Here is a 72,089-nt window from a genome sequence, read left to right on the forward strand (position 1 = left end):
TTTCTTTTCCTTTTCCCAACTGCAGTGCTGCCTTCCTCCATCACCATCTTCTTCCTTTCCACACACAATACCCAAACAAAAGGAAGGGAGATTTGCAATCAAAACCCTTACTAAACCCTAGTTAGACAGAACAAAACCGGAGAAGACGAGGTTTTTTTCAATTGTGCTTTTGTATGGGCTCTTTTCTCTCCGGTTTAGGGGTCTATTAACCATTTTTCATGGTTTCTGCTTTTCTTTACTTTGGGTTTATTCACCATTTTATGGCCCTTTTTCATTTACAGCTATTTTATGGGCTTTTCCTTAACCTCAATTTTTTGTAAGCTTTTTAATTTTAGAATTAGAGAATTACTATAAATTCTTTTTATTTTAAAAATTATTTAATATATTTCAAATGAGACATGGTATCTTGCTAATTTCATTTAGGCATAATGACTTATTTCGCCATTCAATTTTATAAAAATTTCATTTTACCATTCATTTAATTTTTCTTCTCTTTTAGTTTTTAAACTTGCATTGTTTATCAAATCTCCTCAAAATAAATAGAAAAACTAACGTTTTTAACTTTGCTAACATGGTATACACGGATACCAAATCAACAACTAATTATTTATTTTTATTTGAAAAATTAAAAATTATTAAATAATATGAAAATATTTTTTTATAGTAAAAATTTTAATTAATTGCTAACAAGTATATACATAGACTGCTACATAGATGCCGCAACAATAAAGTTAACAAATATTAAATTTGCCATCCATTTTGGAGTGATTTGACAAACAATATAAATTCAAAAACTAAAAGAGGTGAAAAATTAAATAAGGAGTTAAAAGATAACTTTTTTTTTATATAAAGATAGAAGGCCAAATAATTTATCATGTCTTTCATTTTTGACTCAAGACTGAGGTTTTTTATATAGGGATAGTTATGAAAGTCTTAATCATTTAAATTCTAGCGAAGTTTTTAAGGTATTTATTTTTATTTTTTAAAAATTTAAAGTTACATTCGATAAATAAAAAAAAAAGTTAATAATGAGAACATGTTTAATTTTTTTTTTAAATAGAAACATGAGAAATAAAATATTTTTTTTTACATTTATATTAATTCGAATCAGGATACTAAATTTAATATTTGAAAAGTTGTTAAAAAGAATATTTTTGTATTTATATAGGTTTGAACAAGTTCCGTTCGTTTAAAGTTAAAAACCCTTAAGCTTAATATATCATTTGGTATTTGAATTTGACACTTTTTTTAATGTAGTATTTATGTTATTTTTTGGTCTAATTTTGTATTTGTATTTGATAAAGTTATATATTTTGAAATTCAAAGGTGGTGGTGTTAGTTTTTTATTGTTTGATTTGACTTTTAGGGTTGAAAGTTAATTGTTAATATTATTAGGTTTGAATTCTTCATGATTTTGTTAACAGAATAAATTTAGCATTGATTATGGACTTTTTAAGTTTTACGTTTAATTTATCAAAAACAATCCGACAAATGTGATTTAATTCGGGTTTTAGAATTAATTTGCTAAAATTTAATTGTTAATATAGTATTAGCTAATTATGATTTTTCATTACTCAACTCTAAAACTTAGATTAAATACTAAAAAGTTAACACAATCATCTTTGAATATCAAAATATATAGTTCTTGTCAAAGATAAGTATGAGATTGAATCAAAAACTAATTTAGTTATAAAATTATATATTAAGCAAATCCCTTACTTTCATAATTTTGCTTTTAGAAAACATTTTTAGAAAACAAAAATGAAAATGAAAATAGTCTCTGGAGCCTTAGATTGTTAATTCAATTTTATGTTAATTCCTGTTCATATGATTTTTAGTTGTATTGACTTATAAAATAATCGAATTTAAAATATATTGAATTATGACACATAAGAAATATATAATTTAATGAATAATAATTTTTAACAAATAACAAAATTTTAAAATAATTTTTAAAAAATATTATGTCACTAATTAAAAGGCTGAAATACTTTTATTATATATACTAATAATTTAAAATTGATTTTAAAGTTATATTTAGTGAAATTTAATTCAACAACATCAAACTCACTAAAAAAATTATATAAGTTTAATTAAAAACTAAAATTATGATACACTCATTATACAAATAAAGAAATATATAAAAATAAATTTCAAGTTGTGATCTACTAATTGAATGTTCATCTATTTAAAAAATAACCTAAGTTCAAATCATTGTTGTATGAAAAATAAATAAAAAAAATTAATTGGACTTTGGTTAAAAATGATAAAATTAATATTTTGGAGACCTTATTTTAGATTCAACTCCTACTTTCTAAATTTATTCTTTTACCCATAATCTCTCTTTACTTTTAAATTAGAGGAAAAAATGCGATTAATCGACAAATAAATAATATTTGTTATTTAAAAAAAAACTATATTCAATTAATTCATGCACTTTGTCAACAATTTAATAATAATACAAACATAGATTTGACTAAATACCAAATAAATATATTTTTAAATCCTGTTAGATCAATAAATATAATCTAAATTTTTTAACCATTGAAATGAAATTTAATAAACTCTTGCAAATGCGACTTTGGTACTATTGGAAAAGGATAAAATTAGTACACAAACTTGTCTACTTCTCCTAGATTTGTATTTATAGTTTTTTTTTCCAAATTGGTACCCAAAATTTTTTCCTCCTCCTCCTTTTTCACTCAACCCAAGTTTCTTCTTCTTGTTTGGCAGATACAAAATTGCTCCACGCTAGACAATGACCTTTTTCTTTGGAATGCTGTAATAAAGTCGTATTCCCATGGACGTGAGGTGCGAAAAGCTTTTATCATTCTCTGTTTGATGCTTGAGAATGGGGTTCCTTTTGATAAATTCTAGTTGTCATTGGTGCTTAAAGCCTGCTCTCGATTGGGTTTATTGAAAGAAGGAATGCAGGTTCATGGTTTGCCGAGAAAGTTGAATTTTGGGTGTTTTTTTTTTTTGCAAAACTGTTTGATTTCTTATTATTTATGTTGTTGGTTTATTGGATATGCACGTCAATTATTTGATAGAATGTCTATGAGGGATTTTGTTTTATATAATTCGATGATTGATGGGTATATTAAAAGAGGGATGATTGATTTAGCAAGGGAGTTGTTTGGCGTTATGCCACTAGAGGATAAGAATTTGATAACTTGGAATTCTTAGTGGTTACACGCAATTGAAAGATGGGATGGGTTTGGCTTTGGGACTCTTTGAGAAAATGCTTGATAGAGATTTGATTTCTTGGAATTCAATAATTAATGGGTTTGTAAAGTATCGGAACATAAAAGATACCCAAATTTTGTTTGATAAGATGCCAAGATACTTAGACAAGTTTCCCTTAGAAGTAGAGTTATAAATGAGAAAACATTCACCTTTTCCCTTTGAACAACAAAACCATCGAAGCCTAACGAGGTTTTCATGTATGTGGTTAATAAGTACAAGCCTTCAACAAACTCTGTTTCTTTTTATTTGCAGCTGGTCACATTTATGCTTCTAATGGCTACAACAGAACCATCTCTTAGTACTCCTTTATACACTAATGAGAAATTGGTCTTTCCTAGTAAGTTTAACTCGAAAAATCACTGAGTTGCGGACTTGACTTTTTCTAGAATGAATATAAACTTATCTAAATGTTCCTTGGAAAATCCAATGTTGTCCCGTCCATCACCTAATGGATCCCGTCCATATAAATATTCAAGTGTTACAAGCGGAGAAACATTTCCATTCCTTTGAAGTTCCTTTCTTGGTGGTCAATGCTAAGACGCCTATCAGAAGATTCACATGTGTTTCCAATCTTTTGTTTCTTCTTACGGTAGTGGAAAATTACAAGAAATACAACAACCATAAAAACGAAACTGACTATAATAACCCCTGTAATAATAGGAAATTTCGGGAATCTCGATGAATTCGAGCAATGAGTATGGTTGTAATGTCCTTGTTATGTACTATATGCGAGTTAACCCCTGGAACCGTGTTATTTAGATTAAATTGAAAAAGTTCAAGCTAATTGATATTCTGTTGGTCACTAAACTAACTATAAATACAACAAAGGAAAATGCACCTATGAAACAATAGTATAGCTATAGTGAGTAGGGAATATCGTATCCATGAGGACTAAAAGTACTAGTAATTACTGTCTTCTTATTATCTACTCGAGAAATTAAGGTGATGTGTTTTTATCTAAAATTACTAAACTAATTTATCTAAAAACGCAACAAAGAATGAAACGAGCACATAATTGAATATTAACCAATGAGATAAACAATACCAAGGAAAGGCTCCACCTAGACTTTACCTTTTATCATGCATCTAAATTAAATGATTTATTCACTCGTATCTCGATCCATAGAAATTCCTTTCAACAGCAAAAACAATTGACTCTAGGTTGATTAATTAAAATCTCTTTCTAATTAAAACCCCTATTGTTGTATTAACTCTATCTATAGATTCCCCTATTAGATTTGACTCTAATTCGATATATTTATGTCGTTTTATTTCTAGGATTGCATGCAACTCCACTCAATTATGCTAGATCTACTCTTGAACATGGACTTTTGCTCCACTAAAATAAGCACATTAAACATGAATTAATATCTCGAAAATACTAAAACAAGAAATAAGCATACATAATTGAGAATAAAAATCAAGTATTTATCGCGTAAAAATAGAAATTAGATAAAAGGATTTATCATAGGTTTTATCTTCCCTAGGAACCTAGGGAATTTAGTTCATGATCCTGAATAGAAACATCTCAAAGTCAAAATAACCACAAGGCATAAAGAAACTCAATAAAACTTCGAAAGAAATTAAAGGAGGTCTTCAATCTTGATGGCGATCCACTTCCGAGTTGATTCCGATGGTGTTCTTTGAGTGTTTTCTTCGATCTTCTTTGATTGCCCACTTATGTCTTCTTGTAATGGGTATTTATAGACTTTAGAATGCTTAAAAAGCCTAAAAATTGGGTTTTTCCATGTATTTAGGAAATAGGGTGCGAAATTGAAATAGGCTGGCACATGGACGTGTGGCCAGCTCGTGTGGCTCACACAGGCGTGTGTCCAGCCTGTGTGAAAATGCCCAAGCCGTGTGGATCCTGAAAATAGCTCTATTTGTCCGATTTTGGCTTGTTTTTCACTCATTTCACTCCCAAATGCTGTCTTAAGTATAGAAATATGAATTTAAAGGATTAGGAGCATCAAATTCACTAATTTGCATAATTAGTCATCCAAAAACGCATTAAGAATGAGATTAAAATATGTTACTTTTATAGCTTATCATGTTCATATTGTCAAAACGTGTACATATTCTCAATGTTGGAAAGCTTATTCCACATAGATCTTTATTGTTGTTCACCAATGAACCCTCCATTTAATCTCTTAAGACCTTGGTTTTCATTCATTACAGATTACAAATCAATATAAGTTGACATGAAGAACATGAATTATCATATATGGACAATATTTAATTAATGTTACCTAAAGGGACGTTTCCATATAGCGTATTTTTTCGAACATCTAGAGTTTCCAATTGTAGAATATTAGCTAATATTGTAGGAATTTCACCAAAGAGACGATTGTAGCTTAAAGCAAGTCTTCTTAACATTACCAAGTTCTCTAAGCTAGCTAGAATTTTACCTTCTAGTCTATTTCACTGCAAAGAAAGAACACTTAATCCCTTTAAATCCCCTATCTCTGTACCTATATTCCTTGTCAACTGATTGCAGCATAAATCCACAACTACAAGGCAAAAGATTTACTGTTACTACTATGAAAACTAAAAATAAATGAAAATTCAGAAGCCAAATGATGAATTAACCTTGTAAAGTAGTCATGTTACCAATATGAGGAGGAATGGTACCAGATAGATTATTATTGTTAAGATAAAGATCAGTTAACTCTTGAAGATTGGAGAGTTCTTTAGGTATCTCCCCATATAGAGAATTGTAATGCAGGTACAAACTAGAGAGACATTTTAGCCCCATAATAGTAGGTGAGACTTGACTAGAAAGAGCCTATCCCTGTAATGAAATGTATGCCCAATCGAGAGCAGGCTTTAAGCACCAAAGGCAACGGGAATTTATCAAAAGGAACCCTATTCTCAAGCATCAAACAAAAAATGATAAAAGCTTGTCGCGCCTCACGTCCATGGGAATACGACTTTATTACAGTATTCCAAAGAAAAGGGTCCCCTCTAGTGTGGAACAATTTTGTCACTACCAAACAAGAAAAGAAGAAGAAGAAGAAGAAGAAGAAGAAGAAGGAAAAGAAAGAAGGAAAAAAAAGAACAATAGAAAAAATTGGGGGAGGAGAAAAATTCAAAAGAAAAAAATAATTTTTAAGATTATGACATCAACATGATGTAATTTATACCACGTGTCACAATTTTATTCTACCACATGTCCTGGACTTAATGGCGTTAGACTCAAGTATAGATTTAGTTGACAGAAAAAAATTTCAATTGCCAATCTGGGACAAAAAATCATAAGTACCAATCTGGGAGAAATAGACAAGTTTAAGTACTAATTTTATATTTAACCCATTGAAAAAAGTTGGGGTTCGGACATTCAAGTTTCATCATTTGTAATTGTGGTGTTTGAGTCTCCATCTCATCTTGTAAATATGCCTTGTGTGAGTTTTGTTTGACTTTTTTTTTCTAGATTAGTTCAAATTTTATGTGATTCTTTGTTTGTTGTGCATTGTATTAATTGAACTTTACATTGTAACTGATTGATAATATATTTGTACCTGACATAAACTGTATTTGTACTATTGAAACTTTTAAAAGAAAAAACCTGTTATAGATTATATTAGTTAAATTTTGATTGTAATTGATCGAAAATATACTTATATCTATATCGTATTAACTTTGTACCAGTGAAAAAAAGAAGAAGTAAACTCCATTGATTTTGAGCTAAAACCATGGTGCCTTGCAATATCTTCATACTTAGGTAGGTAGTCATGACATCATCATCTTGCAGCTTTCATTTTCTTCATCTACAAACTCCTGGATTCTTCTTTTACTCATATCTAATAAAAGAATCTAAAACATCTCTGAATTCATCTTCAAACCAATTTGGTTACTTGATTTTTTTATTTCTCAATTTATCCATTGGAACAAGCCTAGTAACTAATCCTCCGCGTCTGTCTATTAAGCGGTAGATGTAGGCCACGAGTTTTAAAGCTGTGCTCCATATCCAGGGTGAGGATTGATGTAACACCTCTATACCTGGTTCGATCGTATCGACCTTGTATAAGACTATTACATTTGGTGCCAAAGCAATTTTGCTTATACACTATATAATTTAAACATTTACCCATCATATATTAACTTATTTAACCCAAAAATTATTAATATAAATGTGTGGGGTCATTATTGGATGTTAGATTATGTTTGGAAATGATTTTAACATTGTTTTTACTCAAAACATGGGAAAAGTATCGATACCAAAACAAAAGGTATCGATACCTTTTAAAAATGTATTTATACCACTACACAAAATCAATACCAAAATAGCATTCTGGAACTTCATAAATTCAAATTTTGATGAAGGTATCGATACCTTAGGCCTAGGTATCGGTACCTAGCCTTCAATATTGATATTGACGTTAAAAACGATACCAAAATCACATTCTGTTTTAGAAATTTTAAGTTTTAAAGCCTATATATCGATACTAGGCAAAAACAAAAACATTTCCATCTTTTCTTCGTGCAATCTGAACCAAGGGAGAAAGAAGAGAGGAACGTTGGGCTTTAAGGGCGTAACGCCACAAAATTTTTTGTTTTTGGAATTGTTAAAACATGTCAAGGGTGTAACGTTCGGCTTTGAAAACAATTTTTTTTATATGGGAAACTGCCACCTGATGCGACAGTTACACCCATTATGTCATCTTGTAATTTGCTTAAGAATTTATAATTAGAACTTAATTTTAAGGGGTTAAATAGTAATTATACTCAGAATATTTATGGCCGATTATTGAAATATGTATGTTATATTATAAAACATTAGTAATGAAAATTATAAAATGAAAATTTAATTAAATAGAACATAAGTGATAATGGGAATAGCAGGCAAAAACAAAAGCATTTCCATCTTTTCTTCGTGCAAACCGAACCAAGTGAGAAATAAGAGAGGAACGTTTGGCTTTAAGGGTGTAACCCAACAATTTTTTTTTTTGGAAATGTTAAAACATGTCAAAGGTGTAACGTTTGGCTTTGAAAATATATTTTTACATGAGAAATACAGCTTGATTCGACAGTTTCACTCATTGTGTCGTCTTATTATGAAAGTATTATTATTATTATTATCATGAACTTGCTGCGGAGGCAATTTTAACAAAAAAAAATTGATACGACGGTTTCACCCGTTGTGCCATCTTGTTATAAAATATTATTATTTTTATCATAAAACTGCTGTAAACCCGTTGCCTCATCTTGTGATTTGCTTAAGGATTTATATCTAGAACTTAATTTAAAGGGGTTAAATAATAATTATACCAAGAATATATATGGTCGGTTATTGAAGAAAGTATGTATGTTATATTATAAAACATTATTAATTAAAACTATAAAATGAAAATTTAATTAAAAAGAACATAAGTAATAATGGGAATACGTGGCAAAAACAAAAATATTTCCATCTTTTCTTCATGCAAACCGAACCAAGTGAGAAATAAGAGAGGAACGTTCGACTTTAAGGGTGTAATGCCCCAAAAACTTTTGTTTTTGGAAATGTTAAAACATGTCAAGGGTGTAATGTTTGATTTTGAAAATATTTTTTTATATGAGAAACTGCCAATTGATACAACGATTTCACCTATTGTGTCGTCTTATTATAAAAATATTATTATTTTTATCATGATATTGTTTCGGAGGCAATTTTAACAAAAAAAAACTAATACGTTAGTTTCATCCATTGTGTCATCTTGTTATAAAATATTATTATTTTTATCATGAAATTGTTGTAAACCCATTGTGCCATCTTGTAATTTGCTTAAGGAATTATAGTTAGATCTTAATTCAAAGGGGCTAAATAGTAATTATACCTAGAATATATATATATGGCGGGTTATTGAAGTAAGTATGTAAGTTTTATTATAAAATGTTAGTAATTAAAATTATAAAATGAAATTTTAATTAAATAGAACCTAAGTGATCATGGGAATAGAATGCAAAAAAAAAAAAAACATTTCCATCTTTTTTTTGTGCAAACCGAACAAAGTGAGAAAGAAGAGACGAGCTTTCGGCTTTAATGGTGTAACACCCCAAAAATTTTTGTTCTTGTAATTGCTAAAACTTGTTAAGGGTGTAACATTAGGCTTTGAAAATATTTTTTTTATATGAGAATCTACCACCTCATATGATGGTTACACCCATTGTGTCATCTTATTATAAAAATATTATTCTTTTTATCATGAAATTGTTAAAATTTTAATAAAAAAACTGATACAACGGTTTCACCCATTGTATCATCTTGTTATAAAATGTTGTTATTTTTATCATGGAACTACTATAAACCCATTGCATCATCTTGTAATTTACTTAAGGATTTAAAATTAGAACTTAAGTTACCTAGAATATATATATGGCCGATTATTCAAGTAAGTATGTATGCTATATTATAAAACATTAGTAATAAAATTATAATATGAAAATTTAATTAAATAGGCGGCAAAAACAAAAACATTTACATCTTTTCTTCGTGCAAACAAAACCAAGTGAGAAATAAGAGAGGAATGTTGGGCTTTAAGGGTGTAATGCCACAAAAATTCTTGTTTTAGGAAATGTTAAAACATGTCAAGTGTAACACCCCTTACCCTTGTCCAATGTCGGGACAGATATAGGGCATTACCAGACTAAAACGTAAACATACACACAGAATCGAGCCATAAAATTTCTTTCGAATACAAACTGTACATACACATGCAACTTGTCCCTATTACGGGCCTACAAGGTCTAAAGCATATATATCGGGGATGGTTCGGGACTAAACCGTGAACTTTAGAAATTTTTTCATAAAATAGGTTCACACGCTCATGTGCCCATGACACGCCTGTGTCCTCGGGCCGTGTAACTCTCTGTTTATGATGTCAACATCAATTTAAGATCATACGGCCAAGTCACACGCCTGTGTTCTAGGCCATGTGGTGAATTAAATTTTCGAATTTAAGGTGCAGCCTTCACACGGCCTGGGCACACGCCCATATCTTGAGGCTGTGTTCTCTACACGGCTAAGACACACGGTCGTGTCTCTGCTCGTGTGTTTACTACCATGCATACTGACTTGTAAAGCTAGGGTGTAGGGGACACACGGTTAGACCACACACCTATAGGGTAGACCATGTGTCACACACGGCCTAGACACATGCTCATGTGTCTACCCATGTGGACTACTTTGAGGCTATTTTCCAAGCCCTCTTGTCACCCTTAACAACCCCTACACACATTCATATGTCAATGGTGATTATCATGGCATAAAAGGATTACTTAGACATCCAAAGCTTTAAATCATGCATGATAAATTCATATAAAGTATACCTAATTGGGACTCCATGACTCGTTAATTTCAGTCAATCCATTTCTTTACCTTTATTAATATGGTGTCCATGCCAATTGACATCATTTATCGATCAAGCATAAATTCCACATTTTATCAACCATTATTTACAACCAATTAGGCACATACCACAAGGGGAATAACACATCTCATTCATGTATCAATATTTAGGGATTTCAACCCAATAATTAATATGAGCCATATTTCATGGCCATATAGAAAATGGAATAATATACCAAAATAAGCCATCACTTTGGCTAACAAATATGACACATATAACAAAATACTAAGTCCCCTATACATGCCATACTTAAATGTAATAAACCAATTATACCCCAAAAGATTTGTTGATAATGTGACTCAAGCTCCAGCGTTCACGATCCCCGAGCTAGCTTGGCGATGCTAAAAAAAAAGGAAAAGGGAGAGAGAGGTAAGCATATAGCTTAGTAAGTCATGTGCAAATAATAAACAACATAGGTCATGAAACTCATGGAGTAAACATGCTATCAATTACCACCACATTATCATATTACACATAATGAACATATTGAGAATTGATAATAAATGTCTTTGAACATCATGCTTATCTTACTCTTTCATACCCATACCAAATTTCCCAACATGAATCGAGTCCAATAATCATGAGGTTTACGTACATACCTGTACCATACATTCTTACTCATTCTACCCCACTTCTTAATCATAATCATGAATGGCCTGTTGAATTACCCGGAATACTAAAATAAGTTCGGAATCATCTTACACCAAATAGAATACCAAAGCCATGTCCCTGACATGGTCTTACATGGGTCTACATATCGATGCCATATCCCAGATATGGTCTTATATGAAGTCTCATGTCGGTGCCGATGGCATGTCTCAGACATGGTCTTATACGGGACCTCATAGCAATGCCAATGTCATATCCCAGATATGGTCTTACATGGGATCTCATACTGATGCCAATGCCATATCCCATATATGGTCTTACACTGGCCCACATATCAACGTCGATGCCATGTCCCAGACATGGTTTTACGCTGGCACACATATCAACGCCGATGTTATGTCCCAGATATGGTCTTATACTGGCTCTCATCTCGGATGCCGATGCTATGTCCCAGACATAGTCTTACACGAGATCTCATCTTAAATGCCAATGCCATGTCCCAGACATGGTCTTACACGAGATCTCATTAACAATGGTGTCATGATATTCGAATCCTAAGCATTCCTTAGTGTCTCCTGGGATTTTTGAGATACAATGCTATCATCAAGATTCCATTGAATCATCATAAACCAATTTCATTAGGGCATACATTCATATATCATAGAATATCAATTATTAAACGCATAATAATGGAATTGTTGAATCACTTACACACAACTTACCTCGGTGCAAAATGTGACAATTTGCGATTTAATCCACAACCTTGGCTTTTCCTCGGTCAATGTCTATTCCTCGTCCCTCTTGATCTAGAATAGCACATTTAACTTGTTTAATACACGCACTATTCAATTCAGTCCAAAAATCACACTATGGAAAAATTATAATTTTGCCTCTAAACTTCCACAAAATTATGAAATTGCCCATTGGCTCATAAAATGAAAAGTACCCCATTTTTCTCATTATTCAAGCCTAGTCGGATCATTTTCTCTCTTATACCAACCCACATTTTTCATTGATTCACACATTTACACATAGTTTTTACAACTTTTACAATTAGGTCCTTTTTATCAATTCCACCGAAAACCACCTAGTAAAAGTTGTTTGTCACACCTCAAACTTCCATATTCTTCCATTAGACATCAAAGCACAAGAATGTCATTCATGGGTATATTTTTGAACATGAACCCTAGCTCAAATTAAGGGTAGAAATAGCTAAATCGAGCTACGAGGATTTCAAAAATATAAAAAGCATTAAAAATGGGGCTAGGATGCACTTATGATAAGTCGTAATTTATATATATTTTATCCCATGCTTAAGCATATTTTTGGATGAATTATCATTAGATTTGTGGATTTTGATGCTCCTAATCCTTTAATTTCAAGTTTTATACTTAGGTGAGCATAGGAGAGTAAAAAGAGCGAGAAACGGGTCAAAAACAGAGAAAATGGGTCAACGTGGGAAATCAACACGGCCTGGACTTCCTCACATTGGTAGACCACATGCCTGTGCCTATTTAGCAGACTCTAACACGGTTGGAAACATTCTAAAAGCCTATATAACCACCCTAGAAGGGCATCTAGAGAACACACGGAGTAGGAGGTAAGGAATTACTCGAAGAAAGCCGATTGATTCATCTCAAAAATCGGATTCTCCTTCAAGACTGAAGATCTCCCTTCAATTTCTTTCAGGGGGTTTTTGGGTTTTCTTTATGTTTTGTTATCATTATTCTTCTGAGATGTTTTCTTTTACACATATGAACTAAATCCCCTAAATACCTAAGGGGGATGAAACCTAAGACGGATCTTGTTATTATATTCTAAATTATATGATATGATTTGTTCTTAATTATGTGTTCTTAATTCTTGCTTTAATATTCCAGGATATTGATTCAAGTATTGATGTGCTTATTCAGAGGAGTAAAAGTCCTGTCTGAGAGTAGATCTAGCATAATTAAGCGGAGTTGATTGCACCCCTAGACATAGGACGACATAAATCTGCCAAATTAGGGTCAAACCTAATAAGGGAATCCATAGATCGAGTTAATGCAACACTAGGGGTTTTAATTAGAAAGAGATTTCAATTAATCAACCTAGGGTTAGACGTTGTTAGTCTCTAGAGAGGTAATAATATAAATTAGGGATTTCTACAGATCGAGTCAAGTGAATAAATCATGTAATTCAGAGTCAAATAACAAGTGAAGTCTAGGTGGATTCTTTCTTGGGTATTGTCTAAATTAATCAGTTTTCCCAAAAGTATTTCCCCAATTTACTTCTTGTGCATTCTTAGTTTAGTTAATTAGTTTAGATAAAGCAAATCCCCTTATTTTTAGGCTAGATAATAAAAAGTAGGTTAATACTAATAATTTTAGTTCTTGTGAGTTTGACATTCCGGTCTTGCTATAAGCTATACTACTGTTCGATAGGTGCGCTTGCCTTTATCGTGATAATAGTTAGTTTTCAAGTATGATCAATCATAAATATAAAACTTATCACGCACATCAAGTTTTTGGCACCGTTGTCGGGGAACTAAGATATTAGGAACGCTTAATTTTTATTACTTTAGCCATTTATTTTATTGCAATTTAATTTTTATTTTAATTTTGTTTATATTAATAAATTTTCTGTTATTTGCTTCTGGCAGGTTTTTATAGTTTATGACTAGAAGAAACCCGTCAGGACCTCTACTTTTTAATAGTGAAATCGAAAGCACAGCTTGCAGAAACCAAAGAGAAATAAGGTGAAGCCTACGATACATAGCGGAAGGGCAAGAGGACGATATTCAACCTACAACTGAGGAGATGGCTGATAATCATAATAATCAGTTGCCTCCTGTGGGTATTGCAGACCTAGTAAATTAGAATCCTACTCCTTGTACTATGTACGATTATGCTAAACCTAATTTAACAGGAACTGAATCGAGTATAGTTAGGCCGGTTATTACTGCAAATAATTTTGAACTGAAACCTAACATGATCCAAATGATACAACAGTTTGTTCAGTTTGATGGTTTGCAGGACGAGGATCTAAACACTCATTTGGCAAATTTTCTGGAGTTCTGCAACACTTTTAAAATCAATAGCGTTTCTGATGATGCTATTCACCTTCGGTTGTTTCCCTTTTCGCTGAGGAATAAGGCTAAACAGTGGTTGAACTCGTTACCACAAGGGTCAATCACTACTTGGGAACAAATGACCGAAAAATTTTTACTTGAATATTTTCCGCTGGCTAAAACGGCTAAATTAAGGAATGATATCTCTTCTTTTGTGTAGATGGATCTAGAAACATTTTATGATGCATAGGAGAGATACAAGGATCTATTGAAAAGGTGCCCTCACCATGGGTTACCACTTTGGCTACAGGTTCAAACTTTTCACAATGGCCTGAATCTTTCGACTAGACAGATGATTGACGCAGCTGCTGGTGGGACTATCAATAATAAGACACCTGAAGAGGCTTGTGAATTTATAGAAGATATGTCATTGAATAATTATCAGTGGCAAGTCATGAGGACAAAGACGAAGAAAGCGGTCAGCATTTTTAACGTCAATTCGGTCACTATGCTTTCTTATCAGGTAGAACTTTTAATTAGAAAAATTGATGGTTTACTTGGTTCTTCACAGGCTTATCTAGTAATGCAGTACGATGCAAATGGAGGTGGAACAAGCAATTCAGAATACCCACCCTATGGCCACAACATGGAAAACGAGTAATTAAATTATATAGGTAATAATCCTCGACCTTAAAATAATCCTTATAGTAACACTTATAATGTAGGTTGGAGGAACCATCCCAACTTCTCGTGGGGTGGCCAAGGAAATCAAAGGCCACAACATCCCCTAGTTTTTCAACAATCACCATACCAATAGGAAAAGAAGCCGAACCTTGAAGAGATGCTAGCGAAATTCATCTCAGTGTCAGAAAATCATTTTCAGAATACTGAAACAACACTTAAGAATCAACAGGCATTGATCCAAGGGCTCGAAACTCAGATAGGCTAGCTTGCTAAACTGATTTCAAAAAGACCACCTAGAAGTCTACCTAGTAACACCGAACCCAATCCAAAACAGCATGTGAAAGTAGTTACACTAAGGAGTGGGAAAGTGTTAGCTGAATTTGAAAAGAAGCCACCACAAGAAGCTGACAGAAACGAAGGAAAGAAAGTAAAACCCGAAAAAAATGACAATCCGATGCCAAAGGAATATAAACTACCAATCCCATATCCAGCAAAGTTGAAAAAAGACCGCATGGATGCACAATTCAGTAAATTTCTTGAACTTTTTAAACAACTGCATATTAACTTACCTTTTGTTGAAGCTATTTCGCAGATGCCTACATATGCAAACTTTTTAAAGGAGGTTCTAACAAACAAAAGGAAATTTGAAGACTTATCTATAGTGGAACTTAATGAGGAGTGCTCGGCCATACTCCAAAATAAACTACCAACCAAATTGAAAGATCCCAAAAATTTTACTATTCCCTACTTAATTGGCAGTTTGAATGTTGATAAGGCACTAGTTGATTTAGGTGCTAGCATTAATTTGATGCCAGATAAAATGTTTAAACAACTTGGTCTTGGGGAACCTAAACTCATTAGATGAGTGTTCAACTAGCTGATAGATCTGTTACATATCCTAGGGGTATTATAGAGGATGTACTTGTAAAAGTAGATAAATTGGTCATGGATGAAGATGTTGAAGTGCTTTTAATCTTAGGTCATCCATTTTTAGCCACTGCTAAGGCTGTTATTGATGTGGGTGATGGTAAATTGGTACTTAGACTAGGTGACAAAGAGATTTTTTTTAAAATTTATGATGCATGCGATTTTCTAGGGAACAAGATGACTCATGTTATTTTATTGACTCTATTGATCATGCTACTCACGATTCTTTTTAGGAAATCGTACATAAGGACATGTTAGAACTATGTCTGGCTCATGGAGAGGAGGTAGATGATGATGATTCTGAGATAGGTAAGATAAAAGCTGAACTAAATTCCAATGAACCCTCCCTAAGACAAGCAGAATATGAGGGTATTAAAGTAAACAATAAACTTAAGAAAAAACCCTCTATTAAAGAACCTCCCAAACTAGAACTTAAATAATTGCCAAATCACTTGGAATACACATTCCTTGGAAATAATTCTACATTACCAGTGATTATTGCTTTTAATTGCTCCAAGTATTAAGAGAACATAAAAGAGCCATAGCTTGGAAAATTTTTGACATTAAAGGGATCAGCCCTTCTTTTTGCACCCACAAAATTTTAATAGAATATGATTATAAGCCATGTGTGCAAGCTCAAAGACGACTGAACCCCAACATGAAAGAAGTTGTTAAAGCTAAGGTAATTAAACTCTTAGATGCTGGAATAATTTATCCTATTTCTGACAGTTCTTGGGTAGGTCCAGTACAGGTTGTTCCTAAGAAAGGAGGCATGACTGTTGTAGCCAATGAGAAGAATGAAGTAATCCCAACAAGGACAGTCATAGGTTGGAGAGTTTCCATTGACTATAGGAAGCTGAATGATTCCACGAGAAAAGATCACTTTCCCCTTCCATTCATTGACCAAATGTTGGAAAGATTATCCGGGCACATGTACTACTGCTTTTTAGACGGGCTCTCTGGTTATTTTCAAATCCCAATAGCTCCTGAAGATCAAGAAAAGACGATATTCACATGTCTATACGGTACGTTTGCTTATCATAGAATGCCTTTTGGATTATGTAACGCTCTTGCTACTTTTTAGCACTGCATGATGGCTATTTTTGACGAACTAGTAGAAGACATCATGGAGGTATTTATGGATGATTTCTTGGTATTCGGTAACTCTTTCCATCTTTGCCTTAAAAATTTGAAATGAGTTTTAATAAGATATGAGGAAACGAACCTTGTACTTAACTGGAAAAAATGTCACTTTATGGTTCAAGAAGGTATTGTGTTAGGACATAAAATTTCTAGTAAAGGGATTGAGGTTGATAAATCTAAATTTGATACCATTGAAAAACTACCTCCCCTTAGTTTGGTTAAGGCTATTAGAAGTTTTTTAGGACATGTTGGGTTTTATAGAAGATTTATTAAAGACTTTTCTAAAATAACTAAGCCTTTGACTAAATTACTAGAAAAAGTTGTGCCTTTTAATTTCGATCAAGACTGTTTAGAGGCATTTAATACTTTAAAGGATAAATTGATTAATGCTCCAATTATAATCGCACTTGATTGGAATTTACCTTTCGAACTAATGTGCGATACGAATGATTTTACAGTAGGTGCAGTTTTGGGATAGCGAAGAGACAAGCATTTTCAACCTTTCTATTATGCTAGCAAAACTTTGACAGTCGCACAAGAAAACTATTCCACCACGGAGAAAGAGTTGCTAGCTGTAGTTTTTGCATTCGATAAATTTAGGCCATATTTAATATTGTCTAGAGTTGTCATTTATACTGACCATTCTACTCTTCGGTACCTTTTAACTAAGACTAATGGAAAACCTTGACTTATTCGATGGATTCTATTATTGCAGAAATTTGACTTGGAGATTCAGGATAAGAAAGGAGCTAAAAATCTCACGGCTGATCATCTTTCCAGGCTTGAAAATCCAAGTACTAAAGAGCTAGATGAAGTTGAAATAAATGATTCATTTCCTGAAGAATAATTTTTTGTTATATCTGATTTTGAGGTACATTGGTTTGCAGACATTGCGAATTTTTTAGCCGCTAACATTATCCCAAAAGGGTTAACACATCAGTAAAGAAGCGATTCTTTACTGATGTGAAAAACTTCTTTTGGGAAGACCCTTTCCTTTTCCGTATATGTGCAGATCAAGTCATTAGGAGATGCGTTACAAGGTCAGAAGCATTGAATATCTTTGGAACATTTCCACTCAAGACCAACTGGAGGACATTACAGTGGAAATAGGACTGCACATAAAATACTCGAATCAGGTTTTTATTGGCCTACACTTTTCAAGGATGCCAACAGGTATGTTGCTACTTGCGATAAATGCCAACGAATAAGTAATATATCTAAACGTGATGAAATGCCCCAAACATACATGCTCTCGTGTGAAATATTTGATATATGGGGTATTGATTTCATGGATCCATTCCCCAGCTCATTTGGGAATAAATACATAATAGTTGTCGTTGATTATATGCCTAAATGGGTGAAAGCTCAAGCTTTACCTACTAATGATGCTAGAGTGGTAGTACGATTCCTTAAGAAACTCTTCTTTCGATTTGGAACACCTAGAACAATATAAGGGTACTCATTTTTGTAATGCCCAATTTGATAAGACCCTTAAGAAATACAGAGTTCACCGCAGAACAACTACCCCCTATCATCCTCAAACTAGTGGACAAGTCAAAGTAGCAAACCGAGATCTCAAACGTATCCTAGAAAAGACAGTAGAATCAAACAGGAAGGATTGGCGATGAAACTAGATGATGCTTTATGGGCTTATAGAACTGCTTTTAAGACCCCCATAGGAACATCCCCTTACAGACTTTTTATGGAAAAATTTGTCATCTACCGTTTGAGTTAGAACACAAGGCATTCTGGGCTATAAAATTTCTAAACTTTGATCCTAAACTTGCAGGTGAAAAATAGGTTGATACAGTTGAACGAGTTAGATGAGTGGCGAACCAATGCATATGAAAATACAAATAAGCAACGAAGCACCGCCACGACGCTCGTTTGAGGCAACGCAAGCAATTTGAAGTTGGAATTTAACTCGAGGCTCAAATTGTTTCCTGGAAAGCTTAAATCACGATGGTCAAGTCCTTTCGTAGTCCAAACTATGTTTCCATATAGCACAGTAGAGGTAAGTCATCCATCACAAGGAATTTTCAAGGTAAATGGACATCGTCTCAAACTTTATAACGGTGAGAATTTTAAAGATGATAAAGAGGAGCTACGACTCCACGAACTTACTTGAATATACCCACAAGGTAGAGTCGAGCTTAGACTTTAAATAAGCGCTTCTCGGGAGGCAACTCGACATTAACAGTGTTGATTTCTTTAAATTTTAGTTTTTAACATCTAAATCATTAACTGAGTCCTTGAACACAGGTTTTCCAAATCCACACGGCAAGGCACACGGGCGTGCCTTAGGCCGTACTCAGGCCACGGACACCGAAACGGCCGTGCGACACGGCCGTGTGAAAATAGAGTAAAATTTTTCCCAAAACATGGGATTCGATACGTAGACACGACCGTGCGACATGGCCGTAGGCAATCCTGCCAAATTAACACGGGCATGCGACACGCCTGTGCCCACCACCCGTGGTCAAAATTGTCGAAATAACACGGGCGTACGCATACATACACGGGCGTGGGAGAAGCGAACGAAGTAGGATACGGTGTGAAACACGCCTGTTTCTATAAGCCGTGGTAGAAACTGAGAAATTAACACGGGCGTGCGACACGCCCGTGCCCACCACCCGTGGTTGAAATTGTCGAAATAATAGGGGCGTGCGCATACATACACAGGTGTGGGAGAAGCGAACGAAGTAGGACACGGTGTGCAACACGCCCATGTCTATAAGCCATGGTAGAAACTGAGAAATTACCACGGGCGTGCGACACGATCGTGCCCACCACCCGTGGTCAAAACTGTCAAAATGACATGATTGTGCAACACGGCCGTGTGCACCAACGCGCCCAAATTGGAAAACTACGAAGTGCCCCAATATCTTCATAAACCCTTACTATTCATCTTTTATTTATTTTTATTTTTATATTTATTTATCTTTTTAACTTACTTTTTATCCTATTTCTCTTTAAAACTATTTTTTCATCTTTAGGTTTTACAATTTATATTAAGCAATTTATGTTTTCAACTATTTCGTTAAGAGTTATCGCAGTTATTACTTAGGAATTTACAACTCCACTGGAAAAGCACTTGTGGACTAACAACCTCTACCACCACTGGAGTATCCTCTTCCAAATCTCACCCTTTCCTTAGCCGATTACTTTCCATGACTCCAATTCAAGGATTCCATTTAACATTCAGGAAGTTTCACTTCTCTCCCTATCTTATGATCTTATATCTATATTTTTCAGTAAATCTATCTTTGTACATTGAGGACAATGCACATCTTAAGTGTGTGGGGGTTATTATATCATTATCAGAAAAATCCCTGAATTTTGTCTTATTCTCACGTGACTCACTCATATCACTATTAAAGGGAATTTTGATTAATTTATGATTTTTATTGATATGTCTTGAATTAAAACATAGGCATTTATGCACTGATTGTTTAAACTTTAAGGAATTAGAGAATCAAGCATGATAAGTTGATTTAGAGAATTAAAAAAAATCTTTAGGTTATTTCCCCAAGTTTAGGTATTATCTTGAAGTCGAAATTCACAGGATTAGCATCAAAATGCTAAAATTTTTTGTGAGATCTTGAGCTTTTAGAGCATATATTATTTCTTTCATGCTCACTTTTATTTTTGCTATGAGTGTGTCATTATTGATTTGTTATTTTAGAACTTGCTTCAATTATAAATGTCAAGACCACAACATTGATTTGATATGTCGAGATGATAAAGGCACGTAGGTTTAACCCACTCACTTCATAAAAGTCTACCTTCATAATTAACCCTTAGTGAACCCCCTTGAGCCTAACAAGTCATTCATTGATTTACCCTCAATATTAACCCATAACCCATTATTGTTGAAATTCCCTCAATTAATTTGATCCCTATTTTTGTCGAGATTTGATTTGAATAAATTGCTTAGCTATGTTTTATTTTTGATAGTTAGCAAAGTTCTATGTTACTTGATTTGTTCTTAAAAAAAAACGAAGTGCTGCAATTGAGATTTGTCGTCTAGCATATGACGAAATTATGTAATGCTTGGATTAAAACGATGTTATCCATGAAGAAAAGCTCAATTCTAGGATCATCTAATTAGGAATGTAAATTGTCAGTTTTAGTATTTTTCTAGTTAGGTAATTTTTCAATTCAATCTCGATTCTAACCTTCTCTTTCAGCTTGTGACCACACCCCTAACCAAAGCCACGTTACAACCCTCTAAAAACCTTTTGATTGATGCATCATCTCAATATATAGTGGTGGAGATTTGATTTTCACGCAAGCCTATGGTAATAACTGTTCATATTGACTGATGAGTGCTAAATTTGTTGTCCTTAAACACCTCGAGTGATTTGAGTGAATCTTTAGTGAGGATGTTGAATTCTGTGATATTTTGAATCAAAGGTGATTACTTAGATGAGGGGAAACACCTATGTTTTCGTGATAAAATGCTCAACTTGGAATGTTTGAAACTTTGATGTTCTTCTAATTGAATTATCAATGTATGATTACTTATGGATTATTTTGAGATATTATTGATAGGAATTATAAGTTGAGAAAAATGAATTCTTAATTGTGAATTGAGGATTTTGCTTGAGGACAAGCAAACGCTTAAGTGTGGAGGTATTTAATAAGTCGTAATTTATACATATTTTATCCCATGCTTAAGCACATTTTTGGATGAATTATCATTAGATTTGTGGAATTTGATGCTCCTAATCCTTTAATTCCATGTTTTATACTTAGGTGAGCATAGGAGAGTAAAAAGAGCGAGAAACAGGCCAAAAACAGAGAAAATGGGTCAACGTGAGAAATCAACACGGCCTGGACTTCGTCACACAGGTAGACTACACGCCCGTGCCTATTTAGCAGAATCTAACATGGCCTAAGCCACACCGCACGGGCGTGTCACACGGGCGTGTCCTTGTCGAGCCCAAGTCTAGTTCTACTTGGAAAAGGTCACTTTTGAGGGTTTAGAAACATTCTAAAAGCCTATATAAACACCCTAGAAGGGCACCTAGAGAACACACGGAGTAGGAGGCAAGGAATTATTCGAAGAAAGCCGATTGATCCATCTCAAAAGCCAGATTCTTCTTCAAGAATTAAGATCTCCCTTCAATTTCCTTTAGGGGGTTTTTGGGTTTTCTTTATGTTTTGTTATCATTATTCTTTTGAGATGTTTTCTTTTACACATATGAACTAAATCCCCTAAATACCTAAGGGGGATGAAACCTAAGACGGATCTTGTTATTATTTTCTGAATTATATGATAAATACTTGATTTGTTCTTAATTATGTGTTCTTAGTTCTTGCTTTAATATTCCAGGATATTGATTCAAGTATTGATGTGCTTATTCAGAGGAGCAAAAGTCACTGTCTAAGAGTAGATCTAGCATAATTAAACGGAGTTGATTGCACCCCTAGACATAGGGCAACATAAATCTGCCGGGTTAGGGTCAAACCTAATAAGGGAATCCATAGATCGAGTTAATGCAACACTAGGGGTTTTAATTAGAAAGAGATTTCAATTAATCAACCTAGGGTTAGACGTTGTTAGTCTCGAGAGAGATAATAATATAAATTAGGGATTTCTATGGATCAAGTCAAGTGAATAAATCGTGTAATTCAGAGTCAAATAACAAGTGAAGTCTAAGTGAATTCTTCCTTGGGTATTGTCTAAATCAGTCAGTTTTCCCAAAAGTATTTCCCCAATTTACTTCACGTGCATTCTCAGTTTAGTTAATTAGTTTAGATAAAGCAAATTCCCTTATTTTTAGGATTAGATAATAAAAGTAGGTTAATAATAGTACTTTTAGTTCCTGTGGGTTCGACATTCCGGTCTTGCTATAAGCTATACTACTTTCAATAGGTGCGCTTGCCTTTATTGTGATAATAGTTAGTTTTCAAGTATGATCAATCATAAATATAAAACTTATCACGCATATCAACTTACTTTTGAGCTTGAAGATGAATGAAACCCTAGTTATGGCTTCTTGTGATATTTGGCCAAGGAGGATGAAGATGGACATAAAATTTGACTATTTTTCCCTTTTAATTCTTTTAATAACCAATGGACCAAAATGCCCTTCCATTCAAACCTTGATATTTTATCCCTCTTATGTCCATTTTTGTCCATAATGACATAATGGTATAATTACTAAATAAGGACTTCAAATTTCAAATCCCATCACATTTAAGCCCCATTAATAAACTAGAACACATGTTTTTCGCTTATTGCAATTTAGTCCTAATAACTCAATTGGACACCTTATCAGTAAAATTTCTCGTTGATATTTTCACACAGTTATTAAATCACACAGTAGACCTTAAAGCTTTATCGATAAGAATATTTTTACCTTGAATTTGTGGTTTCGAAACCACTTTTCCATTTAGGCCTTGATTTGGGATGTTACATCAAAGGTGTAATGTTTGGCTTAGAAAATATTTTTTTATAAGAGAAATTACTGCCTAATTCGATGGTTACACCCATCATGTCATCTTATTACAAAAATATTATTCTATTATCATGAAATTGTTGCAAAGGAAATTTTAACAAAAAAAAACTGATACGACAGTTTCACCCATTGTGTCATATTGTAATTTGCTTAAGGATTTATATCTAGAACTTAATTTAAAGGGGTTAAATAGTAATTATACCTAGAATATATATATGATCAGTTATTGAAGTAAGTATGTAGGGTATATTATAAAACATTAGTAATTAAAATTATAAAATAAAAATTTATTTAAATAGAACATAAGTGATAATGGGAATAGCTTGTAAAAACAAAAACATTTCCATCTTTTTTTCGTGCAAACCAAACCAAGGGAGAAAGAAGAGAGGAACGTTGGGATTTAAGGGTGTAGCGCCACAAAATTTTTGTTTTTGGAATTGTTAAAACATGTCAAGGGTGTAACGTTCGACTTTGAACATATTTTTTTTATATGGGAAACTGCCGCCTCATGCGACAGTTACACCCATTGTGTCATCTTGTAATTTGCTTAAGAATTTATAATTAGAACTTAATTTTAAGAGGTTAAATAGTAATTATACCTAGAATATTTATGGTCGATTATTGAAGTATGTATAATATATTATAAAACATTAGTAATGAAAATTATAAAATAAAAATTTAATTAAATAGAACATAAGTGATAATGGGAGTAGCTGGCAAAAACAAAACCATTTCCACATTTTCTTGGTGCAACCCGAACTAAAGGAGAAAATAGAGACGAAGGTTCAGCTTTAAGGGTGTAACACCCCAAAAATTTTTGTTTTTTGGAAATGTTAAAACACATTAATAGTGTAACACCTCAAAGTCGGCCTAGAGGTTATGGCCGAATCTGGGAGTATTACAAGAAATGGTTTTGAAAACATGTTATTTCAATAAAGCTTGGTATAGTTGTTCGATAAATCATTCAAGTTTTATAACTATTACTGAAAGTGTTATTTAATTAATTCATTTGCCAAAACAAAACTTACAGCGGAAGTCTTAGAAACTATTATATTTTGGAAAATCGGTTCGTATTTTTGGACAAAAACCTTTGTTTTCGTAAAACCGTGATTTTAATCAAACGTCGCAATAAAAGTTAAAACGCATCCAAAACCAAAATAAAAATCAAATCATCCCGAGAGTCCCATAATTACAAAACTCATAGGAAATAATCGTTAAATTAAAGAAAAACCATTATTTAAAACAGTTCACGAACTCATGGTCACCGTGAGACTCCATCGCATTGATCCGCCTAAGTCTGTGGATTACCTGAATAGAATAGAAAAACAGATGTGAGTTTTTGTAAACTCAGTGTGCAACCCAACAGATATAAACATGCAACATACACAGATTTTCCTGATTAGTCAGATACAGATTCGAACCTAAGTCCATAACAGATACAGTTATCAGAATCAAATAAACATAACAGATATAGTGAGTCCTACCCTATCCTCTACACACTGTCTCCGACCATCCCATCACACCATGTGGGGTTTAAAACACCCACCCATCCCTATAAACCATATAGTGTTGGTGTGATACATTATAGATAATATGCAGCCAAGCTGCCAGAATATAGGCGAAGTGTCGCCATATATATCACTTCCTCCACATATACAAGTCCCACCCCAAACATAGATACAGAATAACAAATTTAACATGCTTAACATGCTTGTATATAGATAACATGCATGTTTAAACAGTACAGTTAGACATACATTTAGCATCTTACTCAGATCAGTTTATCAAAATATCATAGCACACAAAATAGGGTTTAGTTAGCCCTTACCGACCCTACGGTAGGCCCAAAATCGATTGGAACGACCTGAGCGACCCTAGGAAAAAATTCAAAATTATGGGCCCATATGCCTGTGTGGCTTGTACGCCCAGATTGGCCTTACCCGTGTGGCCCACATGGCCTGGCCCAAAACCCACACGCCCGTGTGGCATGCTCGTGTGGGCTCACATGCCTAATCTGGCCTAGCTTGTGTGGCCCACATGGCCACACTCATACCATCAAATGGTCGTGTCTTGCACATGGCTACACCTTCTTCAGACACACGGTCGTGTTTCACACACGGCCAACTACACGGCCAGGTAGATGCCCATCTGGTGTCGATAGAATACTTTTTTGGCTTTCGCTGGAACTCGATTTTCTATGTTTTGGGAACACACTTGGTACGATTTTGGTGCAAAACCACTCCCGAGACTACCAGCACCTAAAAATAGAATATCCAACACCTTTTAGCCACCATTTTACGAGTTTAACATGATTTACCCAATTACGTAAAAACTGACTTACCGCTTACAAAATCGACCTCAACCTCGAATCAAGCTGTTAAAAATGAAAATTTCTGCCTCACAACCTTCTCCTAATCACATAATTCATCGCTTAATCACCACAGTCTAACATTGTTAAACCCAAACCAAAAGTTAAAGGAATGCAAAGATTTACTTACCAGCCAAATAAAGAACTAGGAATCGCAGCAATGATGATTGAACGAGAAATAAAGATACGACAGCAGATAAAAAGAAACAAAATTACAGTAAATGAGAGGAAGAAGAAAATGGCAGGGAACAGAGAAACTAACATCAGATTGTTCTTGGAAAGAGAGAGAAATTAATTAAAAAAATTTTGAAAAGGAAAATAAAATACATGACAACATATCCCCTATATTTCTCCCACTAACCTACAACTCACAACCACCTCAGAATTTTAGCTCTACTGAAAGTCTATCAGACAACTGAGCAAAAATTAACACCCTTACCATGCAGGGATTCAAATACAAGACCCCCAGCACACCAACTCCTTACTACTCAAACCAGCAGGCTCATTCTGATATGGATTAATAGACAATTTTATATAAGCCCACTCAACAAGGCTAAGGCTAGTACTAGAAAAATAACAAAATTTACAAATGTGAGACTTGAACCCAAGACCTCATACACACACCCAGAACACTCAACCACTGAAATAGACACGCATTTTTGTCAGATTTCACAAAAAATAAACTTAAATTATTCAGGACGTTACAGCTCTACCCCCCAAAAGAAATTTCAGCCTCGAAATTTACCTGATTAGAACAAATGAGGATACTGCTGATGCATCGAGTCCTCAGGTTCCCACGTGGCTTCTTTAGTGTAACACCCTTAACCTATATCCATCGTCGGAACAAGGTTATGGAGTACCGGAGTTTACAGAACAATTACATACGATTCATGTCATTTACTATTCATATCCAAAACTATTTATATCATCCCTTGAATGGATCCTCGAGGCCCAATTTAAACATTAGAATCAAATCGGGATCTCAGAGAATTTTTTGAAAAATTTAAAAATTTTTCTTTAACATAGGGGTCACGCGCCTGTGTGAGTAGGCTGTGTGGTTCACACGGCCAAGTGACATGCCCATGTCTCAGGCCGTGTGGGCATCCGATATGAGGCACACGATCGTGTCTCAACTTATGTCCTTACCCCTGTAACTCTTTAACTTGTGCCACACGGCTTGTCACACACTCGTGTGCTAGGCTGTGTGGTCAATTTAATTTTCACAAATTAAGTGCAGGTTTCACACAGTCAAGCCACACGCCCGTGTTCTAGGCCGTGTATTATACATGGCTGAGACACACGCCTGTGTCTCTGCTTGTGTGCCAAATTCTGAGCATTTTGTTTCTCAATTTTAAGATGCAGGGGACACACGGCCAATCCACATGCCCATGTGCTAGGCCGTGTGTCACACACGGTTAAGACACGCACCCATGTGTCTATCCGTGTGGATAAATAAAGCCATTTCCTAGCCTTATTTCCTACCCAAATTAGCCATTAACCTACAACAACACTTATACACATTCACCGACCAATCCAAGACATTATAATCAAGCCTAATACTAGTATTGTATAAGATATATTTACCACTTGATTCATATATCATCTATTACTTAACCATTTCAAAACACATCATACATGTTATGGCCTTATAATTGTATACCAAAACATATCATTTTAGCCATTCCAATAGCTAGATTACAACAACCATTTACATGCCAAAATTGGCAAAGCTAGCCTATACATGCCATTATACTAAAATAAGTTTACTATTTATACCAAAATGAACAGGTGGATAATGTGATGATGCTCCGACCGATCTCCAACCTTTGCGTGCTTCCGAGCACTATAAAATAAAGAAAACAAAACCTAGTAAGTATTTAATGCTTAGTAAGTTTATATAATAGGAATTAAACTTATCAATAACATTCATTATAATAAGCATTCAATAATATGCTTTCCAACAGTTTGGCAATTTGCCTAATCACATACACTCAATTAAGCAAGTTAGTAACATAATTTACATGTGCATCAAATAAACATGGATGAGCTCATTATGCTACAAACTTTCAGGTATTTCAGAAGCATTCGAAACATAATACTTCTGATATCTTAATTTCTCATGTCAGAAGTTTTATCCGTTGAATTATTGAAATATCGATGGATACTCAGGTAGTACACAAAAAGTGTACAAAATTGTAAATCTTCAATTCATAATCAGGGGTACCCATTAGGGCACTTAATTAGAGAGCACACTCTCGAGCCACATATTAGGATGCTCAGATGAGCCACATAATAGGACAGTTATCTGGGCTAAACAGGAAACTCATAAGAGTTTTAAATCAGGGAGCTCCGGATAAGGTAACAAGGAGTTCAAGCGAGCCATGTCAGGAAGCTCATAAGAGCCTATATCAGGATGCTCACATAAAGCTGTGTTTGTGTCCGCATTATATGCTAGATCACAATCGATCGAATCATGTAAAAGGATGCTCAAATAGAGCTGTGGTAGTGTGCATGTAACGCCCCGCACCCGAGACCGTCACCGGAGTCGAACACGAGGTGTTAACAGACTTAATTCATTACTTAAACAGCTCAAACAATTTATTTTTAAAATTTCAAGCTAAACTAGCAATCTGCGTCACAGTCGCTTAAAAATTCATATCTCGAGTTACGAAACTCAAAATCCAATTCCGTCAATTTTCCCTGAAAATATACTCATTTATCTATTTACTAATTTTTATAGAATTTTTCGTCCAGCCAATTAGTACAGTTTATTAGTTAAATTCTCCCCTGTTTCAGGGTTCGACTGCTCTGACCTCTGTGTATTACGAATTAGATATTTCTCTATAAAGACTTTCAATGACTATTAAGTTTGTTTCTCTTAAAAATAGACTCAATAAGTAATCTTTACAAATAAAGAGTGACTTCTAATTATTTTTGTACAATTTATTATGAATTTTTAAAGTCAGAATAGAGGATCCAGAAATCACTCTGGCCCTGTTTCACAAGGTTTCAAATATCTCATAAAGTATAATTTATATGCCTGTTTTTTTTATCCATATGAAAATAGACTCATTAAGCTTCAATTTCATAACTTTCTCATCATTTAATTCCATTTCTACTATTTTTAGTGATTTTTCAAATTTACATCACTGTTGCTGTTAGAATCTATTTTATGGTAAATTTTACCTATTTCATGGTTTCCATGGATTAGCTAGCAATTTGACATACATAACACCAAATATGATCATGATTAGCCATTCCAATGGCTAATCATTGCCAAGCATTGTCATACCACTCAATAACCATATCATAAGGCCATATATACAAAATGATTATAATGCTATACATGCCATACTCAAAATATACAAGCCATTATGCCAAGATGGTATACAGATAGTGTGAGCGAACCTCCGACCGTTCCCGATTTCCGAGCTGTCTTGTCAAAACTACAAGGAATGAAAAGGATGGAGTAAGCATAAATGCTTAGTAAGTTCACATGCAAATAGCAAGTAACACAACTATATACGCAAACATAAAACATCATTTCCCTAATCATCACCGAGACATTCATATCACATTTTCATTTATCATCTTACCATATTGTTGTTATATCGAGTTTTCAACCTGAGGGTTAAGTACATACCTGTTCAAAGTATTCATTTCACAACACTTACCAATATGTCCCTTTCATCTCGAGTATTCCTCCATTTGAGTAGAATTTTACCCGTTGAACACATCGGAATATAATTCGGATACATGGAAAGTTTGCACATAAGTGCCACATATGTAGCCAAGCTACCATGTAACCCGCCCATAAGTGAACTCGGACTCAAATCAACGAGCTCGGATGCCTAGTTACATCTCTCGAACTCGGACTCAACTCAACGAGTTCAGACATTCGCATCCATAAGTGAACTCGGACTCAACTCAACGAGCTCGGATGCCTAGTTACATCTCTCGAACTCGGACTCACCTCAACGAGTTCGGACATTCGCATCCATAAGTGAACTCGGACTCAACTCAACAAGTTCGGATGCCCAAATATCCTAGTGACATGTCACTTGTATCCTAATCCATTCCTAAGGTTCAACGGGACCTTTTTCCCAATCATGTGTCTCAACCATCTTCTATGGAATGCCGATACCAATACTCGGTAGTATTTCACATTTTCCAAGTATGTCACACAATTTGACATATTATCAAACAATTATCACGAGTATAATATTTCATAATAATTATCATATCATTTAAATAACATAAAAACATTTAAAATAATAACTATGTTACCAACATTTACATATGAACTTACCTCGTACGCGAAAATGGCTACTTTTACCATTTCGTCCACAACTTGGTATTTTCCCCATTTTAGCCCGAATTTTAGTTTTCCTTGCTCTATCATTTAAAATATAATCTAATTAGGACTTACATTATTCAAATTGACCCAAAATCATATTTTGGAAAAATTATAGTTTTGCCCCTAAACTTTTGCATATTTACACTTTTTCCCCAAAGCTCGTAAATTAAAATTCAGCCTATTTTCTTATGTTTTATGACATGCTGATCATTTTTCCCTTCTATGGAAACATCAAATTCTCACTCTAACATGTACTTATGACTATTAGGTATTTTTACCAATTAAGCCCTTTTGCTAGTTTTCGCTTAAAACCGAGTAGCACAAGTTGTCTAACATAATTTAAAACCTCATATTCTATCATAAAACACCAAAATACACAAATTTCACCTATGGGTATTTTTCCAAATATGAACCCTAGGTTGAATTATTGCTAGCATAAGCTTAATCGAGCTACCAGGACTCCAAAAACGTAAAAATCATTAAAAACGAGGCTAGAACAGACTTACAATCGAGCTTGGAAGCTTGAAAAACCCTAGCCATGGTTTCTCCTTGCTATATTCGGCCATGGGGTGAGCAAAATTGGCTTTTAATTTTGTATTTTAATTCATTTTACCCCTAAATGACCAAAATGCCCTTACTACTAAACTTTTCAAAAATTCCATCCATGTTCAATTTTTTTCCATAGACTTAGAAATTGGTAAAATTGCTATTTAAGACCTCCTAATTAATATTTCAAAACAATTTCATACTAGAAACTTCTAGAATGCAAGTTTTACAAATTATTCGATTTAGTCCCTAATTTCAATTTAAGCACTTTATGCATAAAATTTCTTCACGAAATTTTCACACAATCATGAAATCATATCATAGACCTCAAAATAATCATAAAAATAATTATTTCTATCTCAGATTTTGTGGTCACAAAACCGCTATTCCGACTAGGCCCAAAATCAGGATATTACAACTCTCCCCCCTTTAGGGATTTTCGTCCCCGAAAATCTTAACAGAAAACTGGTCTTCACTTTCAATCTCATATTCGGTGCCGAAGAACTTTCACTTAGGCTGTACCTCCAATACATCTCTTTAATTTCTCATATGATCTGAAAGCTTACAGTCTCAACTCTCAACTGTTCTTAAATTTTCAACCCTTCTCAGTTTCCCATGATATCATGACATAAAACTCGGATCTTAACTTGATTAATAGAGACCGGAATTCCAAGAAATCCAACAATCAAAGAGACCTAAAATTCCATGAATCTGATGAGTAGGAATTCATTCAATACAGATATGATTTATAGATCTCGCTAAACATTAAACAATAGGATACATCACATTTTCCCCTTTCTGCTATGGAATTAATTCTGATATGGCCTCAAGAATAATCCTTCTCATTTCCATCCCAATATCAACACTGACAAGGATAATTTTGATAGATTCCAATGCTCGGCTTTTGTAACGCCCCGTACCCGAGACCATTGCCGGAGTCGAACACGAGGTGTTAATAGACTTAATTCATTACTTAAACAGCTTATACAATTCATTTTAAAATTTTCAGGCAAGCTGGCTAACTGCATCATAGTCGATTTAAAAATCATATCTCGAGTTACGAAACTTGAAATCTAATTCAGTAAATTTTTCCTGAAACTAGACTCATATATCTATCTACTAATTTTTTTTTAGAATTTTTGGTTGGGCCAATTAGTACAGTTTATTAGTTAAAGTCTCCCCTGTTTCAGGGTTCGACTACTCTGACCTCTGTGTATTACGAATCCGATATCTCCATCTAAAAAGCTTCAATGACTATGCCGTTTGTCTCTAATAAAACTAGACTCAATAAGGAATCTGTACATATAAAGCATGACTTCTAATTATCTTTGTAAAATTTATGGTGAATTTACAAAGTCAGAACAGGGGATCCAGAAATCGCTCTGGCCCTGTTTCACAAAAATTTAAACATCTCATAAAATATAACTCATATACCTGTTTTATTCCATCCATATGAAAATAGACTCATAATTCTTCAATTCCATATATTATTCATCATCCAATTGTATCTCTACTATTTTTAGTGATTTTTAAAACTCACGTCACTGCTGTTGTCTGAATCTATTTTATGGTAAATTTTACCTATTTCATGGTTTCCATGGATTAGCTAGCAATTTAGCATACATAACACCGAATATGATCATGATTAGCCATTCCAATGGCTAATCATTACCAAGCATTTCCACACCACTCAATAACCATATCATAAGACCATATATATGTGACAGCCCAAAATTGACCCTAGTCGGGAAGTGGTTTCGGGACCGCTAAACCGAGTCACCGAAAGGTTTGAATGTGATGTTTATTGTCTAGAATATGTAATCATGAATGTGTGAAAATTTCAAGCTTCGATTTAGTCGATTGCATGTGAATTTAGTCAATAGGACTTATATGAGAAAATTTTAAAATGTGATAGGTCAATGCATGAGGACCTATTAGTGCATGTGGAAGAAAAAGGGGACTTGCATGTCAAATTCCCCCTCCCTAATATGTAGTGGCCGGCCATGCTATGGGTGGAAACATGTCACCAACATGTTGTATTAGTGATGTATGGTAAGGGAAATAAAATATTAAGCATGATAATTAAATAATGAAAGGAAGGGTGATGGAAAAAAAAATAATAATGGTCTCACCCCCTTGTTGCCGTGAATTGAAGAAAGAAAACAAAAAAAAAAGTGTTCATTCTTGAACATCCTTGGCCGAATAGAGGAAAGAAAGGAAGGGGGAAGAGCTTGAGAAAATCGGCTATGGTGGTTTGCTAGACTAAGGTATGTTTGATGTTGTCTTTGAGATGCATGCATGTTTTAAATAGCCCATGTTCAAATCTTGAATCTTGTTGATAACATGAGCAATCGGTCATGAGAAAGTGTTCAAGGAATGGTTGTTGTTCATGTTATTTGGATGAGAAATGGTGAGTTTTGTTGTTTCATGTTAAAGTTAGGTGAATGATGATAGAGGAGTGTTTGAACTATAAAAAAAAGAATCGGCTACCTTGTTATGAGCTAGGGCCGAATGTGAGTTTGGTTGTGTTTGAATATTACATGCTTGGTAGAATGGTGGATGAAGGTGCCGAATGTATGTTGGATTGATAGAGTCTCCAAATTGATTTTATGTGTGTATGCATGACCGAATATACGTGGTCACATGAGTAAGGAAATGAGTTATTTGATATGTGGTAAAAGTTAAGTACTAAATCGAAGGTTGCTAAAATTGCCATTTCTTTAGCCGAATATGTGCTTGATCAATGAAGGAATTGTTGAAGAATATAGGTGAACTTGGTGAGAGTATTCGGCCTAGTGTATAAATGATATGAAGATTTTAGGAAATTGTTTTGGTTAGGTGTATGTATGATTAAGTATATTCGGCAATATACTTAAAGTGGGTACATGATATTACATTATAATTATTGAGCTTAAGTATATGGATATGTGTATATGTGGTCATATAATGACATCTTGGTTTGAAAATTTAATGATGTGTGATTGCCGGATGTGATAAATAAATTCATGTTATTGGGTTAAATATTGAATACTCTTATTTGTATTATTTAAGCTCAAGAACCTAAAGGAGAGGCGTCCAACAAGGGGAAATCGAAGGTCATCGAGTAGCCGACTCGGAATTATTTTACCCAACATAAAGTAAGTCATTAAGCATGTAGTTGGTATTATTTCAAATGGTCATAATGTGTATGTATTGATGCTGATTGGAATGAATAAATATACATATATATATGCATGTACGTATGTGATGATGAAATTGTTGAATGAAAGAAAAGAAGTAAGATGTACTGAGTTGTTGATCTCGGCACTAAACGTGCGGGATGACCATTTATGACCATGAGATTGGCGCTAAGTGCGCGGGATTAAATTGTACAGCACTAAGTGTGCGATTTGACTATGTTGCACTAAGTGTGCGAAATGAATATGATGCACTAAGTGTGCGAATTGACCATGCGGCACTAAGTGTGCGAGTTTGACTATGTAGCACTAAGTGTGCGATTTGATTATGTAGCACTAAGTGTGCGAGTTGATTATATAGCACTGAGTGTGCGGACTCGATATACATTCGTGAATCATTATGGACACTATGTGTGCGACACTATTGAGTCGATCGCGGACAGCGGATCGGGTAAGTGTTTTGAGTACATGGCTAATAGGTGCTATGCTTATACTTGGTGTTGAGCTCGGTAAGTTTGAACCTATGTGACAAATATACTTGAAGTCACGTACATAAAATTTATCGTAGGATGGGTGAAAGGCCGTTTAGTCGTTTGATTGTAACGAAAATAAATTGATTTATGAAAATGCTTCAATGTCCTATTGATGAGTATATGGAATGTGAATGCATGAATTGATATGAAATTGAATTGATAGGTTGGAGGAACTATGGTATGGTTCGGAATGGATGGAGTAATTAGCCTCGTTCCATTTTGTTTTCTCTTGTGATAATGTTATTGATGGATGGTAGTGCATAGCTTATGACTTACTGAGTTATAAACTCACTCGGTGTTTCCTTGTCACCCATTATAGGTTGCTTGGACTCATCTATTTTTGCGTGGTCGGGCCGTCATCGAAGTCATCACACCGGATAGCAAGTTTTGGTACTTTCTTCTTAGTTGGCTTAGAAGAACATTTTGGCATGTATAAGCTATTACGTTGTGTTTGAATTTTGGCATGTAAATTTTAAGCCATGCGAAAATGGCACGAATGTTCGATTGAGTTGGATCAAGGGTAGGCATGAAATGAACCTAGTTACTTTCGTAACAGATGCTGGCAGCAGCAGTGTCATGAGATTGAAAAATCACTAAAAATAGTAGGAGTGGAATTAATTGATGAATAAATTATGTAAGCGAAGCTCGATGAGTCTGTTTTCATGAGGAAGTAACGAAAAGATCATATGGGCAGTATATTAAGAGATAATCAGATTTTTGTGGGACAGGGCCAGAACGGTTTCTGGATTCCCTGCTCCGACTTTGGAAATTCATTACAAATTAACCAGAGATAATTAGGGGTCGTACCATATATGTACAGATTCCTCTCTGAGTCTAGTTTTCATAGAAACAAACGACATCAGTATTGAAGCCCCGTGCAGGGAGATATTCAAGTCGTAATGGGCAAAGGTCAGTGTAGTCGACCCCTACAACTTGGGAGATTTTGACTAATAAACTGTACTAATTGGCCCAACCAAAAATTCTAGAAAAAAATACATAGATGGGCACATGAGTCTAGTTTCTGGGAAAAATTACGAAACTGATTTTCGAGTTACGAAACTCAAGATATGATTTTTAAAATGACTAGTACACAGATTGGGCAGTGTCTGGAAAATAAATTTTATAAGGGGTTAAAGTCAGTTAACACCTCGTGTTCGACTCCGGTGTCAGTTTCGGGTTCGGGGTGTTACAATATACAAAATGATTATAATGCTATACATGCCATACTCAAAATATACAAGCCATTATGCCAAGATGGTATACGGATAGTGTGAGCGAGCCTCCGACCGTTCCCGATTTCCGAGCTAGCTTGTCAAAACTACAAGGAATGAAAAGGAGGGAGTAAGCATAAATGCTTAATAAGTTCACATGCAAATAGCAAGTAACATAACCATATAAGCAAACATAAAACATCATTTGCATAATCATCACCAAGACATTCATATCACATTTTCATTTATCATCTTACCATATTGTTGTTATATCGATTTTTCAACCCGAGGGTTAAGTACATACCTGTTCAAAGTATCCATTTCACAACACTTACCAATACGTCCCTTTCATCTTGAGTATTCCTCCATTTCAGTAGAACTTTACCCGTTGAACACATCGGAATATAATTTGGATACATGGAAAGTTTGCACATAAGTGCCACATATGTAGCCAAGCTACCATGTAACCCACCCATAAGTGAACTCGGACTCAACTCAACGAGCTCGGGCGTTCGCATCCATAAGTGAACTCAGAATCAACTCAACGAGCTCGGATGCCTAGTTACATCTCTCGAACTCAGACTCAACTCAACGAGTTCGGACATTTGCATCCATAAGTGAACTCGGACTCAACTCAACGAGCTCGGATGCTCAACCATCCTAGTGACATGTCACTTGTATCCTAATCTATTCCTAAGGTTCAAACGAGCTTTTTTCCTCGATCTCACATCTTTGCCGTCTTCCACGGAATATTGGAACCGATACTCGGTGATAGTTCATACTCATCAAGTAATTCACATAATTACATATTATTCAACAATAACCACAAAACATAACGTTTCATGATAATAATAAGCATCATATCATATAAACAACATTAAATTCCTTAAAACAAAAATTATGTTACTACATTTACACATGAACTTACCTCGTATGCGAAAATGGCTACTTTTACCATTTCGTCCACAACTTGGTATTTTCCCCATTTTAGCCCGAATTTCAGTTTTCCTTGCTCTATCATTTAAAATATAGTCTAATTAGGACTCACATTATTCAAATTGACCCAAAATCATATTTTTGAAAAATTACAATTTTGCCCCTAAACTTTTGCATATTTACACTTTTACCCCTAGGCTCAGGAATTAAACTTTATTCCTTATTCTTATGTTTTATAACATGCTGATCATTTTTCCCTTCTATGGCAACATCAAATTCTCACTCTAACATGTACTTATGACTATTAGGTATTTTTACCGATTAAGCCCTTTTGCTCGTTTTCACTTAAAACCGAGTAGCACAAGTTGTCTAACATAATTTAAAACCTCATATTCTATCATAAAACACCAAAATACACAAATTTCACCTATGGGTATTTTTCCAAATATGAACCCTAGGTTGAATTATTGCTAGCATAAGCTTAATTGAGCTACCGGGACTCCAAAAACGTAAAAATCATTAAAAACGGGGCTTGGAATCACTTACTATGGAGCTTGGAAGCTTGAAACAAACCCTAGCTATGGAGAACCCTTGAAATTTCGGCCTAATGAAGAAGATGGACAAAAATTGGCTTTTAATTTTGTTTTTAATTCATTTTAATAACTAAATGACCAAAATACCCTTACTACTAAACTTTCCAAAAATTCCTTCCATGTCCTAATTTTGTCCATGAACTTAAAATTGGTCAAATTTCTATTTAAGACCTCCTCATTAATATTCCAAAACAATTTCATACTAAAAACTTCTAGAATGCAAGTTTTGCAACTTATTCGATTTAGTCCCTACTTTCAATTTAAGCACTTTAGGCATAGAATTTCATCACAAAATTTTCACACAATCATGCAATCATATCATAGACCTTAAAATAATCATAAAATAATTATTTCTATCTCGAATTTTATGGTCACGAAACCACTATTCCGACTAGGCCCAAAATCAAGATATTACAACTCTCTCCCCTTCAGGGATTTTCGTCCCCGAAAATCTTACCAGAAAAGTGGTCTTCACTTTTAATCTCATATTCGGTGCCGAAGAACTTGCACTTAGACTGTACCTCTAATACATCTCTTCAATTTCTCATATGATCTAAAAGCTTACAGTCTCAACTCTCAACTGTTCTTAAACTTTCAACCCTTCTCAGTTTCCCATGATATCATGACATAAAACCTGGATCTCAACTTGATTTAATGGAGACCAAAATTCCAAGAAATCCAACAATCAAAGAGACTTGAAATTCCATGAATCTGATGAGTAGGAATTCATTCAATACAGATATGATTTATAAATCTAGCCAAACATTTAACAATAGGATACATCACATTTTCCTCTTTCCGCCATAGAAATAATTCTGATATGACCTCAAGAATAATCCTTCTCATTTCCATCCCAATATCAACACTGGCAAGGATAATTTTGATAGATCCCAATGCTCGGCTTTAACCCCTTGAACAACTCCGATTTTATGTAACATCGGATGCTCTAAACTATCACATTACCTCACTGTCTTGAAACACATCACAATTCATACAACAGTACATTACTGAAAGTCAGGAAGTCTTTACTCAATGTAGACTAGTCTAGTTCAGACGCTTCAGTTACCAATATTCTCATCTATCTGAACTCTGTCAACATGTAATAAACTTTTCAGCTTTCACAAGATGGAAACCTTATCATTCGTAGTGACTTAAACTAATATCCAACTCTTTTCTAATAAATATACACTTCTCGTTCAAACTATTTACCCTTTTATCCGTACAAAATGAAATTCTATTATCAGACTTGGGAAAAATAATCCTGACATAATTGTCACATGAAATCTTTCAAATAAATAATTTACCATACCGACTGAAACTCGCGCTTTTATCACCTATGCCTTTACTGATGTCAAATCCTTACACAGAAATTAGAAAAAATCCCAATACTAAAATCACCACATTACTAAGATCAAATTATAAGTATAGTCATATTTGACATGATTATCACGAGCTGAAGAACGCACTTCGAACACGAGTCATAATTGACAAATTATGGAACAAAGATAACAAGGAAACCGAATAAAGAAATCCAAGATAGAGAAATCCAGAATAAAGAAATCCAGAATAAAGAAACCCAAGATACGATACTATGCCGGAGAATCGAAAACCAAACTCATAGAGAAAATACAGAATACACCGATAATTCTTCAAAGAAAGAAAGTCCAGAAGAAAACATCATTTGATCCCATTGAAATCAAATATAACAAGATCAATATATCTTCCCATACATATATATCAGATGAAGCATCAAGTAGAAGAAACAGAATCATAATATCATACGTATTCTCTCATCAATTCTTATAAGACGAAATGAAATAGAATACCCGATGAAATAGAGCAATATAAATTATAAACCAGTCAGACTACCAATGCTTTCATCCAACACCAGAATTAGAAGACATTCCCATATAACAAGAATTTCTTCAGAAGATCAATAGCCATAGAAATATTTCTGAGAACGGGTAAACACATAGAACATCTCAAAAGAGACTGCTAAATCTGTCTAGTCATAACTGTCACACTCAGATAGTTCACACTTCAATTATCATTTCCCCAACTAGTTTTGCCGTCACAAATTTCATATTAAACCATTCACTAAAAAAGGCCAATTCTGAATAAATTTCGATTTACACTTTTCTCGACCTTGCACCTGAGTAATTCGGTTTACCAAGGAGAATTCCTTTTCTAACTGGGACAGTGCATAACTCCAATAATCTTTATGTCAATCCGATACTTTACTGGCTCTGACTTTACTTATCAGCTCATTTTCAATCTCTAATCATACTTATAATTATTCTATCACTGTACTCTTTGGGTTCTCAACTGGAAACTTATTCAATACAAATCTTATGAAATTCCATTATAAGTACCACTTCGGTAAGGGGGAGGGGTTGTAGGACCTCTGACTCGACTTTCTTATACATACACATATGACACAACTTCCATCATCATAGTAACATCGTCAAAATCATGTCATTCATTCATGTTGGCTTACACCAATTTTCCTATTGTCCCATTTAGACAATATACTTATGCATACATTCTATGTTTTCTAGACAGCTTTACTTATCCATTCATTTAATTAAATTAATTCATGCTCATGACATTATATAAGGCCAAACAAACATAGATATTTGCATCACAATCACAACTTCCATTTCGTGCATCATCATGTACATATCATTACAATCATATAATTCAGTCCAACAATTTAACATAGATAAGTTCATTTCATTATAATCCTTTATCTCATAAAAATTATATATCATTAACATTTATCAACATTCGACGTCCAAATCAAGACAAGGACATTTTCACTCGTATCATAATATTATGACCTTTATTCATACCTCTACTACTTTCTATTTATTCCGTTCATCTTATCAAGTAAGCTACATACACTACATCATATGAGCATTAAGCAAATATGAATATTTATCACAACATGAACTTTCATCTCACATATTATCACATATGTATCATAAACTTTTATTCATACTTTTCTGAACCGAGACTTATCATAATCATAACTTTACTCAAATACCTTCACATAACATTGAACATGGTCGGCATAGCTCGGTTGGAGAGTACCCTGTCTAAATAAGACGGTACTCATACGCATCGGAAGACATCACACTATCACAAATCAGTGGCATGTATAGCTAAACTTTTACACATGCTCGGTTAGTCCGAGAACCGACTAAACCTGCTCTGATACCACTAAATGTAATGCCCCGTACCCGAGACCATTGTCGGAGTCGAACACGAGGTGTTAATAGACTTAATTCATTACTTAAACAGCTCATACAATTCATTTTAAAATTTCCAGACAAGCTGGCTAACTGCATCACAGTCGCTTTAAAAATCATATCTCGAGTTATGAAACTCGAAATCCAATTCCGTAAATTTTTCCTGAAACTAGAGTCATATATATATCTACTAATTTTTTTCTAGAATTTTTGGTTAGGCCAATTAGTACAGTTTATTAGTTAAAGTCTCCCCTGTTTCAGGGTTCGACTACTCTGACCTCTGTGTATTTCGAATCAGATATCTCTATCTACAGAGCTTCAATGACTATGCCGTTTGTCTCTAATAAAACTAGACTCAATAAGGAATCTGTACATATAAAGCATGACTTCTAATTATCTTTGTAAAATTTATGGTGAATTTACAAAGTCAGAACAGGGGATCCAGAAATCGCTCTGGCCCTGTTTCACAAAAATTTAAACATCTCATAAAATATAACTCATATACCCGTTTTATTCCATCCATATGAAAATAGACTCATAATTATTCAATTCCATATATTATTCATCATCTAATTGTATACATAATATTTTTAGTGATTTTTGAAACTCACGTCACTGCTGCTGTCTGAATCTATTTTATGGTAAATTTTACCTATTTCATGGTTTCCATGGATTAGCTAGCAATTTAGCATACATAACACCAAATATGATCATGATTAGCCATTCCAATGGCTAATCATTACCAAGCATTTCCATACCACTCAATAACCATATCATAAGACCATATATACAAAATGATTATAATGCTATACATGCCATACTCAAAATATACAAGCCATTATGCCAAGATGGTATACGAATAGTGTGAGCGAGCCTCCGACCGTTCCCGATTTCCAAGCTGGATTGTCAAAACTATAAGGGATGAAAAGGAGGGAGTAAGCATAAATGCTTAATAAGTTCACATGCAAATAGCAAGTAAAATAACCATATAAGCAAACATAAAACATCATTTGCATAATCATCACCAAGACATTCATATCACATTTTCATTTATCATCTTACCATATTGTTGTTATATCGATTTTTCAACCCGAGGGTTAAGTACATACCTGTTCAAAGTATCCATTTCACAACACTTACCAATACGTCCCTTTCATCTTGAGTATTCCTCCATTTCAGTAGAACTTTACCCGTTGAACACATCGGAATATAATTCGGATACATGGAAAGTTTGCACATAAGTGCCACATATGTAGCCAGGCTACCATGTAACCCGCCATAAGTGAACTCGGACTCAACTCAACGAGTTCGGGCGTTCGCATCCATAAGTGAACTCGGAATCAACTCAACGAGCTCGGATGCCTAGTTACATCTCTCGAACTCGGACTCAACTCAACGAGTTCGGACATTCGCATCCATAAGTGAACTCGGACTCAACTCAACGAGCTCGGATGCTCAACCATCCTAGTGACATGTCACTTGTATCCTAATCTATTCCTAAGGTTCAAACGGGCTTTTTTCCTCGATCTCACATCTTTGCCGTCTTCCACGGAATATCAGAACCGATACTCGGTGATAGTTCATACTCATCAAGTAATTCACATAATTACATATTATTCAACAATAACCACAAAACATAACGTTTCATGATAATAATAAGCATCATATCATATAAAAAACATTAAATTCCTTAAAACAACAATTATGTTACTACATTTACACATGAACTTACCTCGTATGCGAAAATGGCTACTTTTACCATTTCGTCCACAACTTGGTATTTTCCCCATTTTAGCCCGAAATTTAGTTTTCCTTGCTCTATCATTTAAAATATAGTCTAATTAGGACTCACATTATTCAAATTGACCCAAAATCATATTTTGGAAAAATTACAATTTTGCCCCTAAACTTTTGCATATTTACACTTTTACCCCTAGGCTCGGGAATTAAACTTTATTCCTTATTCTTATGTTTTATAACATGCTGATCATTTTTCTCTTCTATGGCAACATCAAATTCTCACTCTAACATGTACTTATGACTATTAGGTATTTTTACCGATTAAGCCCTTTTGCTCGTTTTCACTTAAAACCGAGTAGCACAAGTTGTCTAACATAATTTAAAACCTCATATTATATCATAAAACACCAAAATACACAAATTTCACCTATGGGTATTTTTCCAAATATGAACCCTAGGTTGAATTATTGCTAGCATAAGCTTAATTGAGCTACCGGGACTCAAAAAACGTAAAAATCATTAAAACGGGGCTTGGAATCACTTACTATGGAGCTTGGAAGCTTGAAACAAACCCTAGCTATGGAGAACCCTTGAAATTTCGGCCTAATGAAGAAGATGGACAAAAATTGGCTTTTAATTTTGTTTTAATTCATTTTAATAACTAAATGACCAAAATACCCTTACTACTAAACTTTCCAAAATTCCTTCCATGTCCTAATTTTGTCCATGAACTTAAAATTGGTCAAATTTCTATTTAAGACCTCCTCATTAATATTCCAAAACAATTTCATACTAAAAACTTCTAGAATGCAAGTTTTGCAACTTATTCGATTTAGTCCCTACTTTCAATTTAAGCACTTTAGGCATAGAATTTCATCACAAAATTTTCACACAATCATGCAATCATATCATAGACCTTAAAATAATCATAAAATAATTATTTCTATCTCGGATTTTATGGTCACGAAACCACTATTTCGACTAGGCCCAAAATCAGGATATTACAGCTTTAACCCCTTTAACAACTCTGATTTTATGTAACATCGAAAGCTCTAAACTATCACATTACCTCATTGTCTTGAAACACACCGCAATTCATACAACGGTACATTACTGAAAGTGAGGAAGTCTTTACTCAATGTAGACTAGTCTAGTTCAGACGCTTCGGTTACCAATATTCTCATCTATCCAAACTCTGTCAACATGTAATAAACTTTTCAGCTTTCACAAGACGAAAACCTTATCATTCGTAGTGAATTTAACTAATATCCAACTCTTTCTAATAAATATACACATCTCGTTCAGACTATTTACTCTTTTATCTGTACAAAATGAAATTCTATTATCAGACTGGAGAAAAATAATCCTGACATAATTGTCACATGAACTCTTTCAAATAAATAATTCACCATACCGACTGAAACTAACGCTTTTATCACCTATGCCTTTACTGATGTCAAATCCTTACACAGAAATTAGAAAAAAAAATCCCAATACTAAAATCACCATATTACCAAGATCAAATTAGAAGTATAGTCATATTTGACATGATTATCACGAGCTGAAGAACGTACTTTGAACATGAGTCATAATTGACAAATTATAGAACAAAGATAACAAGAAAACCGAATAAAGAAATCCAAGATACGATACTATGCCGGAGAATCGAAAACCAAACTCATAGAGAAAATACAGAATACCCCGATAATTCTTCAAAGAAAGAAAGTCCAAAAGAAAACATCATTTAATCCCACTGGAATCAAATATAACAAGAACAATATATCCTCCCATACATATATATCAGATGAAGCATCAAGTAGAAGAAATAGAATCATAATATCATATGTATTCTCTCATCAATTCTTATCAGACGAAATGGAATAGAATACCTGATGAAATAGAGCAATATAAATTATAAACCAGTTAGACTACCAATGCTTTCATCCAACACTAGAATTAGAAGACATTCCCATATAACAAGAATTTCTTCAGAAGATCAATAGCCATAGAAATATTTCTGAGAACGAGTAAACACATAGAACATCTCAAAAGAGACTGCTAAATCTGTCCAGTCATAACTATCACACTCAGATAGTTCACATTTCAAATATCATTTTCCCAACTAGTTCTGCCATCACAAATTTCATATTAAACCATTCACTAAAGAAGGTCAGTTCTGAATAAATTTTGATTTACACTTTTCTCGACCTTGCACCTGAGTAATTCGATTTACCAAAGAGAATTTCCTTCTCTAACTGGGACAGTGCATAATTCCAATGATCTTTATATCAATCCGATACTTTACTGACTTTGACTTTACTTATCAGCTCATTTTCAATCTCTGATCATACTTATAATTATTCTATCACTGAACTCTTTGGGTTCTCAACCGAAAACTTATTCCATACAAATCTCATGAAATTCCATTATAAGTACCACTTCGGTAAGGGGGAGGGGTTATAGGACCTCTGACTCGACTTTCTTATACATACACATATGACACAACTTCCATCATCATAGTAACATCGTCAAAATCATGTCATTCATTCATGTTGGCTTACACCAATTTTCCTATTGTCCCATTTAGACAATATACTTATGCATACATTCTATGTTTTCTAGACAGCTTTACTTATCCATTCATTTAATTAAATTAATTCATGCTCATGACATTATATAAGGCCAAACAAACATAGATATTTGCATCACAATCACAACTTTCATTTCGTGCATCGTCATGTACATATCATTACAATCATATAATTCAGTCCAACAATTTAACATAGATAAGTTCATTTCATTATAATCCTTTATCTCATAAAAATTATATATCATTAACATTTATCAACATTCGACGTCCAAATCAAGACAAGGACATTTTCACTCGTATCATAATATTATGACCTTTATTCATACCTCTACTACTTTCTATTTATTCCGTTCATCTTATCAAGTAAGCCACATACACTACATCGTATGAGCATTAAGCAAATATGGATATTTATCACAACATGAACTTTCATCTCACATATTATCACATATGTATCATAAACTTTTATTCATACTTTTATGAACCGAGACTTATCATAATCATAGCTTTACTCAAATACCTTTGCATAACATTGAACATGGTCAGTGCAGCTCGGTTGGAGAGTACCCTGTCTAAATAAGACGGTACTTATACGCGTCGGAAGACATCACACTATCACAGATCAGTGGCATGTATAGCTAAACTTTTACACATGCTAAGTTAGTCCGAGAACCGACTAAACCTGCTCTGATACCACCAAATGTAACGCCCATTACCCGAGACCATCGCCGGAGTCGAACACGAGGTGTTAACAGACTTAATTCATTACTTAAACAGCTCAAACAATTTATTTTTAAAATTTCCAGCTAAACTAGCAATCTGTGTCACAGTCGCTTAAAAATTCATATCTCGAGTTACGAAACTCGAAATCCAATTCCGTCAATTTTACCTGAAAATAGACTCATTTATCTATTTACTAATTGTTTTATATAATTTTTGGTAGAGCCAATTAGTACAGTTTATTAGTTAAATTCTCCCCTGTTTCAGGGTTCAACTACTCTGACCTCTGTGTATTTCGAATCATATATCTCTCTATACAGAATTTAAATGACTATTAAGTTTGTTTCTATTAAAACTAGACTCAATAAGGAATCTGTACATATAAAGAATGACTTATAATTATTTGTGTACAATTTATTATGAATTTTTAAAGTCAGAACAGAGGATCCAGAAATCACTCTGGCCCTGTTTCACAAGGTTTCAAATATCTCATAAAGTATAATTTATATGCCTGTTATTTTTTATCCATATGAAAATAGACTCATTAAGCTTCAATTTCATAACTTTCTCATCATTTAATTCCATTTCTACTATTTTTAGTGATTTTTCAAATTTACATCACTGCTGTTGTTAGAATCTATTTTATGGTAAATTTTACCTATTTCATGGTTTCCATGGATTAGCTAGCAATTTGACATACATAACACCAAATATGATCATGATTAGCCATTACAATGGCTAATCATTACCAAGCATTTCCATACCACTCAATAACCATATCATAAGACCATATATACAAAATGATTATAATGCTATACATGCCATACTCAAAATATACAAGCCATTATGCCAAGATTGTATACAGATAGTGTGAGCGAACCTCCGACCGTTCCCGATTTCCGAGCTGGCTTGTCAAAACTACAAGGAATGAAAAGGATGGAGTAAGCATAAATGCTTAGTAAGTTCACATGCAAATAGCAAGTAACACAACTATATACGCAAACATAAAACATCATTTTCATAATCATCACCGAGACATTCATATCACATTTTCATTTATCATCTTACCATATTGTTGTTATATCGAGTTTTCAACCCGAGGGTTAAGTACATACCTGTTCAAAGTATTCATTTCACAACACTTACCAATACGTCCCTTTCATCTCGAGTATTCCTCCATTTGAGTAGAATTTTACCCGTTGAACACATCGGAATATAATTCGGATACATGGAAAGTTTGCACATAAGTGCCACATATGTAGCCAAGCTACCATGTAACCCGCCCATAAGTGAACTCGGACTCAACTCAACGAGCTCGGGCGTTCGCATCCATAAGTGAACTCGGACTCAACTCAACGAGCTCGGATGCCTAGTTACATCTCTCGAACTCGGACTCAACTCAACGAGTTCGGACATTCGCATCCATAAGTGAACTCGGACTCAACTCAACGAGCTCGGATGCCTAGTTACATCTCTCGAACTCGGACTCAACTCAACGAGTTCGGATGCCCAAATATCCTAGTGACATGTCACTTGTATCCTAATCCATTCCTAAGGTTCAACGGGACCTTTTTCCCAATCATGTGTCTCAACCATCTTCTACGGAATGCCGATACTGATACTCGATAGTATTTCACATTTTCCAAGTATATCACACAATTTGACATATTATCAAACAATTATCACGAGTATAATATTTCATAATAATTATCATATCATTTAAATAACATAAAAACATTTAAAATAATAACTATGTTACCAACATTTACATATAAACTTACATCGTACGCGAAAATGGCTACTTTTACCATTTCGTCCACAGCTTGGTTATTTCCTCATTTTAGCCCGAATTTTAGTTTTCCTTGCTCTATCATTTAAAATATAGTCTAATTAGGACTCACATTAATCAAATTGACCCAAAATCATATTTTGGAAAAATTATAGTTTTGCCCCTAAACTTTTGCATATTTACACTTTTGCCCCAAAGCTCGTAAATTAAAATTCAGCCTATTTTCTTATGTTTTATGACATGCTGATCATTTTTCCCTTCTATCGAAACATCAAATTCTCACTCTAACATGTACTTATGACTATTAGGTATTTTTACCAATTAAGCCCTTTTGCTAGTTTTCGCTTAAAACCAAGTAGCACAAGTTGTCTAACATAATTTATGTAATATCCCGAATTAGGGCCTAATCGGAATAGTGGTTTCGTGACCATAAATCCGAGATAGAAATAATTATTTTATAATTATTTTTAGGTTTATGATATGATTGCATGATTGTGTGAAAATTTCGTGATGAAATTCTATGCCTAAAGTGCTTAAATTGAAAGTAGGGACTAAATCGAATAAGTTGCAAAACTTGCATTCTAGAAGTTTTTAGTATGAAATTGTTTTGGAATATTAATGAGGAGGTCTTAAATAGCAATTTGACCAATTTTAAGTTCATGGACAAAATTAGGACATGGAAGGAATTTTTGGAAAGTTTAGTAGTAAGGGTATTTTGGTCATTTAGTTATTAAAATGAATTAAAAACAAAATTAAAAGCCAATTTTTGTCCATCTTCTTCATTAGGCCGAAATTTCAAGGGTTCTCCATAGCTAGGGTTTGTTTCAAGCTTCCAAGCTCCATAGTAAGTGATTCCAAGCCCCGTTTTTAATGATTTTTACGATTTTGAGATCCCGGTAACTCGATAAAGCTTATGTTAGCAATAATTTAACCTAGGGTTTATATTTGGAAAAATACCCATAGGTGAAATTTGTGTATTTTGATGTTTTATGATAGAATATGAAGTTTTAAATTATGTTAGACAACTTGTACTACTCGATTTTAAGCAAAAACGAGTAAAAGGGCTTAATTGGTAAAAATACCTAATAGTCACAAGTACATGTTAGAGTGAGAATTTGATGTTGCCATAGAAGAGAAAAGTGATCAGCATGTTGTAAAACATAAGAATAAGGAATAAATTTTAATCCCGAGCCTAGGAGCAAAAATGTAAATATGCAAAAGTTTAGGGGTAAAATTGTAATTTTGCCAAAATTTGAGTTAAGGATTAATTTGATAATGTGAGTATTAAATAAGCTAAATGTGTTATTTTAGATCAAGAAAGACGTGGAATCGACCTCAATCGAGGAAAAGAAAAGATTGTGGACTAAATTGCAAAATCTTTGTATTTTGGTACCAAGGTAAGTTCATGTGTAAATAATGTATCATAATGGTTATTTTTAAGTTATTGATGTTAATTATATGTTATGCTGAATTTTATTATGAAATGTATGCTTTGTGGTTAATTTCAAATAATATGTAAATTATGTGAACTACTTGTTAAATATAATTGTTACCGAGTATTGATTTCGGCATTCTACGGAAGACGGCAAGGATAAGTGTTCGAGGAAAAATCCCGTTTGAACCTTAGGAATAGATTAGGATACAAGTGACATGTCACTAGGATGATTGAGCATCCGAACTCGTTGAGTTGAGTCGAGTTCACTTATGGATGCGAATGTCCGAACTCGTTGAGTTGAGTCCGAGTTCGTGAGATGTAACTAGGCATCCGAACTCGTTGAGTTGAGTCCGAGTTCACTTATGGATGTGAACGCCTGAGCTCGTTGAGTTGAGTCCGAGTTCGCTTATGGGCGGGTTACATGATTGCTTGATTGCATATATGGCACTTATGTGCAAGTTATCCATGTATCCGAATTATATTCCGATGTGTTCAACGGGTAAAGTTCTACTCAATGGAGGAATATTCGAGATGTAAAGAGAAGTATTGGTGAGTGATGTGAAATGGTTATTTTGGACAGGTATGTATTTAACCCTCGGGTTGAGTATTGACACAACCACGATAAGGTAATAAGATGATGAAAAATGATTAAAAATGTGATATGTGTTTTAGTGATACATGCTAATGTTGATTGGTATGACTGTTTGTTATGTTACTTATTATTTGCATATGAACTTACTAAGCATTTATGCTTACTCCCTCCTTCTTACTCATTGTAGTTTTGGACAAGCCAGCTCAGGAGTCGGGATAGGTCGAAGGCTCAGTCACACTATCTGGAAGACTTTTGGTAATGGCTTGTAAATTTAAGTATGGCATGTATAGCAATATACTTTTTTTGTGTAAATGATCTTATGGTATGGTGATGGAATGGTTGAGGAAATGCTTGATAATGATAAATTATGAAAATATTTAGTTTAGATTATATTTGATGTTAAGGAAAATTATTAAGATAATTAGTGCATAAAAACTCATAAAAGGGATGAAATTTGCCATAAACAGAATACTGCAGCAACACTGATGCGAGTTTAAAAATTTACTAAAAATCATAGAAATTGAACTTGGTGATGGAATACATATCAAATTTAAGCTTATTATGTCTAGTTTCACATGAAAGAAATGAAACAGGTAAAGGAATTATATGTTACAAGATATTTGAATTTTAGTGAAACAGGGTCATAGCAGTTTCTGAATCCCCTGTTCCAACTTTAGAAATTCACCATAAATTGTAAATATATAATTAGGTAGTTTATTTTATATTCTCAGAATCCTTATTTAGTCTAGTTTCATTAGAAACAAACCTCACAGTCATATGGATTTTTTACAGAGAGAAATGTGGTTCGTAGTAAACAGAGGTCAGACCAGTCAAGTCCTGAAATAGGGGTAAATTTAACTAATAAACTGTACTAATTGGCCCAACCAAAAATTCTAGAAAAAAATTAGTAGATAGGTATATGAGTCTAGATTTAGGGAAAATTTACGGATCTTGATTTCGAGTTTTGTAACTCGAGATATGATTTTTCTTGTGACTGTGATGCAAGTAGCTTAAAAGCTGTGAATGTAGAAATAAATAATCCAAAGTTCTAAATATGTTAAATTAAGCTTAGTAACACCTCATACTCGACTCCGGCGACGGTCTCGGGCGTGGGGGCGTTACAATTTAAAACCTCATATTCTATCATAAAACACCAAAATACACAAATTTCACCTATTGGTATTTTTCCAAATATGAACCCTAGGTTGAATTATTGCTAGCATAAGCTTAATCGAGCTACCGAGACTCCAAAAACGTAAAAAATCATTAAAAAGAACGGACTTAAAATCGAGCTTGGAAGCTTGAAAAACCCTAGCCATGGTTTCTCCTTGTTATATTCGGCCATGGGGTTGAAGATGAGCAAAATTGGCTTTTAATTTTGTATTTTAATTCATTTTACCCCTAAATGACCAAAATGCCCTTACTACTAAACTTTCCAAAAATTCCATCCATGTCCAGTTTTTGTCCATAGACTTAGAAATTGGTAAAATTGCTATTTAAGACCTCCTAATTAATATTTCAAAACAATTTCATACTAGAAACTTCTAGAATGCAAGTTTTACAAATTATTCGATTTAGTCCCTAATTTCAATTTAAGCACTTTATGCATAAAATTTCTTCACAAAATTTTCACACAATCATGCAATCATATCATAGACCTCAAAATAATCATAAATAATTATTTCTATCTCGGATTTTGTGGTCCAAAATCAGGATATTACAGTGCAACACATGCAGAATCACTACCGATCAGGATGCTTACAAGAACTATTTAACAGGATATTCGAGAGGGCTATAACAGGATTGCTCGTCCGAGCTATATTCTGTCTGCAACATATGCAGGACCATATTCAATACGGGAAATCACATATATCCATTGAATTTCATTATTCAAACAGAACTTAACATTTTCCGGACTTGATTGAATATGTGATTATTTCATTTATTTATAACATTTATATAATTCATAAAATCACATACCACATTCAATTCAAGCATGAAAATAAACACAAATTAGTTACATGAACTTACCTCGACACTTGTTTGTGTATGAAAATCTACTAATCCGAAACTTTTTCTTTTCCTCGATCTAGCTTCGAATTTGAGTTGTCTGGATATATATAAATGAATTTAATCATCAATTTATCACATTTCATATTCAATTTACACCTTAGGTAAAATTACCAGTTTGCCCCTAAACTTTTCATAAATTTTAATTTTGTCCCTAGGCTCGGAAAATAAAATTCATGCAATTGAATACTTATTCCAAGCCTAACCGATTTTTACATGTCCTAATAACAGCCCATGAATTTCTTAAAAATAAGAATTTTTTATGGGTTTTACAATTTTTCATTTTAGTCCTTAAATCACAATTTCATGAAAATTCTCTTTGTAAAAGTTGTTTATCTATCAACAACCTTTCGTTTTCTACCATAGATTTCAAAATTTCAACATATTCATCCATGAAAAAACTTTGTTAATTTAATAACTTTTCAAATTAATCCCCAAAATAGATAGATTAGACTATCTCGATTTCAAAAATATAAAAAATTACTAAAAACGGGATAAGAAAACATACCTAATTAAGCTTGATTAGTTTCCTTTCTCTCTCCTAGGGTTTCCATGTATATTTTGGGGATGAATATGATATAAAATGATAATATTTCTATTTAATTATTTATCATCCATTAATTTTTCTACTTTCCAATTTAGTCCTTTCCTTTTTCTAATTTTCCATGGATGATTCATCAAAAATATCTACTAACTTTTCTTTAATGGTCTAATTACCATATAAGAAGCTCAAGTTTTGAATTCCATAGCTATTTGATCCTTCTAGCTACTAGAATTCAACTTTTGCATTTTATGCAATTTGGTCCATTCCATAATTAAGCACATAATCGATAAAATTTTCTTATCAAAATTTTCATATGGCATTCCTATCATAATGCATACCATGCACTCATATTAAAATAAATTTTCTTTCCGACTCGGATTTGTGGTCCCGAAACCACTGTTTCGATTTCATTGAAAATAGGCTATTCACTTAGTACCATGATTTCGCCATAGAATCTTAACCAACAGTATGGGCTTCCTCCTCAAAACTTTAATATCTAAATCCAAAATCTGAACCAACTCCTCCTCATAAGTCAAATCCGGTCTAACTTTGATCTCCTCAACAAAGATAGCGTAAGATAGATTAGACCAATACCGCATCAACATCGAGACATGAAACACATCATGGATACGGTCTAACTCTGGAGGTAGCTCCAACTAATAAATGACCGATCCCATATGCTTCAGAATCTGATACGACTTAATGAACCTAGGGCTCAACTTGCCCTTACGACCGAACCTCAGAACTTTCTTCCATGGAGAAACCTTAAGAATACTCGATATCTCTCCTTTTTAGATCCGCATAGAACTTCTGTCTATCAAAAGCTGCCTTCAAATGATCCTGAATCAGTCTAACCTTATCTTCAGTCTCAGAAACCAACTTGGGACCTAAAATCCATCGCTCACCCAACTCAATCCAACATAGCGGAGTACAACACTTATGACCATACAAAGCCTAGTAAGGTGCCATCTGGATGCTAGACTAGAAACTGTTATTGTAGGCGAACTCAACTAACGGTAGAAAATCCTTCCAACTACCTCAAAAATCAATCACACAGCTCTGAAGTATATCCTCTAGTATCTGAATCACCCTATCAAATTGACCATTGGTCTGAGGATGGAATGCAGTACTGAAGTTTAATCTCGAACCCAAAACCTCATGTAGTTTCTTCTAGAACTAAAAAGTGAAGCGAGGATCCCTATCAGAGATTATTAAAGCCAGAACCTCATGCAGTCTTACAATCTTAGAGATATAGAGCTTCGCCAACTTTTGTAAAGAGTGGTCTGTCTGAACCGGAATAAAATGAACGAATTTGGTCAATCGATCCACGATAACCCAAATAGAATCATTCTTAGTGGGTGTCAAGGGCAACCCGCTAACGAAGTCCATCATCACTCATTCCCATTTCCATAAGGGAATCTTAATAGGTTAGAGCAAACCCAAAGGCAACTGGTGCTCAGCCTTAATCTGCTAACACGTCAAACAATGAGCAACAAAATCTATCACCTTACGCTTTAAGCCCAGCCACCAGTATAACTTACAAAGATCGTGATACATTTTATTATCACCAGGATGCATAGCATAAGGGCTATGATGCGCCTCCCTCAGAATCGGCTGTCTCAGATCAAAATCATTCGGTACACAAACCCGATCCTTATTCAGTCCAAAATTAGAAGTACTGCTACTCTTAATCTGATGAAATCGCAAACCCAGAGACTCAACCCCTAACTGCTTACCCCGAATCTGATCAATCCAAGTTGACTTAGATTGTAACTCGGCTAACAGAACTCTATCATCAAAATGACTAAGACGAGCGAACATCGCTCTCAAATCAATCTTCACTCTTCGACTGAGAGCATCGGCCACCATATTGGCCTTACCAGGATGATACTCTATCATGCAGTCATAATCTTTAAGTAGTTCAATCCATCAACACTGTCTAAGATTCAACTCCTTCTGAGTAAAGAGGTACTTGAGACTCTTGTGATCGGTGTAGATAATACACCTCTCACCATACAGATAGTGCCTACAGATCTTTAGTGTGAATACCATAGTAGCTAACTTGAGATCATGTGTCAGATAATTCCCCTCGTGTAACTTAAGCTGATGGGATGAATAAGCCACAACCTTACCATCTTGCATTAGTACGTATCTCAAACCGACGTACGACGCATCACTATACACTACAAACTCCTTACCAGATTCAGGCTGTATCAGAATAGGAGTCTAAGTCAAAACAGACTTAAGCTTTTTGAAGCTCGTTCGCTGCACATCAGTCTAGACAAAAAGAACACCTTTGCATATAAGCTTAGCCAAAGGAGCTGTAATCAGAGAGAACCCCTTGAGAAACCGTCGATAATACCCTGCAAGATCCAGAAAACTGTGGATCTCTGATATGTTCTTAGGCTATTTCCAATCAATCACAACTTTAATCTTTCTAGAAACAACTTAGATCCCCTCAGAAAAAGCCACGTGTCCCAGAAAAGTTACCCTTCACAATCAGAACTCACACTTACTCAACTTAGCGTAGAGCTGGTTTTCTCAGAGAATTTGAAACACTACTTTAAGATGCTTATCATGCTCATCCTCAGTTTTAGAGTAAACAAAAATATCATCGATGAAGACCACGATGAACTGATCAAAATACGACTGAAAAACTCGGTTCATCATATCCATGAATGCAGTCGGAGCATTTGTCAGACCAAAAGGCATAACTAGGAACTCGTAGTGCCTATAAAGAGTCCTAAACACCGTCTTATGAATGTCAACTTCCTTAACTTTAAGCTAATGAACCTAGATCAGAGATCTATTTTCGAAAACACTAAAGCCTATTGGAACTTATCAAATAGATTGTTGATTATCGGAAGTGGATATTTATTCTTCATAGTCAATTTATTCAATTGCCAGTAGTCGATGCACATCCTTATGGTACTATCCTTGTTCTTTACAAATAGAACTGGTGCCTTCCACGGAGACATACTAGGACGAATGAATCCATGATCCAGAAGCTCTTGAAGTTAAGTCTTAAGCTCTGTAAGCTCTTTCGGTGCCATACGGTATGAAGCGATATACACTGGAGCTATACTCGGTAGGAGCTTAATGTCGAACTCAACTTCTCAATTCAGAGGTAAACCCGATAACTCCTCAGGAAAAATATCCAAAACTTTCCTTACTGTTCTGATATCCCTGATGGAAGAGTCCCTAGAAACTGAAACACTAACATAGGCCAAAAATGCTTGGACCCTTTCTGAACCAATTTCTCAGCCACTAGAGTGGAGATCACATTAGACAGATAATCTCGACGCTCACCGATCACTACCATTTTCTTCTCATCCATTGTCCTTAGAACAACCCTCTTAGTCACACAGTCTAGACTAACTCGGTGCTCAACTAACTAGTCCATGCCCAGAATTAAGTCGAACTCTCTAAACGATAGCTCCATCAGATTTGCCGGAAATAAAGTCGATTGTACTTCCAATGGTACATTCCTATAAAGTCTACTTACTCAAACAGATTGCCCTAACGGACTTAGTACAGTAATCTCATTAGAAGTACACTCAATAGAAATCCCCAAGTTCTCAAAAACAGTACTAGCTACATAGGAATGAGTGGAACCTATATCTATCAAAGCAGTATATGGAGCATAAAAAATTAAGAATCAGGAGCGTCTCTATCCTTTTGGTATTGAGCAATATAAACCAGTACAGGCTGCTTAGCATCAGTCTGACCTCTATCCTCGGCACATACCATTACCACCCTTATCCGGTCCACGACCCCTAGGTAGCTGCTGTATTGCCCACTGAGGCTGAGCAAAACTCAGTCTTGAAGCTTGCATCAGATCAACACGATGTGGACACTCTTTAATTCGATGCTCTAAAAACGCACACCACAAACAAGCCCCTAACCTTCTCCAACACTCGCTTAGATGGCGCCTACCATAATCACCACATGGCTGAATCCCAGTAGGAGTAAAAGGAACCCCCACTCTAACAGGCCCATCAAGTTTGATCTATTTCTTAGGCCTCTAAATAGAACTAGAGGGCTCTGAATCCTTCTTATTTTTTCCTCTCTCTCGGTCTCTATTTTGGCGCTCCACGCGCTTAACCTCTTCGGCTATCTTCGCCTTATCTACCAAGACAGCAAACTCACACTCCCTCTGCGGAGCAATCAGTACCATCAGACTAAACCTTAAGCCGTCCTTAAAATTGACATATTTCTCGTACTCATATGCCACCATGCCTCGAGCGTAGCGGCTTAACCTCAGAAACTCGAGCACAGGTTTATCGCCTTGCATGAAATTTAGGAACTCAAGTCTACGAGCATCAATATAGCTCACGTCCACATACTTGCTCTGGAAGGTAGTTTTAAAATAATCCCAGTTCAGACAATCTAGTTGAGTACCCTCCTCAACTGACAACAACCACTGATACGCCTCATCGCAAAGCAAAGAGACTGTACCTTTTAATTTCTTCTCAGGAGTGCAGTCGATGTCGTTCATGATCCTCTCAATGGCTTCCAACCAATACTCGACCATAGTAGGGGCGACTCCAGTGACAGCCCTAAATAGCTCAGCTCCATTGGACCGGAGTCATTCAGTTACCGACGTACGACCCTCTCCAACACCCTCAACATAGCTTGGGATAGTGCGTCGTCTCCAGTCGAGCAACTTTGAGACCCAGCCTCAGTAGCAGGTGAAACCGGTGTCTCACTTATGTCTAAATTTGGCATACTGCCTAGAGAGGAAGACTTTGCTTGAGCCATCTACGGCACCTACCGCGCCCACAAATATCGCGATCGCGAGTTCCACGAGTGCTAATTGTATATTTCAAATTTGTCTACCTTATAAAATTTTATGCATCAATTCCAGTATTTATTAGCAGATATTTTATGCTTAAATTATCAAAAGTTCTAAAATGTTTAAAAGGTTTCAGTCTCTAACTAACTCAGTACAGTTTCAGAAAGTACTAACTACAATGTTTACAGAAAGTTCTATCTAAGTTCAAAAATACTTACAGGATCGGTGCCAAAGACTCGGTGTATCATACACTTTACTCAAAATTATCCAAATTATTTCAAAACCAGTCCTTTTTGAAACACAATTTTGGAACCCAAAATTCACAGCTCGAGTTTTGCAACCTGCTTTGATACCACTAAATGTAACACCCCAAACCTGGCCTAGACGTTATGGTCGAATCCAGGAGTGTTACAAGGAAGGGTTTTGGAAACAGTGTTATTTCAATAAAGCTTTGTATAGTTGTTCGATAAATCATCTAAGTTTTATAACTATTACTGAAAGCGTTATTTAATTAATTCATTTGCCAAAACATAATTTACAATGAAAGTATTAGAAACTGTTATATTTTGGAAATCCGGTTCGTATTTTTGGAAAAACCTTTGTTTTCGTAAAACCGTGATTTTAGTCAAACGTCATAATAAAAGTTAAAACGCATCCAAAACCAAAATAAAAATCAAACAGTCCAGAGAATCCAATAATTACAAAACTCTCAAGAAATAATCTTTAAATTAAAGAAAAACCATTATTTAAAACAATTCACGAACTCATGGTCACCGTGAGACTCTGTCACACCGATTCACCTAAGTCTATAGATTACCTGAACAGAACAGACAAACAGATATAAGTTTTTGTAAACTCAATGTGTAACCCAACAAATATAGACATGCAACATATACAGATTTACATGATCAGTCAGATACAGATTCAGGCTTAAGTCCATAACAGATACAATTATCAGAATCAGATAAACAGAGCATACATAGTGAGTTCTACCCCTATCCTCCACACACCATCTCCAACCATTCCATCACACCATGCAGGGTTTAAAACACCCACCCAACCTTACACACTATATAGTGTCGATGCGATACATTACAGATAATATGCAGTCAAGTTGCCAGAATATAGGCGAAGTGTCACCATACATATCACTTCCGCCACATATACAAGGCCCACCCAAAACACAGATACAAAATAATAGATTTAACATGCTTAACATACATGTATACAGATAATATGCATACTTAAACAATATAGTCAGACATACATTTAGTATCCTACTCAGATCAGTCTGTCAAAATATCATAGCACATAAAATAGGGTTTCGTTATCCCTTACCGACCCTATGGTAAGCCCACAATTGATCAGAACGACCTGTGCAACCCTAGGAAAAATTTTAAAATTATGGGCCCACATGCTGTGTGGCCTACACGGCCTGGCCCAAAATCCACATGCCCGTGTCGCACGCCTTTGTGGCCCATACGCCTAATCTAGCCTAGACCGTGTGGCCCACACGGCTATACTCACACCATCACACGACCGTCTCTTGTGTACAGCCAGACCTTCGTCAGACACATGGTCGTGTCTCACACACGGCCAACTACAGGATCGTGTCTCGTACACGGCCAACCACACGACCATACACACACCCATGTGGTGTCAACAGAATGCTTTTTCGGCCTTCGTCAAAGCTCGATTTTCTATGTTTTGGGAACACACTTGGTATGATTTTGGTGCGAAACCACTCTCGAGACCACCAACACCTAAAAATATAATATCGAACACCTTTTAGCCACCATTTTATGAATTTAACACGATTTACCCAATTACGCAAAAACTAACTTACCGCTTACAAAAATGACCTCAACCTCGAATCAAGCCATTGAAATGAAATTTTCTACCTCACAACCTTCTCCCAATCACAAAATTCATTGCTTAATCACCACAGTCTAACATTGCTAAACCCAAACCAAAATTTAAAGGAATGCAAAGATTTACTTACTAGCCGAATAAAGAACCAGCAATCGTAGTAGTGATGATTGAACGAGAAATAAAGATACGACAGCAGATAAAAAGAAACAGAATCGTAGGAAATGAGAGGAAGAAGAAAATGGCAGAGAACAGAGAAACTAACATCAAATTGTTTTTGGAAAGAAAGAGAAATTAATTAAAAAAATTTTGAAAAGGAAAATAAAATACATGACAACATATCCCCTATTTTTCTCCCACTAACCCATTAATTCACAACCACCTTAGAATTTTAGCTCTACCAAAACGTTATCAGACAACCGAGCAAGCTCATTCTGATATAGATTAACAGACAATTATATATAAGCCCACTCAACAAGGATAAGGCTAAGACTAAGACTAGAAAAATAGCAAAATTTGCAAATGTGAGACTTGAACCCATGACCTCATACACACACCCAAAACACTCAACCAATGAAGTAGGCACACATTTTGTTAAATTTCACAAAAACAAACTTAAATTATTCAGGGCGTTACAAATGGTGTAACCTTCAACTTTGTAATTTTTTTATGGGAGAAACTGCCACTTGACTCGACGATTTCACCCATTTTGTCGTCTTAATATAAAAAATTTTATTATCATTATCATGAAATTGTTGCGGAGGTAATTTTAACCAAAAAAAAAACTGATAAGACGGTTTCACCCATTGTGTTATCTTGTTATAAAATCTTTTTATTTTTATCATGAAAGTGTACTAATAATTTGCTTAAGGATGTATAATTAGAACTTAATTTAAAGGAGTTAAATTGTAATTGTACCAAGAATATATATATATGGCGGGCTATTGAAGTAAGTATGTATGTTATATTATAAACTATTAGTAATTAAAATGATAAAATGGAATTTTAATTAAATAGAACATAAGTGATGGAAATAGGTGGCAAAAAAAATACATCTCCATCTTTTCTTCGGGCAGCCAGAGGCGAAGCCAGAACAGTTGTTTAAGGGGGGCCAAATGAAATTTTAATTTTTTATAGTTTATATCTTTATAATTTTTAAAGGATTAAATCAAATTTTTATAATTTTAGGGGGCCAAAGTGCAATTTTACCTTTACTAATTTAAAATTTTTAAAAAAATTAGAGGACATAAATGGTAATTTTTCATTTTAAGGGGTCAGGGCCCATGCTAGCCCCCCCTAAAATTGCCTCTGCAAGCAGCGAACCAAGGGAGAAATAAGTGACGAATGTTCAGCTTTTAAGGGAGCGTTTTTCAAAATGTTAAAACATGTTAAGGTGTAATGTTCGGCGTTGAAATTATTTTTTTATATGAGAAACTGTCACGATTTCACCCATTGTGTCGTCTTATTATAAAAATATTATTATTTTTATCATGATACTGTCGTGGAGGCAGTTTTAACAAAAAAAAAACTAGCATGACTGTTTCACCCATTGTGTCATCTTGTTCTAAAATTTTATTATTTTTTTTATCATGAAACTGTTGTAAATCCATTGTGTCATCTTGTAATTTGCTTAAGGATGTATAATTAGAACATAATTTGAAGGGGTTAAATAGTAATTATACCAAGAATATATATGGTCTGTTATTGAAGTATGTATGTATGGTATATTATAAAACATTAGTAATTAAAATTATAAAATGAAAATTTGGGAATAGGTAGAAAAAAACAAAACATTTCCACCTTTTCTTCGTGCAAACCGAACCAAGGGACAAAGAAGAGAGAAACATTCAGCTTTAAGAGAGTAACGCCCCAAATTTTTTTTTCTGGAAATGTTAAAACATGTAAAGGGTGTAATGTTCGGCATATTATTTTGATATGAGAAACTGCCACATGATACAACGGTTTCACCCATTGTGTCGTCTTATTATAAAAATATTATTTTTATCATGAAATTGTTGCGGAGGCAATTTTAACAAAAAAAATTGATACAACGGTTTCACCCGTTGTGTCAGCTTGTTATAAATTATTATTATTTTATCATAAAACTATTGTAAACCCATTGTGTCATCTTGTAATTTGCTTAAGAATTTATATCTAGAATTTAATTTAAAGGGGTTAAATAGTAATTATACCAAGAATATATATGGCCATTAAGTAAGTATGTATGTTATATTATAAAACATTAGTAATTAAAATTATAAAATGAAAATTTAATTAAATAGAACATAAGTGATAATGAGAATAGCCGGCAAAAACAAAAAAAAATCCATATTCTCTTTAGGCAAACCAAATCAAGGGACAAAGAGGAGAGGAATGTTCGGCTTTATGGGTGTAACGCCCTAAAAATTTTTGTTTTTCGAAAAGTTAAAACATGTTAAGGGTGTAATGTTCGTCTTTGAAAATATTTTTTTATATGAGAAATTGCCACCTGATACGACAGTTTCACCCATTGTGTCGTCTTATTATAAAAGTATTATTCCTTTTATAGTGAAATTATTGTGAAGGCAATTTTAACAAAAAAAAAACCTTATACGATGGTTTCACCCATGGTATCATCTTGTAATTTGCTTAAGGATTTATAATTAGAACTTAATTTAAAGAGGTTAAATAGTAATTATACCTAGAATATATATGGCTAGTTATTGAAGTATATATGCTATATTATAAAACATTAGTAATTAAAATTATAAAATGAAAATTTAATTAAATAGGACATAAGTGACAATGGAAATAATTGCAAAAACAAAAATATTTCCATCTTTTCTTTGTGCAAACTGAACTAAGAGAGAAATAAGAGAGGAACAACTTTAAGGGTGTAACGCAACAAAAATCAACAAAAATTTTGTTTTTGGCAATTTAAACAAAAAAAAACTGATACAACGGTTTCACTCATTGTGTCATCTTGTTATAAAATATTATTTTTTTGCATGAAATTGCTATAAATCGATTGTGTCTTGTAATATTTTTTTTAGATTGAGTTCTGAGAATAGTCCTTGTATTTATTGATTTGTGCGGATTTGATCCCTCTATAGCAGTCAAATTCGTGTCTTAAGTTTGAGAAAAAAACACAAACAATAAAATCAAAGAAGAATCTCCCTACCAAATACAAGCAACTTAGTCACATGCAATAATCAAACTCTTGATCAGCCATCACAATACTCAAAAAGGTGATCAACCCAGAATATGCTCACACACTCCCGAGATATTATATCAATATCAATATTTTGAATGAAATGTGTGACCACTTAACACCTTCAGAAGAGGTTTTAAATACCTTCTTCTTAGCAGTCAAGCCAAAGGCCCATATGTTAAACAGCTTCACCCTAAACACAGCCACACTTGGTTTGACCCACAAAACATAATTCTCACTCCGCCAAGATGACCAATACCCAGAAGCATAATAAAAATCACATAAAACACCACTCAGGGAAGAATGACAGCCACCATCACACAATAAACCATCAGCCAAATAACAAAAAAGTTGCAAGAAAACAGAACTGAAAGTTGTCATGGCACCAAATCCTTTGAGCTTGTTACTATGAAATCTCCTCAGAGTTTCAACTCTTGCATTCCAAGAAATGATCTTCATTACACTTCAAAATGCTATTGAATTTTTGAGACACTGCCAACACTCACGCCACTAACAAGAGAATTGAACAAAACAAATCCCGGAAACCAAAATCAAGGAGGAGGAACATATACAGAATTTTTTAAATTACTAATTTTTTTTAGAATAAGGGCTAATTGGCAGAAGTTGTAAAGGTTAAGGGTTAAATTTATGACTGTACCTAATTTTTAGTATAGTTATCTAAAAAAATTAATGGAGAGAATAAATTGAGCAAAACGTAAAGTAAAGGGACAATTTTGAGCAAATAAAAGTAAGTGGACATCAAGTAATCAACTAGGTACCAATTTTGGGCGTCATGAGGGTGCTAATCCTTCTTCATGCGTAACTGACTCCCGAACCTATTTCTTGGATTTTGTAGACCAAAAATCATGGTTTTAGTAAATCAAACCTTTTATTAAAATGATCAAATTACGAGGTGATCCAATCACACCTCATAAAAAGGATTGGTGGCGACTCCCATTTTCGTTTTCAAAATATAAGTCGATTTCAAAAAATATTTCAACAGTTATCTTGTAATTTTCTTAAGGATTTACGATTAGAACTTAATTTATAGGGATTAAATAGTAATTATACCTAGAATATGTATATGGTATGTTATTGAAGTAACTATGTATGTTATATTATAAAACATTAGTAATTAAATTTATAAAATGAAAATTTATTTAAATAGAACAAAAACAGAAACATTTTCACCTTTTCTTCGTGCAAACCGAACCAAGGGGGAAAGAAGAGAGGAATGTTTGGCTTTAAGGGTGTAACGTCCTCAAAATTTTTGCTTTTGGAAATGTTAAAACATGTCAAAGGTGTAATGTTCGGCTTTGAAAATATTTTTTTATATGGCAAACTGTCATGGTTTCACCCATTGTGTCGTCTTATTATAAAAATATTATTATTTTTATCATGAAATTGTTGCGGAGACAATTTTAACAAAAAAATTGATACGACAATTTCACCCATTGTGTCATCTTGTAATTTTCTTAAGGATTTATAATTAGAACTTACTTTGAAGGGATTAAATAGTAATTATACCTAGAATATATATATGGCGGGTTATTGAAGTACGTATATGACATTAGTAATGAAAATTATAAAGTGAAATTTTAATTAAATAGAACACAAGTGATAATGGGAATAGGTGGAAAAAATTAAAATATTTTCATCTTTTCTTCGTGCAAACCAAACCAAAGGAGAAAGAAGAAAGGAACGTTTGACTTTAAGGGTGTAACCCTCCAAAAATTTTTGTTTTTGGCATTGCTAAAACATGTGAAGAGTATAACGATCGGCTTTGAAAATACCCTTTTGTATGAGAAACTACGGCCTGATATGACGGATACACTCATTGTGTCGTCTTATTATAAAAATATTGTTCTTTTTATCATGAAATTGTAGCGGAGCAAATTTTAGCAAAAAAAAAAAAAACTAATACGGCGGTTTCAACCATTGTGTCATCTTGTAATTTGCTTAAGAATTTTTAATTAGAACTTAATTTAAAGGGGTTAAATAGTAATTATACCTAGAATATATATATGGTCTGTTATTGAAGTAAGTTTGTATGCTATATTATAAAACATTGGTAATTAAAATTATAAAATGAAATTTTATTAAATAGAACATAAGTGATAATGGGAATAGGTGGGAAAAAAATATTTCCATCTTTTCTTCGTGCAAACCAAATCAAGTGAGAAATAAGAGAGTAACTTCTGTTTTAAGAGTGTAATGCCAGAAAAATTTTTATTTTTTGAAATGTTAAAACATGTCAAGCGTGTAACGTTCGACTTTTACAATATTTTTTTTATATGAGAAACCGCCTCATTGTGTCGTCTTGTTATAAAAATATTATCATTTTTAACATGAAATTGTTGCGGAGGCAATTTTAACAAAAAAAAAACTGATATGACAATTTCACCCATTGTGTTATCTTGTTATAAAATATTATTATTTTTATCATGAAACTGCTGTAAACCCATTGTGTCATTTTGTAATTTACTTAAGGATTTATATCTAATTTAAAGGGGTTAAACAATAATTATACCAATAATATATATGGCTGGTTATTAAAGTAAGTATGATATATTATAAAACATTAGTAATTAAAATTATAAAATTAAAATTTAATTAAATAGAACATAAGTGATAATGGAAATAGGTGGCAAAAACAAAAACATTTCCATCTTTTCTTCATGCAAATCGAACCAAGGGAGAAAGAAATGAGGAACGTTCGGCTTTAAGGGTGTAATGCCCCAAAAAATTTTGTTCTTGGAATTGTTAAAACATGCAAGGGTGTAACGTTCGGATATGAAAATATTTTCTTATATGAGAAAATGCCGCCTTATACGATGGTTACACCCATCCTTTCATCTTATTATAAAAATATTATTCTTTGTATCATGAAATTGTTGCGGTGACAATTTTAACAAAAAAAATGATACGAGGGGTTCACCTATTGTGTCATCTTGTTATAAAATATTATTATTTTTATCATGGAACTACTGTAAACCCATTGTGTCATCTTATAATTTGCTGAAGGATTTGTAAATAGAACTTAAGTTAAAAGAGGTTAAATAGTCATTCTACCTAGAATATATATGGCTGGTTATTGAAGTTAGTATGTATGCTATATTATAAAACATTAGGAATTAAAATTATAAAATGAAATTTTAATTAAATAGAACATAAGTGATAATGGGAATAGGTGGCAAAAACAAAAACATTTCCATCTTTCCTTGGTGCAAACCGAACCAAGGAGGAAAGAAGAGAGAAAAGTTTGGCTTTAAGGGTGTAACGCCCATTTTTTTTTTGTTTTGGAAATGTTAAAATAAGTCAAAGGTGTAACGTTCAACTTTGAAAATATTTTTTTATATGAGAAACTGTCGCCTGATTCGACGGTTTCACCCATTGTGACATTTTATTATAAAAATAGTATTATTTTTATCATGAAATCGTTGCAGAGGCAATTTTAACAAAAAAAATATAAATATATATTACGACAGTTTCACCTTTTGTGTTATCTTGTTATAAATTATTATTATTTTTATTATGAAATTGCTATAAACTCATTGTATCATCTTGTAATTTGCTTAAGGATGTATAATTAAAACTTAATTTAAAGGGGTTAAATTATAATTATACCTAGAATATATATGTGGCGGGCTATTGAAGTAAGTATGTATGTTATATTATAAAACACCCGTAATTAAAATTATAAAATGAAAATTTAATTAAATAGAACATATGTGATAATGGGAATAGGTGGCAAAAGCAAAGACATTTCCATCTTTTCTTTGTGCAAACCGAACCAAGCAATAAGGAAGTGAGGAACATTCGGCTTTAAGGGTGTAATGCCCCCAAAAAATCGTTTTTGGAGGTGTTAAAACATGTCAAGGGTATAATGTTCGGCTTTTTAAAAATATTTTTTATATGAGAAATTGCCACCTGATATGACGATTCCACGCATTTTGTCGTCTTGTTATAAAATTATTATTATCATGAAATTGTTGCCGTGGCAATTTTAATTAAAAAAAATTGATACAACGGTTTCACCCATTGTGCCATCTTATTATAAAATATTATTATTATTATCATGAAACCGTTGTAGACCCATTGTATCATCTTGTAACTTGCTTAAAGATTTATAATTAGAACTTAATTTAAAGGGGTTAAATAGTACTTCTACCTAATATATATATGTGGCATGTTATTGAAGCAAGTATGTATGCTATATTATAAAACATTAGTGATTAAAATTATAAAATGAAAATTTAATTAAATAGAACATATGTGATAATGAGAATAGGTTTTTTCGTGCAAATAAAACTAAGGGACAAAGAAGAGAGGAACGTTTCACTTTAAGGGTGTAACGCCTCAAAATTTTTTTTAAGAAATGTTAAAACATGTCAAGGGTGTAATGTTCGGCTTTGAAAATATTTTTTTTATATGAGAAACTGCCGCCTGGTACAACAATTGCACCCATTGTATCGTCTTAATATAAAAATATTATTCTTTTTATCATGAAATTATTGCTGAAACAATTTTAATAAAAAAACTGATACGACGATTTCATCTATTGTGTATAAAATATTATTATTTTTATCATGAAACTGCTATAAACCCATTGTATCATCTTGTAATTTGGTTAAGAATTTATAATTAGAACTTAATTTTAGAACTTAATTTAAAGGGTTTAAATATTTATTATACCAAGAATATATATATATGGTCGGTTAACATTTTGAACTATATAAGCGGAGTTAAATTTTGTCATGCATTTTTAAATTGTATTTAGAATTTTTTTCATGTATTTTTAAATTGTATTTAGAATATTAAAAAGCTAAATAAGATATGTGGTAAGCTCTAGCTAATGAAATTAAAAAATTTTATTGTCCCTACACTAAATTATTACCTATAAAAAAAGGATAGGAAACTATAATTTCTCTATGTTGAAAGTCTATATTTCCTTTTTTTTTTTACTTGAAGGTGTAAATTTTTATATATTTTTATTTTTATAATAAAAAGCCAACTATTTAACTTCCAAATTAATTTTTCAATAGAAATAAATTATCAATTGACTTTATGTTTGTATATGTGAATTAAAAGGAAAAACAAAATATGAATCATGAGGAACTACCACCTGATTCCCCAATTTCTCTCATTATTTACATGTGTCATCTTGTTATAAAAATATTATTTATTTATTTTAAAAGTTTTGTAAAAACAATTTTTAAAAAATATATATTAAAGAAAACAACAATTTTCTAAATAATTTTAAACTTACCATATTTTTATAAACAACTTTCCAAAGAACAACATTTTTATAATAAATTGATTTGTATAGTATACCCTAATAATTTTTATAATAAGTAGTTTGTGTCAAAATTCTAGACTTTTTTCACATGACACAATTTTTTTATTCTTTCTATAAAGAGTTAAAGATTTTGATAATCAGATAGTGGAAAGACATTAAGTTGAAACAAAACATATGAAGTTTTGTGTTTGAACTTCAACAGTTAGGAACATTGATTTATTTGGTAATAAAGAAAGAATAACTATTTGGTTTATCCACGGTAGAAATATTGAATCTTATAAGCGAACCTTTAAGTTATATTTAAAAATATTAAAATAAATTATTAAGATATATGGCAATACCTCACTTATGGAATTAAAAACTTTCATTGTCATTCTACTTATAGATTCTCTTTGTTGAAAGGCTCCATTTCCATTTCTCTTTTACTTTTACTTGAAGTTGAAAAGTTTAATATATTTTTATTTTTAAAATTAATTACAAATATTTAATTTCCATATTAAATTTTCAGTAAAAATAAAGTATCAATTGACTTTATGTTTCTATATGTGAACTAAATATAAAAGCAAAATGTGAATCATCAGGTACTCCCGCTTGATACAGTAGTTTTATCAGGTATCAATATGTGTCGTCTTGTTATAAAAATATTTTTTTATGAAACTGCCGATAAGTCAATTCTTGTAAAAGAATTATATTAGAGAAAAACTATAATATTTTTCCAAATAATCTTAAACTTACAATATTTTACTAAATAATTTTTAAAAGAATAATAAATTGATTTGCATGATTTACCCTAATTTTTTTTATAGAAATAATTGTGCATAATATGGCACAAGGTGAAATTTTAAGTAGTTGATGTCAAAATTCTAGTCTTTTATCATAGGTTAAATTTTGCAATCAGTCTCTGTACTTTGAAAAAGTTATGGATTTAATCTCTATACTTTAATTTGATTGTTTTTAGTTATTGTACTTTCTAAATTTCCATCCTCACCAAATGATAATTGTTAAATTCATTATGTTAAGTTCTCTATTTTCTAAATCTAATGTGTCAAACTTATTTCATTTATGTAATTCTATGTAAGCTTAATAGTTCCACATATTACTCACTAAAAACCCAATTAATGGATAAACCACGGCCACATGCACCAAGATTAAAATTTCAAAATTTGAAAAGTATAAAGACTTAAAATAATGCAATTGGAGAATATAGACCAAATCTAAAACTGTACGCATAGTACAAGATGAATAATTGAATTTAATCAAACGAATTTAATTGCTATTATTTGTGTCAAGACTAAAATTTTAAAATTCAAAACGTAAAAACTAAAATTGACCAATTTGAAAAGTATAGGAGCAAATAGAATAATTTAACTTTTTTCGTATGACACAATTGATTTAAGGTGGGTATGGATGGGTGGTGGGGTACTGTTGTAACACTCCAAGCCCAGCCCAGACGTTTTGGCTGAATCCAGAGATGTCACAAAGAATGGGTTTTGAAAGTGGAGTCATTACGTTAAATTATTTCAGCTTAATAACTCATATTCGTTTATATCCATTGTTGAAACGTAAATTAATTGATTTATTTGCCAAAACGTAATTTACAACGGAAGTTATAGTAAACGTTATTTTCTTAAAATCCCATTCGTAAGTTTGAAAACTTTTGTTTTAGTAAAAACCATGTTTTTAAATAACCGTCGCAATTAAAGTATTAAATGAAAAATCCAAATCTCAAAAAAAAAACCAACAGTCCGGAGAGTCCAATTAATACAAAACTCCCAGAAATAATCCTTAAATAAATAAAACCTTTCTTAAAAGTCAGTTCGTACTCTAGTGGTCACCGTAAGACTATGCTGCACTGATCCGCCTAAGTCTATGGATCATCTGAACAGAACAAACAAACAGAATTGAGTTTACATAAACTTAGTGTGTAACCCAACAGAAATAGACATGCTATACATACAGAAATCAAATACATAGTCAGATTCAAATTCAGAGTTAAGTCATTTACAGATTCAGATAACAGAAACAAATATGTAGAATCCTACCCCCATCCTCTACACACCAACTCCGACCATCCCATCACACCATGTGGGGTTAAAACACCCACCCATCCCTACACATCGTATCGTGCCATTACGACACATATCAAATAATGTACAGCCAAGCTGCCAGAATATAGGCGATGATCGCAATACAAAAAAATTCCTCCACATATACAAAGCCCACCTTAATCAGATATATATCTATTTTCAGAATTATCATGCTTACATGCTCATATACAGATATCAAATATATATACATCAGAATAATCCGACAAGGAAAATAGTGTCATACTCAAAGCAAAGTTTCAGACTAACAATCATATAGTTTTAGGCCTTTATTGACCTTACGGAAGGACTCTAGTTAATCGGAACGACCCGTACAATCCTAGGGAAAATTTCAAAATTATGGGCCTACACGCCCAGATTGGCTTTGCCCGTGTGGCCCACACGCCCAGCTTGGCCTAGTCCATGTGACCCACACGGCCACACCTACACCACTACACAGTCGTGTCTTGTGCACGACCATGCCCTTGTTAAACACAAAGCCGTGTCTCTTACACGGCCACCCCCACATGGCCAGGCACACGCCCGTGTGGCGTCGATAGAATACACTTTTGGCTTTTGCCGAGGTTTAGTTTTTCGTGTTTTGGGTACACACCTGGTATGATTTTGATGCAAAAACACTCCTAAGGCCTTTGAAACCTCAGAAAAAGCATCCAAATGCCTATTTAGTAGTCAAATTAAAAATTGACACATAACCCGAAATAACGCTCAAGACTTACCGATGACACAAACAAACCTTAGCAAAATTTAGATTGTCGGAGTAAACCTTCACTGCTCATCACCTTCACCTACACCACAAATTTGCTAGAATCAATCTCTTAACTATTCACCATTCCGCCAAAATAACAGATATAGCACCAACCAGCGTTTTAGAAATCAGAAATTACAAAATACCCAAAACTTCACTTACCGAATGAAAGAAGAAAAATAGAATTCCCAAAACACAAGAACTCAACGGCAATTTAATAGGGTAGGAGAAAATAGCAAAAAGGAGAAAAGAATGAAAACAGAGGAAATGGAGAAGAATTAACATCAAACTTTTTTTGGCAAAGAGAGAAAATTTTGAACACAAGAAAAATAACAATAAAAGATATTCACATATCCCTTATTTTTCTCCCACTAACCCACTACTAATAACTTTCTCAGAATTTTAACTCTATCGAAACTCTATCAGACAACCGAGCAAAAATTAACATCCACGCTTGCGCAGGGATTCGAACACATGACCCTCAACACACTAACTCCCTTACCACTTGAGCAAGCAGGCTCATTCTGATATAAAATAGTAGACAACCTTATATAAGCCCATTCAACTAGGGTAAGGCTAGGATTAGGAAAAAAATTGGCAAAGGTGAGACTTAAACCCAAGACCTCATACACACACCCAGAACACTTAGCCACTAAAGCAGATGCATACTTGTGTCAGATTTCACAAAAACATACTTAAATTATTCAGGGCGTTACAGCTCTACCCTCTAAAAGAAATTTTAGCCTCGAAATTTACCTAATTTTAACAGATGAGGATATTATTGGCGCATCGAGTCCTCAGGTTCCAACGTGGCTTCCTTACTGCCATGATTCCGCCATAGAACCTTTACTAATGGAATAGGCTTCCTCTTCAGAGCATTAACATCTCATCCAAGATTTGAACCGGCTCCTCCTCAAAAGTCAAATCCAGTCTAATCTTGATCTCCTCAATAGAGACAACGTGAGATAGATCAGACTGGTAATGCCTCAACATCGAGACATGAAACTCATCGTAGATACGGTCCAACTCTGGAGGTAGCTCTGACTGATAAGCGATCGGTCCCACACGCTTTAGAATCTGATACGGTCCAATAAACCTAGGGCTCAACTTGCTCTTACGATTGAATCTCAAAACTTTCTTCCACAGAGAAACCTTAATAAAAACGAAGTCACCCATAAAGTACTCAATATCTCTCCTCTTTAGATCTGCATAAGACTTCTGTCTATCAGAAGCTGCCTTCAGATGATCCCGAATTAGTCTAACCTTATCTTTGGTAACAGAAACCAACTCAAGACCCAAAATCTGTCGCTCACACAACTCAGTCCAACATAGTAGAGTACGACACATACGACCATACAAAGCCTTGTAAGGTGCCATCTACATGCTAGATTGGAAACTGTTATTGTAGGCGAACTCAGCTAATGGCAGAAAATCCTCCCAACTACCTCAGAAATCTATCACACAACTCTGATATACAGTATCTAAATCACCCTCTCGGACTAACCATTGGCCTGAGGATAGAACGCAGTACTGAAATCCAATCTTGAACCCAGAGCCTCGTGCAATTTCTTTCAGAATCGAGAAGTGAAGCGAGGATCTTTATCATAAATTATCGAAACAGGAACCCCATGCAGTCTTACAATCTCGAAGATATAGAGCTTTGCTAGCTTCTGCAAAAAGTAGTCCGTTCGAACAAGAATAAAATGAGTGGACTTGGTCAACCGATCCATGATGACCCAAACAGAATCCTTTTTAGTGGGTGTCAAGGGCAGCCCACTAATGAAGTCCATCATCACTCGCTCCTATTTCCACAAGGGAATCTTAACGGTTGTAGCAAACCCGAAGACAACTGATGCTCAGCCTTAACTTGTTGACACGTCAGACAACGAGCAACAAAATTTGTAACCTCACACTTCAACCCCAGCCACTAGTATAGCTCATGAAGATCCTAATGCATCTTATTACCAACAAGATGCATAGCATAAGGGCTACTATGTGCCTCCCTTAGAATTGACTGTCTCAGATTAAAATCATTCGGCATACAAATCCGACCTCGAAAACACAGAACTCCATCCTTATTCAGTCAAAAATAAAAAATATAGCCACTTTCAATATGACGAAA

At 33.8% G+C, this 72,089-nt stretch overlaps 2 protein-coding genes, 1 non-coding gene and 1 pseudogene across 3 annotated transcripts in view; all 4 read right to left on the reverse strand.

The window, feature by feature from the left end:
• The window catches only part of LOC107955303 (RRP15-like protein), a 2,614-nt gene extending 2,354 nt beyond the window's left edge, over positions 1–260 (reverse strand). Inside the window, exon 1 of the mRNA XM_016891040.2 lies at positions 1–260. This exon is cut by the window's left edge and continues 337 nt beyond it. Within this exon, the coding sequence (XP_016746529.1) occupies positions 1–47 (47 nt within the window). The 5' untranslated portion in view covers positions 48–260.
• A 2,929-nt stretch (positions 261–3,189) lies between these two features.
• On the reverse strand, positions 3,190–52,563 carry LOC107956316 (proline-rich receptor-like protein kinase PERK14; annotated as a pseudogene).
• LOC121204023 (small nucleolar RNA R71) lies at positions 14,480–14,586 on the reverse strand. Its single transcript, XR_005898951.1, has one exon. It is a non-coding gene; the product is annotated as a small nucleolar RNA R71 (small nucleolar RNA).
• Positions 52,564–54,241: 1,678 nt separating the features above from the next.
• LOC107955792 (uncharacterized) lies at positions 54,242–56,725 on the reverse strand. Its single transcript, XM_016891592.1, has 6 exons — positions 56,565–56,725; positions 56,070–56,523; positions 55,712–55,916; positions 55,500–55,585; positions 54,527–54,748; positions 54,242–54,370 (listed from the first exon to the last, which is right to left on the reverse strand). The coding sequence occupies exons 1-6, from the start codon at positions 56,723–56,725 to the stop codon at positions 54,242–54,244; spliced, it is 1,257 nt and encodes a 418-aa protein (XP_016747081.1).
• Between the last annotated feature and the right edge of the window lie 15,364 nt (positions 56,726–72,089).

Source organism: Gossypium hirsutum, chromosome A07, assembly GCF_007990345.1.
Source record: "Gossypium hirsutum isolate 1008001.06 chromosome A07, Gossypium_hirsutum_v2.1, whole genome shotgun sequence".
Taxonomy (NCBI): domain Eukaryota; kingdom Viridiplantae; phylum Streptophyta; class Magnoliopsida; order Malvales; family Malvaceae; genus Gossypium; species Gossypium hirsutum.

Bases quoted from the DNA above. Each gene is read 5' to 3' on its own strand.
- LOC107955792 (XM_016891592.1), bottom strand. From the start codon at position 56,725: ATGGCTCAAGCAAAGTCTTCCTCTCTAGGCAGTATGCCAAATTTAGAC. The intron at 55,917-56,069 runs GTTAAGCGCGTG...ACTGGGATTCAG, and splicing joins AGGCGAAGATAGCCGAAGAG to CCATGTGGTGATTATGGTAG. The intron at 54,371-54,526 runs GTAGTGTTTCAA...GATTGGAAATAG, and splicing joins AGCATGATAAGCATCTTAAA to CCTAAGAACATATCAGAGAT.